This window comes from Calypte anna, chromosome 1 (genome assembly GCF_003957555.1).
Source record: "Calypte anna isolate BGI_N300 chromosome 1, bCalAnn1_v1.p, whole genome shotgun sequence".
Taxonomy (NCBI): Eukaryota; Metazoa; Chordata; class Aves; order Apodiformes; family Trochilidae; genus Calypte; species Calypte anna.
The window spans coordinates 6,743,509-6,813,408 of NC_044244.1; the positions used below are offsets into that span (position 1 = coordinate 6,743,509).

At 45.6% G+C, this 69,900-nt stretch overlaps 1 protein-coding gene across 1 annotated transcript; it reads right to left on the reverse strand.

Annotated features, from left to right (window-relative positions):
• Nucleotides 1–14,224: 14,224 nt before the first annotated feature.
• CCDC3 (coiled-coil domain containing 3) lies at nucleotides 14,225–53,096 on the reverse strand. The gene is made up of 3 exons (XM_030460434.1): nucleotides 52,548–53,096; nucleotides 51,411–51,585; nucleotides 14,225–15,359 (listed from the first exon to the last, which is right to left on the reverse strand). The coding sequence occupies exons 1-3, from the start codon at nucleotides 52,961–52,963 to the stop codon at nucleotides 15,084–15,086; spliced, it is 867 nt and encodes a 288-aa protein (XP_030316294.1). The 5' UTR covers nucleotides 52,964–53,096; the 3' UTR covers nucleotides 14,225–15,083.
• Nucleotides 53,097–69,900: the final 16,804 nt, after the last annotated feature.

Genomic DNA, 69,900 nt, shown 5'->3' on the forward strand with positions numbered 1-69,900 from the left:
AAAAGTTGATCCATGTACAAAACAGTTGTCAGGGAGTGGGACAGAGGTGAAGGGTAACACTGAGGTATACACATGATTTGCAGGGTAAGAAAGAACAAGAGATCTTTATAAAGTGTGCTCATGTGTGACAAGTCTGAACTTTGAGCATCCCTTCCCACTTAGGACCACACTTCCACCTGTGTAAGATAGATCTGTCCTGGTTTGGCTCAAATTCTGCAGACTTAAGAGTGGTTGAAGATCTATCCCAGGTCCCACCATGTAATTAAATCTTGGCCAGGAAAACCTTCTCATGTCATGGTTTTTAAATTGCAGGTTCCCCTGTAGGTTCCATAATCACTGAGCTTTTCCTAGCTCCCAGTGAGACAGGGCAGATGCTCACCACGGAGCCATCAAAATCCTGATGCTGTAAGATGGGCTCTTGAGGCCATGTCAGTAATTACTTGATCTTTGTGTGATTTCTTCACTGTTACAGCCTCAGCAAGAGATTTTTGGCTGGTTGAAATAAATGAGACAAAACATCAGTGCAGAGAAGTCAAAGGGACAAGATTGAGATGATGCTATAGAAAATATTATGCTTGCAACCTTGCCAAGGTCCACAGCCATGTTTGCACTGGAGTTAAGGGGACCATCCTCATTTTGAAGGCTTTCTGAGGACTGGCTTGCACTGAGGGTCTGGCTTATGACATACATCAGTGTTTCTTCATGCTTTGTGTTTCTTCATGAAATACCAAGCCCATTTCTCAGCTCCTTTGCTCTTCAGCACTGCCCCTCAGCAGAACCAAGGCCCCAGCAAGCATCACTGGGCTGTGGGCACCTCTTCTGCCAGTCAAGAGGAGTTTTGCATGAAGCAGAGCAGGTGTTCAGATTCAAAGATCATCCATGCTCAGCAGGTGTCGACCTCTTGGGGGTCACAGCCCCCACGTCCAGGTGATGATGATGATGATGATGATAATGAGACGTTCTGCAGAGGGCTTTCAGTCACAGCACCTCTTTCCTTGGAGGTAGACAGTCTTACCTACAAGGTTACCTACAAGGAACACTACAGTCAGTTGTGCCTGAATTGAATTTAATCCTTGAGGCCACACATTCCTTCCAGCTGATCTGTGCATCCACAAAGCCACAGTTTTATGTATGGGCTTCTGAAGATACCTTAGGGGGCTCCATGAGGAGAGAAGATGGGCCTGTGATGCTCCAGAACCATCCCAGGACACCATAAGCTGCCACAGGGACAAGGTGACTTGTCATCCCCATCATTTTCTGCATCCTCTCAGAGCTGGACATGTCTGAGGTATTTGCACTACCTTCATCCCTGGAGGTATCTGCTCTGCCCAGCACAACTGAGTCTTGTTTTGGTGGTGCCTCTTAAGAATTACTGTGATAATAACGTTTTTTTTATAACTGTGGTGTTGGGGAAGGAGGACCATCTGGATCAGCATTTCCACTATTCAACTGAGTATTTCCAGATTGCTTGGTGTTTGGACTTTCTGGATTACATTGGGATAAATTCCTGACTTCCAACTGCTTGCTTGCCCTTAATTCAAAAGTTCCTCTTTTTTTCATCTCTGGAGGTTTTTTGTTTTATAATTAAAACATTCTGATACAGCCAATTGAAGGTCCCTTTACCTTCTTCATGAGTGTTTTGTTTAGGGATATTAATTAATATTAATAATAATAATAATAATAATAATAATAATAGGAGAGCTCAGCAACAATTTGTCATTCCCAACAAACTCATGAGCTTTGTGCTTTCTTTGGCACCATTTCAGCTCTTGTATATTTTCCATTTTCTTTCTTTAGGACAGATGCAAGAGCCTCCCTTTGCAGTCCAGCAGTGCATAATAAGACACCAGAAATGCACAATAAATCTCAAACAGCTACTTTTCTTGTTGGAGGCCAGCTAGGCAGGTACTCTTCACACCTCACCTTTATGGCAGAGCTACTTCAAGTTTGCATTTGCTCAAAGCATCATCTGAAATGTAACTTTCTTTCCAAATCCCTGATCCCCTGCAGGTCAGTGTATTCCTAATTGGATCAGACCCCTGGGCCACCACAAGAGGAAACTCTGCCACTCAAGTTACAATTGTGGTGAACCCAGACTGAGCTCCAACAGGGGTTGATGGATAGGATCATGTCTTAATAGATAGGTACATGATGGACACACACTAGAGTTGATGCATGTGCAGTAAACCACAATACAATGCTATTTATAATTATTCTATTCTAATAATGTCTCTGCCAGACAACATGGCATAAACTGAAGCTTTGGGACCAGGCTACAGAGAGAAATGTGCCTTTTCAGTACTCCAGTGGTAGGATGTTGCCATGTATTTCAAGTGAGGAAAGAAGAGAACCTGCTTTCAGGTGCTTTTTGGTAACAATATCTAGAAAGAGGATTCAGCTATGTTCAGGCTAGGGCTGAATTCTTAAGATGATGTTTAACTTGACTGCCACCAAACATGCCAACATCAGACTCCACTGCTGAGTAAACTGACAGTCACCTTGGAGACTCACGTTCAGGGACTTCCAATTCCTCTTCCCTCTGGAAGTATTTGTCATACCTAGATACTCATCCCAGGTGTGCTTTGCAGGGATCTCAGGACAGAACCACTGAATGGTTGAGGTTGGTGGGAACCTCTTGAAGGTCATCTGGTCCAACTTCTTCTGCTCAACCTAGGGTCACCTAAAGCAGGTTTCTAAGAACCATGTCCAGGTGGCTTTCAGTATCTCCAAGGATGGAAACTCCTCAATCTCTCTGGTCATGGGCTTTGCCAGCCCAAGGCAACAGACTGCAGCATTGACTGAACCTTCGCTAACAAGCCCAGACAATGTACAAGGTAGTTAAAGATCCCAAGGAGCAAAGAAAGAATTCAGATTTTACTATCAACATTCACCCTCTGCTTTCCTTTTTTTTTTTTTTTTTTTTTTCCACAAAGCAGGTGAGTGTCTTTGGAAATATGTTGCTGATAAGGTCAGTAGTCTAAACGTTTTCCTGAAGAACAACTTGCCACGAAGTTGGCCATTCATTTGGTGTAGAAAAGCCACACTGAGCAGCAGGTGCCATGTGTCTGAGTTTTCCAGTGGTTCACATTAAATCTACAGCCAGAACCAACAGTTCAGAAGTTCCACTGGGAGAAAGAAAAAGACTTTCAAGAAAGTCCACAGCTGTGGTTAAGGATTTGTTAGCAGGACACCCGGGTGCTTTAATGATCTCTGCAAAGGAGATGATGACAGACCAGTGAGATGGTTTAGCCCCAAATGTGACTGAACAAAAAGGGACCTGGTCCTGACACCCATGCCTGGCAGGGCTACACAAAGCCACCTCATGGCCTGGGAGGGCTATTTTGCTGTGTACCACCCCAGCAATGCTGACAGGCCTGTACCAGGCTGACCCATCACCACGAAGTTGGTTGTAATAAGATGAGATGGGGACCTCGACTGGAAAGTATTTCATTCTTTAAATTCTCCTGTGGCAATGTTAAGACAGCAATTCTGTTTAGCATCAGTCTCATAACTTGTTTTGATTATCTATGGCTTTATGGTGGTGATTTAAACCCACTGATTTATTGATTCAGTCTTAATTGGGTCCTGAACTGGGTCATTGCATCATTCTATCTTTAATTGCTTTAATGAAAGTCTAGCAAATTAGGCTGGTAATATGATTGCTTAGAGGGATTTTTGCCTGTTCATGCTTCTTAATGAAATCCATAAAAAGTGGAAAAAAGGAATGAGCTTATCCTGCTGAATTGCTATTTGTATCGTGGAGCCTTAGTGAAATTCAGAAAATCAATCTGCAGTGCCCTTGGCTCTTCCTCCAGATTCGTGTCCTCAGAAAGAGAAAACTTTGTGCACAGACTCTGCACATCAGCACAGCTGCACAGAAGAGGAATTGATGGAAGAAAATGGTGAAATGTGAAGCTAAAATGTGGGTTCCAGTTCCCTCTTTTCAGCCTTCCTTTAACTTTGCATGGAAATCATTTAGGAGACCTAAAACTCCACTTAGATCCCAAAAGTGAACTTTCAGCCCAGTGGCTAGAATGCAGCTTAAGAGTCCCTCCTGTTCTGAGAGCCCAAATCTGTGTGTGTTTTGAGGTCATTCACCATGTCCCAAAAAGTTTGTTTCATGCCCTTTCCTGGCAGCTTGGTGCTCAGATGAACATTTTATGCATAGGATTTGGCAGAACCTGTGAGAAGGACCTATTGTCCCTACTGTCTGTCATGACATCCAGGAGAAGCAGCCTTGGCCATCGTGTGTGCCCTCCATCCCCTCTGGGTACCCCCCTTGCCTGCACAGCTCCTCACCACCTCCTCCCCAGTGAAACTTCCAGCAAGGCTGCTGCATCTGCAATGCATTTCACACCCCCTCAAGATCTCTGTGTTGCCAAAGCTGCCTGTAATTCCTTACAGTTTAGTGTCCCTCCTGTTGGATGGCTGGAAATCTGCTGCTTCCTCCCACTGCTCATCAGAGAAGAGCCTGGATTGCATCTCACTTGATGCTTGCTCCTGCTGCAGGGTAAATATCATCACTTCTCTGCAGTGTAACCCCCCCTACCAGCCCTGCTCCTGCACCCCAAAGCCTGTTCCAACAAAGCATACAAAGGATCTGCTCCTAGATAAAAGTTGTGGAATCAAAGAAAATCTGCCAACAATTAAAAAAGACCCAAATTTAGCACATGGCAGATGTGGAATGCAAAGTTCAGAGCAGTTTGATCCCCAGTGTGACAATGCTTTTTTTTTTTATCCCTTTAGCAGAACAGGGATTTTTGTCTCTGCGTGGGCTGGAAAGTTTCCCCTGTTATTAATTAAAACAGTGTGATTGCTTTTTCCTTTCTCCTGATTATCCCCTGAGCTAAGAGCTGGGTACCTGTCATGGGTGCTCAGAGGGCAGAACTAACCTCACCCTCTGACCAAGGCTGGAGCTGGAAGCTCAACAAAGTGTCCCTGGGCTGCCCACAGCTCTGATTGCACCATCACACTGTGCCAGGGACATCTTAGAAGCTGCTTCTGTCCCAAAGTGTCTGAATGTGCATTTTCAAACTGTTGATGCTGGTGGGGCAAAAAAAAAAATAATCTTCCTTTGACCATGATGAAGTGGGCAGGGTCTGTGTCCCCTGCATGGTTTCATGTTTGTTGCCTTTGTCTCATGGATTTTGTGCATTACTGGATTGGTTTGGGAGCCACACAAGCAGATGCTGAGAGGGTGGACTTGCTTCCTTGCTTTTGCTCCATGACCATGACAGCTGAGACAATGTGTTGGCCTCTTGTAGCAAACAGCATCTGCTCCAGCTGTGTTTAGAGAGGGACCTGGCTGCTGAGTGAGCCCTGTGTAGCCACAAGACTGGGCATGCATGATTGTACTCCCAAGGAGGAGGCTGGGTAAGAGATGTCTGAGGTCTTGGGCAGTTGCTTATTAGAGTCATGGTTTTGTAGTGGAACAAAGCAATCAGATGCCTCTGATTACTGAGAAGTGGGTGTGAGCCAGTATCAAATCCACCTGTGCCCAGTTAGGGCAGGCCCCCTATTGAGCATGTGCAAGACCAGGGGGCCAATAAAAGGTGAGGCTCACACCCACCGACTAGCTCACTTCCGAGCTAGTCAAGAGAGTGTGCTGGTAGCTCACTGAGTGGCAGACCAATCTTGCTAGTTCCACTTTGTGGGCAATAGACTTAGAGCACAGCTCACGAGTCTATATCACGACACCGAGAAGGACTTGAGGCAACGATCCCTGAAGAAAGATTCGTCTTGCTACATGGTTTAGTGTTGGACCATCTTTACCCCACCAGTGCTGTGCTGAGAGGCAGCAATAAAGCAGGGATTAGCCCAGCAGCCTGGTCTCTCTCTGCAGGTCCTGGTCTCCCCACTCAAGGTGACTCTTCAGTTTGGGGAGCTCTGTACTGCCAATGATGTGGTGGCTGCATTGACCATCTCACACTGTCCAGTCACCATCAAAACCTTGACAGCCTCCATCAGAGCCCCTGTTCCTTTTCTGTGGGGTTTGCAGTCTGGTGCCATAACCAGACCCTGGTCTCTAATCTATAGGAAAACATTTCCCATTTATTTTCTTAGATGACCTTACTGCTGCTGCAGGGGTTGTCTATCAGGTTGTTCCAGATTGCCTCCATGGCTTGGGTGGCAGTTCTGAAATGTAATGGAAGACTGAAGGAACACTGGAAACTTAAGGTTATGCCTTCTGTTATTGTATGTCAGGTGTTATTAGATCACACACTATGCATCCCTCCCAGTGCTCAGCAGCTCAGCATGTGCTGTTCCCAGGGATCAACGTGGTAAATGCCATTGCCCAGGGAAGTGATACCAGTATTGCCTTGTGAAGGTGAGGTGCTGGGAGGGATGTGTGTAATTCTGCATCTCGGATGGATTTGGTATGCTAATGGTGTCTGACTGATGCTCAGGATGCTCCTGATGTCTGACTGATGCTCACAGTGTTGTTGTCCTGACAAATCTCATCCAAGTGCTTTATTGGAGACATCTGGCCTAGAATCATAGAATTGGTTAGGTTGGAAGTGACCTTTAAAGGTCATCTAGTCCATCCCCCATAGGGAATTTGAAGATGATTCTCCCCAACTGCTCTTACCAATGTGTCTTCTTTGTTGCCATCACCTTTCAGTGTCCTTCTGCCACCCCAGCCAGCAGCTCCCTCCTTGCTTTAGGGGATGGATTAACCTATTTCAGCTCAGGCACTCTCCAGCTCACAGCCCTGGTTCTGAGGGGCCATTTAAGGGTAAGTGCAGCCTATGATGTCACCTATTTACTGCAACTATTACCTGCTTTTTGGAGGCACATGGATTCTCAGGGGACCATCTCAAACAACAGGACTAGGAGCAAAAGAACTTGGTGCTGTCATGGTTTCCTGTGTCATTTTTAAGTCAGCTGAGCTTTCCTGGTGCCACAGGCTTCCACGGGTGGAAAGCAGACTTGTTCCCCTAGATCTCCATGGAAATGAAGCCAAAACTATTGGGTTTTGACCAGACTCTCTGTATGGGAGCACTTCCAGATCAGTTGTGGTCTTCCTCTGCTTTAGGGTGAGGCACCAAGTGTGTGGCCATAGATGGGCTTCCCTGGTGATTAAGGATGCAGCTACAGACAGTAGTTTCTGGCAGAGACTTTTAGCAAGTGGCACCACTTGGACCATCCTATTGCAGGGCATTACCCTATTGAAATGCTGGGAGCCCAGCAGTGATCAGTACCAGTTTGGTCCATAAGACTGGCACAGTAAAGCTGGTTAAGAGGGAGACTTGGGGCTGAGTGTCTGCAGCTGAAGAGCTCTTAACCATCCATTATAGCCTGCCTGAACTGGAATGGAAATAGTAAACTTGATATAAAAATGTCTCTATCAGACCCCAGCTCTTTGCTCTGAAGATGGTGGTGGTAAAAAAAAAAAAAAATTAAATTAAAAAAAAATCAGCAAAATATTTAGAGAAAAATAAATTGGGCAGACAGCCCCAGCAATGATTTGAGAGTCTGGAAACTATTTTTTCCATGGACAGAGGCAGAGACTGGCACCAGCATGGAAACTTTCAACCTGAACTGTGTAAATACAGCTACTGGAGGTGCTGTAAAATCACAGCTGTCCCTCTCTCCTGGCCTGCAGTGCTGGTTCCAGCCCCATTTATAAGATCCATTTCCTGAGGCAGGAATTAGCTTTTCACCTTGTGTTTGTGGGGAGTAAAATGAAGCCCTCGTTTTGGGTGTGTGGAGAAGAATAGATGTAGAGAAGAATAGATAGTAATCCTAAAGCTAGCCTGAGTCCCCCAGATATGCACAGGAGCAGAGAGAGATGCATTTTTATAATACAGAAAAAGTTTACTCCACTGCCAGTTTCCAACTGAGACTATACCAGTTGGTGCATATTGCAATTTCTAACATCTCCAAAAAAAAAAAAACCAACTTGAAGAGGACATAACCCATGATCTGTTTTCCTCCAGCAAGAGCTGCTTTTCCTGGCATCAAGAAATGGGAAAAATAATTTATTGACAACAGTCTGTGACATTTCCTCTTCCTTATCTCTTGAGGCCAAGTCTCCAGCTAGCAGGGCATTTCAGAACTAATCATAAAAGAAATATTAAAAAGAAGAAGCCAGAACAGTTGCCCTGTTCCCATGGAAATGCATGGGAACAGTTCAAGGGAGCATCTCTGGGCAATGCAGTCATGTGTTTGTCCTTGAATGGGGAGCAGAGATCAGGCACCTCATCTCCTCCCTTGTCTGCCTGGGCTTTGCTGGCATGGCAGGTCAAATAAATCCCATTTGCCTTGGAAGCTCTCTGCTTTTCTCTGGGCAGGGGAAATGGAACAGAAATGTCATCTGAAACATAATAGTAAGTGGTAGGACAAGCTGCTTCTCTGAGCTTTCCTCCTCCCTTCTTGCCTGGTCTAGCCCTTCCCTTGTGTCCCCAGGTGGGTTGGTGCAAGGGTCACTCTGTCCTCTTCCCAAGCCACCAGCAGCCCTGTGGGAACATCTCTGTCCATCTGCTCCTTCCCTGAGAGAGGGCGAGAAAGAGATGATGAATTTGGACTGTGAAGGTGGAGAGAAGCATGGCCAGCAGGTTGAGGAAGGTGATTCTTCCCCTCTGCCCCACTCCCCTGAGAGCCCAGCTGCTGTTCTGCATCCAGCTCACATCTCCTCAGCATGAGAAGGGTCATAGAGCCATTGGAGCAAGGCCAGAGAAGGGCCAGGAAAATTATCAGAGGGCCTCTCCTATGGATACAGGCTGAGAGAGCTGGAATTGTTCAGCCTGGAGAAGAGAAAGCTCCAGGGAGACCCTGGGCAGCCTTTGAGTGCCTGAAGGGGCTACAGGAAAGCTGGGGAGGGACTTTTTCAAAGGGCATGGAGTGATAATGAGGGAGGAATGTTTTCAAACTGGAAAAGAGTAGATTTAGGTTAGACATGAGGAAGAAATTCTTCACTATGAGGGTGGTGAGACACTGGCACAGGTTGTCCAAGGAAGTTGTGGCTGCCCCATCCCTGGAAGTGTTCAAAGCCAGGTTGGATGGGGCTTGGAGAAACCTGGTCCAGTGAAAGGTGTCCCTGCCCATGCAAGGGGGTTGGGAATAGATGATCTTTAAGGTCTCTTCTAACCCCAAAAATTCCATGAGTCTATGAATAACCTGAAATATATGACTTAGACTTCTGCTCCTCTATGACTCTATGAATTTAAAAGCAAACACACGAACTCCCTTGTTGCTCTGCAAGAAGGTAATGAAATGCCTCTGATGCCATTTTTCTGCCCAAGGTCTGATACCCAGGGAGTAAATTTGCTTTACTGATCAACCAGTAGTTTAAAGCCCTGCTTCTAGCTGGTGGCCCAGGAATTGCCAAGGCAGTCTCTGGAGAAGGAGCCATCAGGCACCTCAGGACTGGAGTGATGCTACCAAGCCCATCCTATGGGAAACCAATCAAGTCACCAAATCTTGACCCACCAAAGGGTGATTCTTTGGAAAGAGCATCACTACTGTCCCCCTGCATCTGTGTTGTGCTTTCCTCCCCAGGGATGCTCCAATGCCACCTGGGCAATGCCTGTTGGGATGACTGATGACACAGCTGATGTGACAGGAGCCAAGGAGCATTCCCAGTGAAGATCCATGTATTCTGGGACATGCAATCCACTTATTGTGTTTGTTTTAGGGGGTCAGGAACATGCCTAGAACCAGGCACATCTTGGAATTGATGTTTCAGACACAAAGCAGTCTGGTTTGGAGGAGAATAGCAATGTTTCTGTGATTAAATTAAAATAATTGGGATTTAATGGGGAGGCAAATGAAATTTCCTTGCAATTACGTGGATTTGCTATAAGAAAGAATGACATACCTTGTCAGTTTTACCTGCTCTCCCTTCATGTTTTTCCTCCTACTTTTAGCAATTAATTTGTGCTCATTTGCCTCATTAATGAGAGATTACCTAGCTTGGTGAGAAGCTCTGTGTGTTCCAAATGGGCTTTACTGATACAGCTCTGAAACACTGATGTGCTCTCCTGTTCCAGAACTGCCTTCTTCCAAACCCCAAACAGAATAACATGGCTGATTCCCTAAATTCTTGTTCAGACATATGGAAGTCATTATTCTCTCAATGGTTCTGATGTTAAGAAGCAAAGCAAGTTTCTGACATTGCTTTCCATAAATCCTCCTTTACTATGTGATTCTTCATGTAGAATTGTGAAATCAGGACGATGCTTGGGATTTAAGAGAAAATAATACTGCTTAGTTGATGCATTTTGCTCTATAAACACCCATTTAAAAAAACAAAAAACCCAAACAAACAAACAAAACCCCAACCATACTACAGAACCCAGCTCCTTCAGCCTTTCATATTAGGGAACTGATACCAGCTCAGAGCAGCTCATTTTGTGTGAAAAGACAGGACAGCTTTTCTTTTCCTCTTTAGTATTATTTACATTACATTGCATTTCCTTTATTTTTGTTGTCAGTCACACACTCAGCATCACCCAGCCAAGTCTGCACTTTGTTACTCTTTGTGCCCATTTGTTCTCTGCCCTTGCAATTCATTACTGTGCATTTTGCTCCTTCACCTTTTCTTGTCATCCACTGGATCCATCAGGAAAAATTAATTTTGGCCATGAGAACATCCCTAAATTGCTCCACAGTGAATACAGGTGCCAAAAACTCCTTCCTTGCCTCCATTTCAGGCCTCATCTTCTCTGGGAACCCCTAGCACTGGTCCTGCAGGTGTCCTGGCAGCCTTTAGGTTCCTGATGTGTTTGCAATAGCAAATGTTCATAGAATCATAGAATTGGCTGGGTTGGAAGGGACCTCAGAGATCATCGAGTCCAACCCTTGAACCACCGTTGCGGTTGCTAGACTATGGCACTGAGTGCCACATCCAGTCTCTTTTTAAATATCTCCAGGGATGGAGAATCCACTACTTCCCTGGGCAGCCCATTCCAATGCCTGATCACTCTCTCCGTAAAGAAATTCTTTCTAATATCTAACCTAAATTTCCCCTGGCACAACTTAAGACCCTGCCCTCTTGTCTTGTTGAAAGTCGTCTGGCAAAAGAGACCAACGTCCACCCGGTTACAACCTCCTTTCAGGGAGTTGTAGAGAGTGATGAGGTCTCCCCTGAGCCTCCTCTTCTCCAGGCTGAACAGCCCCAGCTCTCTCAGCCTCTCCTCATAGGATCTGTGCTCGAGTCCCTTCACCAGCCTGGTTGCCCTCCTTTGGACCTGCTCCAGCACCTCGATATCCTTCCTGAACTGGGGGGCCCAGAACTGGACACAGTACTCGAGGTGTGGCCTAACCAGCGCTGAGTACAGGGGCAGAATCCCTTCCTTGGACCTGCTGGCGACGCTGTTCCGGATACAGGCCAGGATGCCATTGGCCTTCTTGGCCACCTGGGCACACTTCTGGCTCATGTTCAGCTTCCTGTCAATCCAGACTCCCAGGTCCCTTTCTGCCTGGCTGCTCTCCAGCCATTCTGTCCCCAGCCTGTAGCGCTGCATGGGGTTGTTGTGGCCAAAGTGCAGGACCCGGCACTTGGCCGTGTTGAACCTCATCCCATTGGAATCAGCCCAACTCTCCAGTCTGTCCAGGTCCCTCTGCAGAGCCCTCCTGCCTTCCAGTTGATTGACACTTCCCCCCAGCTTAGTGTCGTCTGCGAATTTGCTGATGATGGACTCAATCCCCTCATCTAAATCATCAATGAAGATATTGAACAGAACCGGTCCCAACACTGATCCCTGGGGGACACCACTAGTGACCGGCTGTCAACTGGATGCAGCCCCATTCAGCACCACTCTCTGGGCCTGGCCCTCCAGCCAGTTCTTAACCCAGCACAGGGTGCTCCTGTCCAAGCCACAGGCTGATAGTTTTTTCAGGAGGATGCTGTGGGAGACAGTGTCAAATGCTTTGCTGAAGTCCAGGTAGACCACATCCACAGCCTTCCCCGCATCCACCAGTCGGGTCACCTGATCATAAAAGGAGATCAGCTTGGTCAGGCAGGACCTGCCCTTCCTAAACCAGTGCTGGCTGGGTCTGATCCCTTGCCCATCCTGCAGGTGCTGTGTGATTGCACTGAGGATGATCTGTTCCATGACCCTGCCAGGCACTTACAGAGGGCATCCACATTTGGTGTTGTTTCTAACTATTTTCTCTCCTCTTTTTAACACTTCTGCTTTCTTTTTTTTTTTCTCTCTCTCTTTTTTTTTTTTTCCCCAGGATATTTTTTGAGTTTCCATGCCATCCCATCAAACTCTGCCAGCATCCCCTGCACTTCTGCATCTCAGTCTCTCCCATGTGTGGGTCCTCAAGAGGGACATACTCAATGAAGCCTTTCACATTCATTTGGAAAATGGCATAAAATTTTCCCCTTTTTGTGGTTTTCCAGATAAGCTGATCCCTGATCCACCTATAGAGTGAGTCTAAAAATTACTGTCTGTGCCAGGCTGTGTGTGATGGTACCAACCTGAATGGATGTAACCCAAATACCTCTTCATGCTCATGTTCCTTGCCCAGAAAACCTCCCTGGTCTCTCTCTGGGTACTGCCACCAGCAGGGACAGGCACAATGGTGACATTTTAATAGCATTTTTATTTGGGTTTGGCACCCGTATGTGGGTTTGGTACCCCTTTTTGGCACCCCTTGTTATTTGGTGGGAGGGTTAACTTGTGATCTCGTTTGACTGCCAGTCCTTATCTCTGGAAATGATCCAAAACCAAGCAGAAATTTGTGGAAAAAACTCATAAGGAAATTGCCTTTTTTTTTTGATTTTGCACTCAGAGGGGCTGGGGTCTGGGTTGCATTCAGATTTTGCATTTTGTGGTTTTGTTTCTTTGCAAAGTAACAAAATGTCTCACAATACTGACAAGGAGAGCAAAATAGTTCATTTTTTCTCTCTCTCTCTTTTTTTTTTTTTAAGTGAGAGAAAACGAAAATAGGAAGAAAATTTCAATATTTTCATCAAGAGTCAAAAATATCAGCCAAAATTTTTTTTTCAACATCTACATTTGGAAAATTTGTAAAAATAGCAAAGATGAAGCTATATTAACTATATTTTCTCAGCTTTATACAAACATTTATAAAACATGAATGAATAACAGAGGGAATATTTTTATTAACAACAACAACAAAAAAAATAGGACACAAAGCTTTTGATACCTATACCAGGACAAACAGTTCATTTATTTAGACAGCAGTTGAGAAACCAGAAACAACCAAACCCCAAAAACCTGTTACTTTCCAATGGATTTGAATTTCTGAGTTAAAAAATCTCTTGCTGGCTTCTAGAGAAGCCTTAGGTCTGGAGTAACTCTCAGGAAATAGCATTGCTGACTACAGCACAAACCAACTCAAATTGTGCTGATTCGGTAGGCAAAGCTTTTGAAAGCAGTGGGGTTTGTGGTGGAGTCAGAATCCTAAGAAATGCCAATATTTTTTCAAAGGGGGGAGGAAAAAAAAAAAAAATCCGAACTTTATTTCCAGAAGTAGCAAAACTGGGAGGAGAGTAAAGTCAGCAGCATCCTAGAAGCCAACACGAGGCTTAACTTCTGAGTTCAGCTTGGACTGAAGCTGAGAGCTGAAAGCTGATATGGGATTTTCCTAGTGCAGCGAGAGCTGGAGTGTGGTCCAGCAGGGCTGGGGGGCTGGATAGGCTCTGGTTTGGGGTGGTGAGAGCCACAGCAGTGATGTGGTAAAGTGTGGAATGTCAGGAGCATAGCAGTGGGATGAACACTGATATTTCTGAGGGCCTCATCTGGATCAGTCCACCTTGTACTAACTGGGTTTGACCCTGGCAGTGTTGCCCAGGGCTGGGCAAGGGCCCCTGTCAAAAATCATGGAGCATCTCTGCACTCAGGTTCCATGCTTGGAGTAAGAAAAGCTGTTTGGAGAAGGGAAGGAAAACACAAAACCTCTTCTTCTACCTTTTTTTCCTGTTACAAAGGAAGAATGGCTGGATACCAAGACTCATGTCAGGCTCTGTCAGCTGGAAGTTATCAGCCATGGTTACTGATGCCTCAATCTGTGCTGCTTGAGCAGAAGTCAGTTTGTAAATGTCTAATAAAGGACATGATGGACTTTTCAGTGAGATAACCAAGGAATGGGATTTACTTCATATTTTAAGGAATTAGACTATATCAAATGTGTAATAAAAATATTTTCTATAGGATTTTAAAATATATACATATATAAACTACCTTAATTTTTAATGCCCTGTTGATAGCTGATGTGGTGTCTACAGTATTTAAGTGTAACTAAGTGAGGCTGCCCAGCAACCTCCATTGTCCCTCACTGATTACAAAACTTAAAGCCTTGTCCACATTGTAAATTAAACCTGCTTGAAAATGGGACCTGAAATTGTCTGCCAGGCAGCAACAGTCAGACTGCAGGAGCTGGATTAGGGCCCAGACACAAGTCCTAAAATGATGTGGCTTCCAACCTTGTTGGCTGGGCAATGATGAAGGCACCTGAGGAAGTTACTGTGACCCTGGAGGCATTTCCTGGTAAGATAAAAAATATTCCATATTTTATTGAGAATATTTAAAAAGAGTTAAGGCAATCTGGGCACATCTATGCTTCATTTTGAATGAGGGACCCAAACTGACTGTGTGTCCTTTGCTCAGACACTGGGTGTAGATTTTAGTCAGGCTGAAGGAAGGATGAGGGTGATGATGGAGCACTGACCATTCATGCCTGACTCCTTCCCACAGCATCCATCTCCACGTCCCCCCTGACCTTGCTTGCCCAGCCCATGTGGAGGGGTCAGTTGTCAAGAAGAGTTCCTGTGTCAAGTGCCTGCAATGGCCCATGGGGTGGAACTGGCACTTGGATCAATGAGAGCCTGAAACTGGTGATGGAGGTAGAGGGGGGAAGCACAGGTTACACTCTGGCCCTCTGACCATCAGGAGCAGGGAGGACACAGCCTTTTCCTGTGCTTCCACACCCAGCTAATCATGGTCTGCATTCCTGTTCAGTCTCACCCTGTGTCTAAAGCAAGCTCAGATCCACTTTCCATGCAAAGTTTGAAGCACAGTGTAGACAAGGTGTGAGGGCCAGATCCTGATCTAATGCAGGCAAAAATCTCCTGGGTTATCATTGGGTCTGAGCACTTAACCCTCGCATTATACTTTAAGGTAGGTAGCATGGGAGTTCTCCTGCTTCAGCGAGTTGATGTAGGGCATTTGACCACCTGCAGAGGCAAGTTTCTCACTGAGCTTTCTGTTCATCTGCTCCATGTGCCTGGTGTTTTTCCTGGCTTGTCTGAGGGACCTCTTGACTTTCTTCACCCGATCTCGCAGCTGCTTGTTGCGTTTCTCCAGCGCTGCCACCTTCTGCTGCAGCTTCTTCACTCTGTCCTCCTCCTCAAACAGGGCTTTCTGGACTGAGGAGCACATCAGCTGAGAGGAAGGAAGAAAAGAAATAGCAGTGGGTGAGCTTTACACAAAAACTCATCAAAGCAAGGGTTCATTCAGGTGTTCCTCAAAAGCCCTCGCAGCTTTTCAAAGGAATGAAGCTATTTTGAAGTTCTACCTTTTTTAAAACCTTTTCTGCTAAAATCCTCTTTTTCACTTCTGTGTCCAAATAAGATCCAAATCTGCAGATCTTAAAGATACAAACAATTCAAAATCATTATTATGAGCTGTATTGACAGACCCGTCCAATCCACTGAGGCTGAGTTTATGCAGGAAGGTTCCCTATTTCTGGTATGAAACTGGAGCTCAGGCCAAGGGCTGTCACTTCTGAAAAACTCTACAAATTTGATTCATCTTAGCAGCCCTTCAGAAACTGCAAAGTTTGTGTGAGCCTGTCCTTTGCTCTTGATGTCAACAGGCAAAACACAGACCTGGTTGTTTCACCTTCTCAGGAACTGAGTTGTCTTAAATATCTCATTATATGAGCTTCTTTGGGATGAAACCCTAAAGGGCAGATCCCAGCAGTCTCTAAGAGCTTTCAAGATGCCACAAACTTAACAGAAGTGATTTATTTTGGGGGTCATTAGCAGAAAGCTGCCCATCCTATTCTACTCATTACCAACTTACTGCAATATCACCCTCAGCAGGGACATCAGGCTCCTAATGTCCATTCATGCTTCTGCCTCTTAGAGAGCCAAAAAGAAAAAGGATCTGTTTTCAAATGTGCTGCACCCAAGGCATCACATTTCAAATCTGCTGAGCTGGATGATGGCTCAAATGTAAAACACAGATGACTGCATTTCCTCTACCACCTCATCCTATGATGACCCAGAGGCCTCCTCATCTCAGCTATAAGTGACTGCCATGGTTACTCTCCTGCTTCTGACTTCCTACCTGGTTTTAGGTGCAGCAACTGGAATGGGATGAGAAACAGCACCTACAAAGGCTGCTGAGTGGTTTCTGTGCCAAAGAGTTGTGTTCCTGACACACAGCATCACCTGGGATGGGATTCAGCTGCCTTCTCTTAAGTGGCTGAACATGAGACCCAGGTCTGGTCTCCTCTTTTTTGGTTTCTCCTGTTATGTCTTTGGAGAGAGACACCCTTCAGGAGTATCTCCAGCTCCAAGGGCAGTTGGAGGAATCACCCTCTAGACACAACTTCCTCATTTCACTGACTACAAAGGCACCAAGTTCCACATTTTCCCCCTGGGCAGCATTTTCCAAGCAGAAAAGGAGGAAGTGCCTGGGGATCAAGAGCAGCCACACCATAAAGTTTCATACAATTATTTTGGTTGAAAAAGACCTTTAAGATCATCAAGTCAAACCGGTGTCCCTGAGCACCACATCTACATGGCTTTTAAGTACCTCCAGGGATGACTCAACCAAAGCCCTGGGCAGTCTGTTCCAGGGCCTGACCTGATCTAACCCTTCCCTGGCCCAGCTTGAGGCCAGGGTTTGCTTATAACTTGGGACAATAAACCAAGTGAGACCCACCTCCCTACAACCTCCTTTTGGGTAGTTGTGAAGTGTTATAAGGTCTCCCCTCAGACTCCTTTTGTCCAAAGTAACCCCAGTTCCCTCAGCCACTTGTGCTCCAAACTCTTCACCAGCTTCATCACCCTTCTCTGGACACCATCCAGCACCTCAATGTCCTTCTTGTAGTGAGGACCCCAGAACTGAACACAGTACTTGAGGTGCACCCTTAGCAGTGATGAGTACAGGAGCAGAATCACCGAGCCAGGATGCTGTTGGCCTTCTTGGCCACCTGGGCACACTGCTGGCTCTGACTTAGAGGAGCCACCATCAAAATCTATTTCTGCCCAGGGTGAAATGACTCCTTCCTTTTTTTCCTACAAAAAGCATCCTGAGATATTTTATTGTGCAAGTAGGACTTCCAGTTGATTGCTGTGCTGGGAGGAAAGGCAGCGTCTTCTGCTGGCTTTATCTTCTATATATAGAGAATTTTTTTAATGTGTGTCAAGCACTCCTGGAGACTGGATGGGCTTTCTCTGGCAGAACATTTGGAACAGACAGGGAATCTAAATAAACAAGTAAATCCTGACTGTGATGATGTAGGATTACATATTTCTTTCCATCTGACTTTGTAGTATTTTTCAACAACTGAAAGTAGGGAGAGGGAGCCCGCTTTGGTGATCAGCATTTCATTTGCTTTGGAAACCCCCAGCAGACAAAACCCGTGGTCAGTCAACACAAACACAACAACCACTTCCAGGCCCTGGAATTTTTTGCTTCTTATCCAAAAGCACTGCAGGGCTTTGCTAAAAGGCAAAGGCTCACCCAGACTCCCTGATCACTGGGGCTCTTTTATAAATGCATACTGGGGAGAGTGGGAGCTGACAGAAGGAGGGCCAGAAACTGCACTGAAAAGGAGGGACTTTTGATCACAGCTCATTCCAAGTGTTATTTGGAAACAGCCAGCACATCCTGGCTTTTGTCTTTGCCAAACCATTGCAAAACCTTCAAGCAGAACACTTGCTGGATTTAATTCCCTCCAAGGAGAACACTGAGTTAGGCAAAGATGTTTGTTGGGAAGACAGGAGGTGGAAACTCTACTTCAGGAGGGATTTTTTGTGTTTCCCATCAATATGGTGATAGGAAAGGCTACAACAGAGTCCAATGCAGAGGAACAAACAATTCCTGTGGCTGAAGTCTGAGGTTCTGTGAACTCAGTTGTGTCCCATCTGCCTGGGCTGGCTGGTGGGGCAATGGCAATGTCAGGGGTGACATTAACCTCAAATCAGAGGCACTCCCAAACCTTTTGAGACTGGTCCTCTGTCAGCAGAGGTAGCCCAGCTCTACAGAGCCACTCAGAAACTTCTCAAACACCACCAAAAAGCTACCCAGCTCATTTGCTTATGGCATCCCCCTTCCAGGTCCACATTCTCCAGCCTGAAACCCATGGCTTAGTGCTGACATTACCTGGATATTTCCATAGAGATCACTAGAACAACACAGTTCCACAAACTGAGGTCCTGTCAGACATGCAGAACTTCATTTACCCACTGGGCAGGTGACAGGAAGAGCCAAAAAAGAAACTCTTTGTTCCTTCTGCATGGGGAAAAATAACAAAGTGGTGTCCTCCCATTCTCACCAGCTGGTTACAAAGAGGACTTTTCTCAGAGCTCTGCAGTGAGGATAATGCTTAAATGTGAGTGCTGTCCCCCTCTTGCTGTTACTGCTGGGGCTATGGTTGGGTGTGACCAGGTTATTTTTAAACTGATGCTGAGAACTGAGTATGTGTGAGAGCTAAGAGCCCTGCACAGGGTGTTTAACTAACCCAGATGATGGAAAAATGGGTGAGAAGATAACAAGCCCTCAGTATGTGTTGCTACTTGAAACTTCTAGTCTCACGTGCCCAGAAATGCACACACTTTGCACTTGATGATCAGATCTCAGTCCAAAGTCACAGCTAAAAGCTACAGAGAACTGGATTTTGTTGCTGGGAATGGCCTGTGCTTCCACTCCCCACCACTGTTTGCTATGCCAAGTACATCAGAGAAGGTAAGGTGGGGTTTCTCTGCAATATTTAAGATATAATGAAATCTCCAGCCAACCAGGCAAGTCACGGAGGATGTGGCTCTGCTTGGTGCCACTGAAGGGAAGGATAAGAAAGGATGGATAGCTGAAAGCTCATATTCCTGTAAGGTATTGTCCTGGTTTGGGCCAGGATAAAGGTGATTTTCTGTCTTGTACTTCTGTTTTCAGCTAGGTGTCTTGTAAGTAGTTGAACTTGCTGAAATTAACAGCAAGTTTCTCAGACAGCGATAACACTCAGTGTTTATAGTTACAGCCAGAGACTGGTGTGCAGAGCCAAGGACACTGCTCAGCTCTGAGGAACATTTTACCCTCCAGAAGGAGGAAAGATGTCCCACCTGCAGCCCTCCTTTGGGGAGGACAGGACAAGATAGATGCCAGAATTGACCAAACAGAGTATTCCATCCCATACATCTCATACTCAGTATAAATTTGAGGGATCACAAGGGTCAAACCCCTTTTTTTCCTTCCTTCTTCCCCTTCTTCACCTGTCCCTGTTTGCTTCAGCATCCTGGGAGGATTCCATCCATTCCTCTGCCTGATCCATGCCTGCTCCTGATCCGTGCCAGCCTGAAACTGTGTGTTCCTGCCTCCAGCTCCCAACTGCTGCTGACTCCAGGATTCCAGCCTGGACTTTCCCAGGGCTGCCCTGCAGCCTCAATGGTGGCGTGAGATTTATTGGAGGGGGGAGGAACGTGTAAATTTTCCTGTATATTTGTATATATTTGTGTATATTTGTATATATTTAGTAATTTTTCCTATTTATCATTACTGTTTCATTATAGTTGTGTAGTTTAGTTTCCAGCCCATAAGTCTCTCTCCCTTATTCTCTCTCCTTTCTTTATCAGAGAGGGGTTTAATAGAGAGCATCTGTTATTTGGTTTAATTGCTGAGCCAGTGTTAAACCCTGACAGGTCTCAAAAGCAGACAGTTAAGAAACATCCTAGAATGATGAAGAAAGGCTGCACTTAGCATGATGTACATGCCCATAGACCTGGTAAATGGAGACAATGCCCTGGAAATGGCTTCTCAGAAAACCTTAAGGGTTACTTTTCTACTTTCCTCCAAAAGCAACATTGTCTAGTGACCAAAGTGCAGAAGAGTTGAAGGCCCCTTCCAACACAAACCATTTTATGAATCCATGATTCTTCTGGAGAGCCCTATCTGTGTATGTGCTTGTTTAACAGTTTTGTTAGCAAGGTGTCCTCAGTGGAGGTAAAACCTGAGTCCAGAGCAGTACCAGAGATGTAGCACAAGAACCATACAGTTCCTTCGGATTTATCCCAGACAACCTACAGCTGTGAAACTACAAATTAAATCTATTTGAGTATCTCTCTGAAGCATCCTGTCACAAATATACCCAGGTTTAAGTTTCATGAAATCTGTATGATTTACAAAATCTGTCCATTAGCCAAACAACTCAGCACTGTAACAAATCAAACTGATTTTCTGAGCATCACATTGCAGGCACATGAGCCCTTTACCAAACAGCCTGAACTGATGGGTACATACATTTCTCTGATTGACAAACACACACATCTACCTTCTATAAGCACATTTAGAGTGGCAGGGTGGCTAGGAAACTCCCCGTGGCTAAAGGTGCAATGGTAGTTTTCATCCACCACATATTATCCATAAATATCTGAAGTTAACATTACAGAGCTCAACTCACTCAAAACACAACAGTGGCACCCAAGTGTTGCTCTTCATTTACCAAAAGAAGAGAAGCTGAGTTGTAGATAGCTCCTCATGCATGCTCCCTAGGGACAGCACAGCTAAAAAGCACTGGATCTCCACTACCTGAAACTCTTTCATTTTAGGTCTCCTAAAAATATCTTTCACGTCACATAGTATTTTGGGACATTTAGATATAGGGTGTCATCAAGAAAGATGATTGTAGGAATGTCTTTGAATATGCAAGAGTAAGACCTGATTCCTGCATGGGCATGGTGTGTTTTTAGAAGAACTGGGCATGAGTCACCTTGGTTTCTTTGGTCCTTGAATCTTCCTCCTGACTCACACTGCTAACTGGAGCAGTGTCCAGTTGGGATACTCCCTCCATATCCCAGACCCAGCACTGCCCCACCACGACCTCTTGGGAGTGTTCAGTGGGAAAAATGAGAGCATCTCTCTCTGTAAATGCCTCCATGGTGTTAGGAAGCTTCTGCTCTGCTGTGGAGCCTCCTCCCCTGGACCACTCTCCTCTTGCTCTTCCCTGCTTTAAATCCTCTCTGCAGAAAAGGTAAAAACTGTCCCTTTGCTGCACACTGACTTTACCACTGTGCTTTACCACTGCTCACGTTGTATAGAACATCCTAAACTGAAGCCTTAGGCAGCACAAATTGTGTGCCTACCTCCAGCTCTTTGAGTCTCAGCACAGTAACAGTCCATGGACTCTCTCTCAAGGGGCTCAGGAGCCAAAGACAGACCTTTATTTTTCTCCAACTCCACCAGAATGTATTTCCCCAACCCCTTCTGTGTCACTAGCATGAGGAAGGACTCAGTGCCCAGGGAAGCTGGTAAGGACATAATAATGTTCATACAGGCAACCTTCAGCTCTCCTAACCAGGGAGGTCCCCTTTGAGCCCATGGCCCCATTTCTGACTCTGAGCATCATTTTCATCTGTTGCTCAGCCCCAAAGGGCTGAGCAACATCCAGTATGTTGGATGGAAAGACACACACTGAGGCAAAGGGAAGCAGGAAGGGTCTGGCAGGAGGGTATTGGGTTTGGGATGGAGTGACTTAACCTCCAATTACTGGGATTTTTCAGCCAAGACTAACACTCCTGCTGGAGTGTGGAAAAGCCCCTGTCAGCACTGTTAAACCATTGTGCAGGGGCATGGCAGTGCTGGGTTAAACCACCACCTGGTTTCTGCAAGGCTGCACTTTCAGAGGTACAAAATTGGGGTCCCCAGGGCAGAGCCAGCATCCCTGGCATTGGGGGTGACGAGCTGGGATTTCACCCTAGGACTTCATCTGAATTCCCAAGATACACGAGACCTGGATGGAGAAGGAAATGATGGCAGCTCTTTGCCATAGGAAGCATAAGGCTTGTGTCTCCACCTGCTCTGAATGTCTCCAGTTCATTCAAAATATTTAAGACAGGGACTTCCCTGGGGTATGAGGCTGCCTTCAGGAAGCCTCTGCAAGGCTACACACACTCCAAAGTGCCACAGCACTGGGAATGGTGCTTTTCTGCCCCATTTCTGGTCCTCTGCTCACTAAAAGTAGATTTTTCACCTTAAACTCCCGAGATGGAGCTAGTCCAGGCAAATCCTCTCACCTTTCCTAGCCATCATCAGAGAGGAATGATGACCTTCAAGGGAATTCTTCTTGCCTAACTTAGACACCCATCCTGGGTGAACTATTTTGAGGCCCCACTCCCCATTGCCTCGATAACCAGCTCAGACTGAGTTGGATCCCATCCTGAGTGACACCTGGCATCACTGACTGACTGGGCCAAGATGCAAGTGCAGTATATGTATAGTTTTATTGGACATCCTTGTCCTGGAAATGAACCCAAATCCATCTCCACAGGCAGTTGTGAGTTTTTAAAACTAGCCTTGTCTCTCCTGATTTCATCAAACTACTGCTTGGTGGAAAACCACCCAAACAACTGCTGGAGGACCTGCCAGGGCCAGCTCTTGGACAGCATCTTGGCAGGTCTCTTAGGTAGGACTTGGCCCTGATGTCCTCCTGAGCAGCTGAGAAGGGCCCAGGCACCAGGAAACTGTGAGCAGTATTTACAAGCTGTGATATAAAGGCCCAAGTGCCAAGCAGCTCCACCAAGACACTGACTCAGCACAGAGGATGCTTTACACTCAAGGAAAGGTATTGCTCACAAGGAAAAACCCAACCTATTCTTTTTCTTCTGCACTTCTTTTATAATAATCATCTTAAGATGAACAATAGATTAAAAAAAATACTTCCCTGTGATTAAGAACTATGAAAAAACAGATTTCCCTCTGTGGCAGGGCTGGTGGCTGTCATCTCCAGTGGGTGTTGCAGGTGTCCATTGCCCTTGTACCTCTGCTCCCAGGTTATGGGTGGTTTTAGAGGACACAGGGGGATGAGGAGGCACTTGGGAGCTGGTGAAAATGCTGTCAACTCTGGAGGTACCTTGAGGGAGGACCCTGGCCCTGAAACCCCACACAGAGCATACCTTGGGGCATTGCTTTCCCCAGACACTTCGATGCTGAAGCCTGAGATGCTGCTGAGAGGGAGGATGCAAAGATACCAGTGACAGTCACACCCCATCTCCACTGCCAAGATGGAGATGGAGGTGAGGTTGTGTCTCCAAAGTTCTTGGATTGGTCACTGCCAGTACCCAGAAAGGAATCAACACCTTATTCCCTCTAACTTGCAAAGGAAAAAGGGCAGTGGTTTAATGAGAACAGAAGCCACACGAATCAAGATGACAGGAAAGAAAAAACAAAAAGGTGCAGAGTATAAGCCAGACTGCCTACCACAGGTACCTCACTTGTGCCAAGAGAGTAGATAAGTCAGTCCTGACAGTAAATCCCTGCCCAGGCACTGGGGGACACAAGGTCTCCTGGAGGAGAAAAAAAAATCAAGAGGACAGGATCTCATTCTGGGGCATCCCCAAGTCCTTTTCCCCTCCTCACTGACCATGCAGGCAGGGAGAGAGGCACACCAAGAGCCACCCAGTTGCATTTGCCCATCTGTCTGAGGCAGAAGGGTTCTACTCTTGCCTTATTTCCTCTGAAACTGTTTCTCCAAGCGATTCACCCAAGATGCCACAGGAATGTGGTGTGGATCAGGGAGGGGAGCTGCAGGGAAGTCTCCCATCTAAGTGGTTTAGCAGGAGCAGATATCCTCCTCCTTGTGTGGGTGAAGCTGCCAAGCATTGGGCTCAGAGCTCAGCCCCATCAGCCCCATCCCTTGTGCTTCCCAGATTTCCAGGAGCTTCCCAGTCTTTGGTGCTGCTCCTGTCTTGAGGTTGGACAATGCACTCCCCCTGAGGTGGGTGTAGGCTGAGAGGAAGTGGAGGATCTTACACTCATCCCAGGGGTTTATCTCATAGGGACAGGTGATGCGACCCTGCCAGCCTCTTTGCTGAGACCCATGACACCCCCTATTTGACTGTCTACACCAAAAATACTCAGGGTGGGCAGTGAAGTAATGAGCCATGGGGCAGCACACATCTCCATGGGGTGGAAAAGCAGAAGCAGCAGCCAGGACACTGCTCCTCACTCTTCCTCCTCATTACAGGGCAGGTACAGAGCTCATTGCCAGAGCTGAAAGCTCATTTAGAAGGTCTAAATTGCAAATACAAAGCAGGACAATGCAGTATCTCCTCTGGTCAGTTGTAGGTACCTTGCCTGGGTGGTAGATATTCCTGATATTCCTGATACACCTCTGTCCAGTTCCTGCAGAGTACAGGGTGCAGGCATGGAGTAAGCTGCTTATTTATAAGTAAATAACACTGAATATTAAAGTGGACTGCCCAGTTGTATGGATTACAATATGCTGAGATTAAGAAAAGTGTTTTGATTAAGGAAAAAAAATATATCTTTTCTCTATTGCTAGAAGCAACTTCAGAGCTAAAAAAAACCCATACTTTCAAGTCTACCTTACAAGACAGACTGCTTCATGGATTTCTCCCCAGATGCTGGAAGTGACTGAGTTGCTGCTTGCTGGTTTTTTCCCTGTCTCAGGGAAAGCTTGAAATTTCAGCTGGGCTTCAAAAGTCTCTGTAAGAGGCTTTTTCTTCCTATAACTTGGACAGAAACTTTCCATTTCTACAGCTACCAAACACCCAGCAACTTGCTATTCACTTTAATATCCAGCTCAGCTTTTTTCCCACCTAGCATTATTATTATCACAATAAAACTAATTAGGTCTGATATGCCTAAAAGGACTTTGCCAAGATACCTTACCTCAAGTGTATTGTTCTCCAGCTGGGAGTTGCTGTGTGACCACATCTCCATCGAAACTTGTTTTACTTGGCTTGTTTCTCAATAGGATTAGGTCACCATTCACCCCACACATACACACAGCAAATTAATTAAATACCAAGGAGGAAATAAAACCAGCAAGACCCAGAAACTGAGTGTATTGTGTCCTTCCCTCTCACTGATGGGAACGCAGGGAAATGGGAAACTGCTGATCAGAGCAATGTGGCATTTTGAACTTCTCTCCTATTTACTGGTTGCTGATTTTTAGAATAAGCTGACTTCCACCTTGTGTTGCAACAGGTCCTAGAGATGTCAGCTAATTTAATAGTCATGCCAAATAGACAGTGTGCACTCCATAGCACAGTAGTAGTGAAGACAGTACAATATATTTATAGAGCACATCATCAGATGAAGCCAAGAACCAGCATAAGCTGGTGAGGAAACATATTTTTCTTTACCAATATTAATTTGCAAGAGAATAATACCAGTTTAAACCCAGATTATATCTGGTTTGGTAAATTTAAGTATAGTTTACTTTGTTCTACTGTCTTATAACTTGTAGGAGTTCCCTGGGGGTCCTAGCAGAGGTGATGGATGCTTTGGTGTGGCAGGTGCTCTGTGGATGTCTGCAAGCTGAGGTTTAGACTTAGCATGGCTGCTAGAGGTACAAAATGACAGGTGGGAGATGTGGGCTGTGGAGGGATGGGGACACATGGAAAAAGAGAAACAAAGGTGGTTAAGGACTTAATGAGTTTGAAAGCTCCTGTGGGTGAAGCGATGCCAGACCTTGTACCCCCTGGCAGGTTCAGATGGCAAATGCTGCTGTGAAGAGCAGAGATCAGCAAACCTGAAATAAAACTTATTTTGTATGCAATATAAAAAAAAATTTTGCTTGTCTGTGACCTCTAAGTTGAAATGGGGAGAGAGAGAGAGAGAGAAGCAAAGCAAACCCCAGCAGGCCAAGGTTGGGTATATGCAGATGGCAGCAGGACAAGCACAATGCCTGTAAAGCTGCCTCTCAGAAAAACACAGAAATGGGGCCATTTACAGTCAGTGGAGTTCATGTCTCCTCCCCAGCAAATATATCATACCTAGGGGAAGTTTTATACACAGGAGGAGAACCTGTGCTGAGACAGGCACATGTTTAGAGTTAATGCAGCATCCATAAATGTCATGTTGCCATATAAATCCCTTCACTCTGGATGTCTTGGCTTCATTCTTCACACAAGCTGCTCCAGCTCAGTTGCCTTTACAAACAGAAAGGATTTCTTTGGCTGCAGGCTCAGCTGGAAGCCCTGAGCATGCTCTGCTGCTGTGCACAGCTTCTGGATTTCAAAGAGCAAACACAGGAGCCGCAGAGCAAGCTGCCATCCTCTGGTGCCACTGGGAAGCAGAGGGGCCAGCATCACTCCTGAGCATCCATAGGAACTGCTGGAGCTGAATTCCTTCATTTGCCAGGTCCTCTTGGGTGCAGGATAGCAGGGGGAGTGAGCAGGGCATACTCAGACCTGCATTTATCCCTGTTTAGTGCATCCCATGGAGCTGTCTTTGCACCACCCTGCTTGATGTATCTAACCTAGGTGCTGGGTAGCAAATGTTGGTTTTCTGGGCTCTTTCTACAGTCAATGGAGAGACAGAAATTTCTCTGGAGGATGAGTCAAAGACACTAATTTAGAGCAGGGAAGCAGGCACTAAAACAGAACAGAGTAGCATGGAAACAGCCTTGACATGAGGCTTACTCACACAGCTGGGACAGCCCCTGCCAGGGCAGGAGCAGAACAAGAGACTCTGAAGAAGTTTTCCCTGCAAGCCATAAAGGATCTGAGGAGGGAAATTGTGGTAATGGATAAAGACACAGGGTCTTGGCAAAGGGCATCTGCACCTACTCTCAAGTTGCTCTGCAACCCCAAGGCAGAGAGAGCTCAGTAAGAGGCTGCCCCACACCAGCAACCTCGAGAGAGGTGATGGAGCCAGCAGTGACAACCAGGCAGGGGCTTAGCCCTCATCCAGGCACGGAAACACCATGGGTTGCCACAGCAATGAAGTGGAAAAGCTTTGCTGAGGTTGAAGAAGCAAAGACAAAAGGCTGGAAAGACAAACATCTGGGATCTGCAGGCACTCTCTGGCTCACGTCAGCATGCCAAGAAAGGAACTGAGGACCTAAAATGCCTGGGAGACTAATCAGCAGCTCTGAATAACAAGCTCCAAGCACTAACATCTGGCTGATGGGAGCTTGCTGCTACTCACAGATATTCCCATCTCAGCTCAGAACAGCCTGTCCACAGCACCAGCCTCTGCACAGGCTGTAAATCCTGAAAGGGCCCTGGACCACCCTGGATGTGATAAATGGGCAACAGGCCACTGTGAGCATGACAAGGTTTGGCAAATAACTAGTCTTTAAGGTGTAGGGATGTGGTATTTAGGGGGCCACACTCCTGCTTGGCTGTGCTCAAATGGTCCTAAGCACTCAAGGCATTAATGGCTGTTGCCAAAGGAGTCAAAAGCTGCTGTTTCATTCTGGTATGGTCCCTCAGATAGGGTCCTGTTTCTAAGCCAGTATCTCAATTCTCAGTAGACATTTTGAGTCAGGGAAATACAGGTTATATTTGAAATCCAGCATCATATATGATGGCCAAAGTCTCTCCCTGCTGCTTTTTCAGACACGGGAGCATCAGAAACTCCCATCAAGTGCTGCACAATTCACTGCCTCATGCAGGCAAAAGATTTTCACACTGGAGATTTTCACAGAATGCCCATGGAAAATAAGATCTTAAGGTGTGAGTCAGGTCTCCCTGTCCACACAAGCCTGGAGCCCTCTTTACAGTCTGAGTTCAGGGGAAGGAGGGCTGCAGTCACAGTTACTCCAGACAAAATGTCCATAGGGCTTAGAGGTGCTCTGCAGCAAAGTCTTCTCTGCAAGCATCTAAATTATAGAGCATGCACTCCACTGCTGGTTAATGATATGATGGTGGCTTTCAGCTGTTTAATCCTAGGTTAATAACTGTGCTGGAGTGAGCACAGCAAGTGCCACACCACCACACATGAACACACAGCAATACCTTTGAGCAATCACACACTACTTTGTTTTTTAGCTCTTTTGTGAATAACTGCTCCATGGTCTGCAAAATCTTGTGAAGTCTTGCTATCAAGTACACTTACCTGTAAAATCTGCTGTTGTCCCTTGCCTAATACTTGGGAGCAGGTAGCAAATGTCCCCCTGTAAGTCTGTGCTACCATTTGTGTGTGTGTGAGCATATGGGGGCTTAAAATCTGGTTATGAAAGTAACTTTCTCTAGCGGTCCATAATTTTTCTGTGGACCTTCATTTTGCTTTTCTCACATTTCTCTGACACACGTGTTATCTATCCTTTCCACAGCTTTGGATTGCATCACTTCAGCACTAGCAAGAGCCAGGATGTAGACAGTCCTAAAGAGCAGATGATCTCCATTACCCCTCACCCTTCTTGCAGAAGCAATCACACTATCCATACCAGGCACCATCCACACAGCCCCACAAGAATTGCCTAATAGCACAGCAATTAAAAAAAAAATGAAAGAAAGAAAAAGAAAAAAGGGCAAAACCCTCTTGAAACCTACTGTGAGGAAGCCAGGATATGGGCTCTGGTCTTAACAAGGACACTTTCCTTGTCTTTTGGCAATGGTAGTTTTGGAAGAGTGAAATCTCAATTATTTTGAGCTGCTTTATCTGAACAGCTTGTTCTCATTAAGCAGCACAAGCACTTCACACCTAATTGAAGAGGGCAGATAAAATGAATGTGAATGCCCTAATCAGGGGAAAGGAACTGAATGTCTCCACAACAGAGAGGGCAAGAGTTGGCTAGGGGAAAAGCGGTTCCACTGAGATCTTGTTTCTCAGAGCTTCAATTCCCTTCTCCAAAAATGAGGGTTACAGGATTTCTGTGTTTTACAGAGTTTTCTGAGCTTTTATATTCCAAACCAGAAAGTTCTGTATTTAAAACCCAGATTGTGTGGGGTCCTGAGGAACAGAGGAGTTGGGACTCAGGTTGAGATAATTCTCTTGCATGCAGTGAAGTCTTTGTGCTTCTCTGTGCAAATTCAGAGCATGAGCTCAGAAACCACATTTTTCCATGAATGGTACTGCAAGGCCTTGCCTACCACTGCAGTCTTGTCTCTAGTGATCTGGAAACCCATTTTCCAGTAAGGATCCTGGATAAATTGCCAGGCACTCAATCCCATGACAGGTTGAGCTTTCAGCGATTGGGTGCTTAGTCAATAAAAGTTTGTAATGTAAGCTGCATGTCTGAGTGTCACAGATCAAGTCATTTAAGTCCACATTATCCAAGAAGGTGAAAATCCTGGCTTAGACAGCCAAGCAACATCCATGGGATTTGGATGTGTGCTGCCTCACATTCATGGCAGACAGGAGGAATTTCCAAAGCTGGATCACAGATCCCCCTCAAGATCATTGAACACTTCTGAAAATCTTCCCATGTGTCTACATGATTTACCAAGAATTTAGGTTTGCTTTGAAGAGAAGGGTAACATGGTCAAATGTGCTGCAATCCTGACCTCTTTCCCTCTCAGCTACTAAAGGCAGGAGAATAAATTGTAGGAGATGTACTCAGGGCTTCAGTCTCAGAAGTTTCTAATGCTGGGACAAAAGGGATCCTGGTGACAGTAAGTAATTATTATTTTCTCTATATGCTTTTTTAACCCCATTTGCCTGCAGGGTAAGAACAGACTTGCTTAGATTAATGAAAGTGGTGTGGTGCTGTACAAGTGCCTGGGAGGTGGAAAAGGATTAAGAAATGGTGGATTGTCATTTCACCACTGGCAAAAAAATCTTTTGGGAGCTGGAGAGTGTTTCATCAGCTAAAACCTGGGCCATTTATTGGCTGGTGGAACACAGTCATGTCATTATTTGTCATTGGGATGGCAACTGGGATTGGAGAGAGCATGGACAAATTCCTGCTTCTGATCAGCTCCAGGCATCCTCAGCCAGAGATGCAGCCAAGCAGGTGTTATAGCCCCAAGACCCAAGATTTCAAGCATGACTGAAGGGACAAATTCCAGCCACCACTCTCATCAGGACATGGATTACAAAATCAGCTGTTCTTGAGGCACTGTTCACTATCAGGGGCAAAATAGGTGTGAGCACCTGGGCAACAAGGTGACATCTCTCATTCTCCTAGACCTAAAGGTCAATAAACCAGCAGAAAATCCAGCAAAAGAATACACAAAAGGTTTTTACAGGGAGGGAAGGAAACTTCTGTTCTCACTTTTCAGCTAAGACAGAAATTAATGGGAATTTGAGTGAGTGGGGAAGAGCTCAACAAGATCAGGGCACTGAGCCCCTGGGGGACTGGCAAAGAACCTTGCCTATGGGGATCTGAGGCTTCTCTCCATCACCCAAATGTGGTTTAGGGTTAATACATGTAAACTGCAACACAAGCTCAGCTGGAAAGACTGGATGACCAATTTGTTTAATCTGATTCCCATTCAGACAGATCTCTGTTCTGCCTTGCTGTGTTTAATCCCATTAATAAGCACATCACTGCTCTGGCACGCAGCACCCACACTTCTCATAGCAGCCACTGCTACTGAAAGACCAAACTGCTGATCTACAGTGCTCCTTTGGAATACTTGTGATGCACTTCAAGTGAAGAAGCACCAAAAAAATCATTAAAAATTGCATCATTTTGAGTGTATTTCCTTTCATACACTCCCACTCTAGAGATCCTACCACTTAGTAACATTTCTGTATTTAATCCCTTCCTAAAATAATTTTTTTCCATTGAGAAATTTGCAAGGGTTTGGGGGGGGGAAGTTGTTTGCTGGTTGGATGGAAAGAGAGAAACTAAATGATTTCCTGGCTGAGCTTTATGTGTCAAGTTTTAGCTTGCAGCCAGATTTTTTTAGCCAAGTTATAAAATCTGAAGGTAATTCCAACTCTCTCCCTCAGTGATTTTTATGAAGTAACTCCTGACATGTGCTAAAATAAAAGGAGACTTCACACCATGGAGGTGCTCAACAAGAACGAGGACACCCATCCCTGAGCAGAAGGAAAGAACAGGAGCACAAGTCACTCTAGGTAGAACTGTCAGAAAGCAGAAAGTCAGCCCCAGCTTACTAAAAAATGGTGAACATGTTGATGAGATTCTCATCTGGAGGGTGTTATGGTCATGTCTTCCAGCAAGAAGGACACAGAAGTCCATCACTAAGCTATGGACAATGTAGTATTCTTCCAGCCTTTTTGTCACATTTGTCATGTCAGATCAATGCAGCTGTGATGTCCCAGCCTGCGCCAGTGAAGTGGCTGGAGTGTCTGCATCTGCTTGTGAACCAAGGAGAAAGAAAGAAGAGAAGAGAAGAGAAGAGAAGAGAAGAGAAGAGAAGAGAAGAGAAGAGAAGAGAAGAGAAGAGAAGAGAAGAGAAGAGAAGAGAAGAGAAGAGAAGAGAAGAGGAGAAGAGAAGAGAAGAGAAGAGAAGAGAAGAGAAGAGAAGAGAAGAGAAGAGAAGAGAAGAGAAGAGAAGAGAAGAGAAGAGAAGAGAAGAGAAGAGAAGAGAAGAGAAGAGGAAGAGAAAAGAGAAGAGAAGATGAGTAACCATGTGCACCAGAAACCCATGGTGAGACTTGGGTTCCTGAAACCCAAGATCCCAAGTGAAACCCACTGTGAAAATACTGGGACTAAGGGCTACATCCACGTTAGCTAATTAGTTGGAGCAACAGGAGCACATCTGCACACTGAAGTTCTAGATGAGTTTGTAAAGAGCAAATACATGGGGAAAGGGAATCAGGTGCATGATGGACCAACCATGGATCCCTTGCGTTCCCACCAGGAGCTTGAGCAGAGGGGTATCTGCAGCAGCCTGCCTGGGTTTTCCTCGGGAGGAATCTACTCAGTGTGCACCTCTCTGGGAGCCAAACCAACACTTGCTAAACCAAGCTGTTTACTCCTCATTGGGCTCTCTCCCTGTCACAAAGGAGATACTGCACTATTTCAACAGAAGTTCTTGACAAATCTAAGACTGCTGTCCCCAGAGGTGTTTTCCCTGAGCTTCACTGGCTTGGGAAAACTCTAGAAAACAGTAGCTCTCACAACCACTGCACACCCTGCAAGGCAAATGGTTTCACACTTGCTCCCATCATTCCTGATGGGCTGGCTCCAGCTTCTTGAGGTCTCAGCACTGGGCTGATGGGGCCCCTGGCAGCTCGGCTGCAGACAGGAGGTGGTGATGAATGTGCAATGAGGCTCCAGGATTGTGTAATTCAATTGTATCTCAGAAACAGCAGCTGGCAGCTCCCCAGAGAGCCATCTACCATTGGAGCTCACTGCATTTCTCCCCCTGAAGTTTCACTTGAAAGCTCAAGCACAGAGGAGGGCTGGCTCAGCTCTAAGCTAACCCTCCTGTTTCCCTCCACTTGACACACTGCAAATCCTTACTGGTGCTGACATCCACACTCTCCCAAAATCCCATATTTTTCAAGAACAGTTGAACCAACAAGTGCTGGGATGCAGAGCCTGTGAAGCCACCTTGGCTGTGTTTGAATGCCTTCTGGAAAGATCCTAATGCAAGACAGACATTCACGATATGTTTGCACTTGTAACTAAGTGTTGGCTACACTTGAACTTGGCTGTAATGAGCACTCCCCAAAATACCACACATGAAATGCAGGCAAGGAGACAGGGAAAGTGGTTTCAGAGTTATGTGTGAAGGAAGGCAGATGTCTAGAAGCAAGAAGCTAGTAGATCTGATGATCCCCATATTGCCTCCCAGCTCTACTAATGACTGCCTGCACCCTAATGCCAACAAAAATTTGGTTTCACACTTCATTTGGGAAGTGAGTCCTTCAGACACAATCAGAAAATGTTTTTCAGGTACATCATGAGGCTAGAACTGGACCAAGTTCAGTAAAAAACACAGATGTTCAATTCTACTCAAGAATTCCAAAAAATGTGGTTTGCCCCAACTTTTTTTGGTGTGTGAGGAGGGGATGGGAAGTGACATATGAGAGGAGACACTGCGATAGACTCAAGGCAATGAGTGTCAGACTTGCTTATGTGAACACCTGGTAATTTGGATAAGGTGACAGAAAGGACATCCAAAGTAATGGGAAAGCAGTTAAAAAACCAGCCATTTGTCCAACAGCCATGTTAGCTTGCATGTGCCTTTTGAAGTCAGTGGCATCCTTGCTGGGTGGGTGTAAACTCACGTCTTAGGTCACTAATTTGAGTAGTTAAATTTAGAGAAGACAATTGAAAATGCATGTGACATCCTTGTATATCCCTTCAGTTTTTAAGGAACTATTTCCCAGGAACTCAAAGCTTATTCGAAGGCTTTTTCAGACAAAATAAAACTGATGCATACGTAATAATAATAAAGAAATTAGAGAATTACAGGGATAATCCAACAGAAACACCAGTTGATTCAGTTACTGGGCTGAATCCCAAAATTCAGTCTTCTCCTTGGGTTTGCAAACAACCTTTTGCCTCTTTGTTTTGTGAGCTCTTCTTACATCACTGTCTGATGCAGACTTCCATTTGGGATTGAACACAAAAGGTTCCACTTCTCCTGCTTATCAAAGTACCCTAAAGTAACAAGGCCACTTTTGCAATCTGAATGAGGCTTCAGATTTCAAACTCCTTTATTACTTTACTTCTGTGCATATGACTCGGAGTTCATGAGGTCTACACAAAACCACATACAAGGGAAGAGGGAAAGGGCAAGTTCATGTAACAAACTCAACATTACCTGAAAAGATAGTCAAGTATCTTCAAGTACCAACTCCTCTCCATATTAAATTGCAGGGGGTTGTATGCATTTATACCTAATCAATTCTGAGCTGAGTTTTGAATCTTGTATGGCAACACAGAAGATGAAGACATATATTGCCTGGACTTAAAAACCCTCATTAAATGATGAGCTTGCAGTAATGGCCATGACAAATCCTAACTGCAGATGGGCAGTCCTCAGTCTTCATTCTGTGTGTGTATTATACATTTAACCACTATAGGTGTTTCAGCACACACACAATTCCCACACAGCATCTGCCAGGCTTGCAAAAGTTCTGAAGGAGAGGACACAGCTCTGCTCAGCTTGGACAAAACAGAACCAATTCACTGTTGCAGATTTCCCATGTCTTCAAGGGCAATGTGGTGCTATAGGGAACTTTCACTCCTTGTAGCCACCAGAGTCTAAAGTCTCCTGAAGGTTACCTCACAAATCCCTTTTCCTATTTTCATCAGGACCCAAAAAAAACCCCCTGTAGCAGCCATGTTATTCCAGCCTCCCTTTCAACAGCTGCTGGACCCCTTTGAGCAGGGGTTTGTGATGCCAGGACCATTGCTACAGCCCCAGCTGGTGGCAGGTCACCAGTGTGCTGCAGGACTCAATCTCTTTCCTGCTCCTTTTTTAAACTTCATGGTGTCAGCTGAGTTGAACCAGTTTTCTGGACTCTTTCCCATTCCCTTAATACTTCAGCAAAGAGCACTCCGAGTGGGAAAGGGCTCAGCACACATCTTTAAAGGAACACACAAGCACTACTTGGCTGTCACTGCTGTGACAGAGATGGATCTGTCCTTGCCCTCCCCGTTTTTAAAGCTGCTCTGGTGTGGCTCGTTGCCACAGGGAATGTAAAAAGACTTCTGTTCTGAAGTGATTTTAGAGGACATCCTCCATACAGCAATGCTTGTTCTCACCCTGACTCTTCGGCTGTAGTGGAGCTTGGGAAGAAGAGACCCTTGGACAGCTTCTGACCTTACTTTTAGGGCTGCTTCTTGTTCACTCCTGTGGTTGGGATTTCTGTGTGATCACAGCTGTATAAAGTTTCCCATGGCCCACAAGGAGACAAATCACTAAGGATGGGGTTTAGGGCAAGGACATTGAGTTCTCCATTACATGGTGTATAGCCCCCCAAAAAAATGTTTTCTGTCAGTCATACTAGAAAATAGTATTTTGGAAGCTCAGGCCCAGTACAGGGCAATGAGGACAACAAAGATCATTTCTATTTAAACCATATTAAATCTGATTTCCTGTATAAAACTGTTTGGGGTCATTCGCTTTGCTTACCAGATGAACTCAGCAGGTGCATAACTTCCCTAGGAAAAAAGATCCAGTCCCTTTCTGAATGCTGAGATCCAATCCTTTTCCATCATGTCCCCTGGCAAACTGAAGATTAATGATCTACTTCAGTTTAAAAAAACACTTCCTTTAAGTCGGGTTATATGAACCTACATTGCTCCCAATTTCCAGTTGCAGTTCAAATAAAAAAAAAAAAATTAAAAATTAACAGTTCTGGTTTGATTTCCAAGTCAGGAAATCCTTGCTATAATTGCAGCCTCCCAGGTAAGTCCTGCTCCCTCTAGGCTCCCACCCAAGCTACATCCAGGTGTTTCAGGAGGTGCTGCTTTCCTCTCCAGAGAAGCACTGTGGCCTCTGGCAATCACTAATTAGCACTTTGCTGATCAACCAAGTGCCAAAGAGTATTTGCTTCTGTATCACTGCTAACTCTGTAACCAATAATTACATTTTTGTCAGGCTGCCAGAGTCCTCACACACACCTGCATGCTGCCCACACAGTCATTAGGAAAAGATTTATAATAATTAATTGTAACATTCCTACCATAAGTCTCCCCACCCACTTCCAGCAGCAGCATGTAAGCCCAGTGATGGGCATGTCTTATTTCCTCTCCTTGTTACCCAGGTTTACAACATTAGAATAAAGGCAGTTAAAAACATCTTCTGTTTGCATCCTTTTGAAGTTCTTATTCAATTTTTTCTCCCCCTGACATCTTAATTTAATTCTAGGTGAGGCATCACACTTTCTTTTTCTTCTCTATTCCCCTGGTTACTTGTTCATGCCTTCCTGACTAGTCTAGACAGCCCTACCACTTAGGATTTTTCTGAGATGGATGCTTTCCAAACTCCAAGGCTCTCCTCCCACAGAATATGGGCCAAGCTTCACAAAACCAAACCTCTACCTACAGATCACCACTTCCCCACCTAGCAATTGACTTCCAGAGCTGAAGAAGTGGGAACTGAAGGCAGAGCATGATACTCATGACCTCCAGGGCTCTATCCAGCTTCCAAAGGTATCTGTTGCCCATGCAGCATCCCATCAAGCTGCATCCCTTGTGCTGGGATTTCCCCCCTCTCCCTGCTCCATGATCACACAGGGAGCTTCCCAGGCTCTTAATGCTCCTCAGCCCCTGCTGCAGTGCTCCTCTTGCTGTTCTTCATGCTGCTTGTCTTTGGGAAAGGAAAAAGCCCTGTTGAAATTTTCCTTCTCCCTGACTTGCTTCTAATCTGGTTTGCATTTTATTCTTTCTTTCTTTTATTTTTTTTTCCCCTCACCATGTTCTGGTTTTACATCCTTCTCAGCTTTCACTTTCTCTCGCAGGTTGCTGGCACCACTGACATTCATCTGCACTTAATCTTTTTGGGGTTAAGTCTTGCACACAAATATTTGCTTTCCCTGTTGGCACTTCCAACCCCGTTTCAGAGTCTAGGCAAAACTCTGAAATTTCCCTGTGGCAACAGCAGTGGGAGGTCCCAGACAGTCAGGGAAGGGGCTTTACTCCCTCTTTTCTCATGGACCTGCATCACAAAGCATTTGTGGGAGCCAATTCCCATCCAGGATAGGGCAGAAACAAACTTCTTGGAGGCTCAGACATCAAACATGATCTGCAACATTGACTCCTATGCTACAAGAGGATAGAGGATGGAGGTCAACAGGCTCACAAGTGCCATAGAGGGTGTAAATAGGCACTGACAGCATCTTTCATCAGTAGAACTGAGGGCATTAAATGATACAGCAGCAGCTAGGTTTAAGGCAACCAAAAAGCGGTTCATTATTCACAAGAGGAGGATGGATCCCTTCATGGAAGATAAATCCAGTGAAAGGCACTGAATGTGTAGAAACAACTAAGTATACAGAAATAACCTGACCACAGAGAGTCCTTTACCTGAAAACATTGGAGGCTGGGAGACCATTAGCAGGAACCACCAGATGTTGTTGCCCTCTTCTTAATCTCCTCCCCAGATACCTGCTTTACATTGGTATCTCCTGCTCTTTTCCAGAAACTGTGTTTTTCTGAGTAGCATGTCTCCTCTGCTTGCCATGGGGCAATCCTCTGTTCCAGCCACATGAACAGAAGCAAGATTGTGGGTTTTTTGGCTGGTTCTTCATGACATCTTTAGGTTCCTCCAGCCCCAAAGTACCCAAAATCCTTCACACCAACTTCTTCCATCACAGCCACAGATTGCACACATAAGAAATTGCAGGTGCAGGCTCAGAAAGAGCAGAAAGAGGACTGTATTCCTGAACATGTGATTCTTCTTCCTTTGAAGTCAGTGTGAGTTTCAGCAGATTTGGAACATGGTCCTAAACTGCTTCTACCCAGGACAGTAGATCATCAGATCTGGCTACTCAATAGATTGCTTAACTTGAATATAGTTTCATTTCCAGTTCCAACTTTCAAAATCAAACCAACACCTATCTTGCACTTCTTTTGTAGCCCCAACTTCTATTCTCCACTTTTTTCCCAGAATACATCATTTTGCATCAATTCAGGGGTTCCAGTGCTGGAGCACCTGCCCAAAGGACTCTCATACTCCACTCTGCTGTTGGCACAGTGCTTTGGAGCCCTGTATGCAATGAAATTCAGTCCTAACTCATATTTTGGGAGCAATACTGTAGAAGACAAGCTCCCTAACTCCTTTCGACTACTGCTTTAAAAATATCCAACCAAGAAGTCAATCCCAAAATAGAATATTTATGCCTAAAATGCATGGAAAAAAATAAGTTCAGAGTCCCATCTAGACTACTTACTTGGAGACCAAATAGAAAAAAGCCCTAAAATCAATGTTGAAGTAATTTAGAACTCTCCATGTAACAAGGTTGTCTTACACGTTGGTTCCAACAACACTGCCTGGATTAGAAAGCTTATTCCAGTTGTTACTACAAGGTTTGGAGCCTAAAGCTTTCTGTGGTCAGAAACAGTGTTCCCTCTTGGTAAAGGATTGATAACATGTGTCCTCTCTTTTTTTTTTCCTTTTCTTTTCCTAAAGCCATTTTGAAAAATGTTTTCAGTTTCATTTACACATTTTGTGCCAGTTCCTAAATCAAGCTCTAACTGACCACAAGCTTTTTTTAAAAAAGGGGGCCAGGGGTTTTGGAATTTCAGAACACAAGGAATTTAAAGCAATTTAGAAAACTGGATTTAAATCCATAAAATAAAACTCAATGTCTTACACGCATTCAGCAAATCTTATCCAAAAGGTTTTATAAGCCAGAAGATAAAGACTCCAAAATGCATCATAAGCTGCAGCCAAATTCAAGCCACCTGGTCCACAGAGCAACAACTGCAGGAGGACTCCAGGCAGTCTGCAATGCTTGTTTCAAGCTCTGGACTTTTCCAGAATCCACTGAATTTAGACACAGAACTGTTGTATCCAGGAAAAGCAGAGCCAGATGAGGCAAATGAGACAGAGCCATTGTCATGGTCAGAGAGCTGTAGCATAAAATGGTCCAGGACCAGGTCAGACACAACCAAGTCCATACAGAACCAAGGCCAGACACCAGTGGGAGCTCCAATGGGCTCTGTTTCTGCAACAATAATATATTGTCTTCATCCAAAAGACAAGAAGAATCCAAACCCAGGGATTTGCAGGGCTCCTCACAGCACTGGCTGCAACACAGGAATTCTTTCAATTCACATTTTATGCTGGGCATGGATTTCTGAATCACAGTGCTGCTCTAGAGAGGTCAGGAACCCCAAAATGCAGCTGTCACTCCCAGCACAGCCTGGGTCATGGGAAGAACCAGGTCTCAATATTTGGACTTGTCACCCATCATGTGTTATGTGCTGAGAGATGCACATTCATTAACCGGCCCCTTCAGTATGAATTTCTGCCTGGAGAAAGCATGGGTGCTGTAAAGCAGGGGACACACCACTGGTATCAGTTAGCTCTGTTTTGCCAGATGTTCCTGTAGGCAGTATTTCTGTTGGCAATTCTCATAATTGCTCTTTCTCATAATTAAATAAAATTAAGTGTGATGCAGCTCCCCATCCTGTGCCACCTGAAAATGCCCATGTGGGCTCCAGCTGCCATGGGAGAGGATGATGTCCCAGTGATGAAATACTGAAATTCCTGGTGAATTCCCAGTCTCATGCCCTCTCAGATCCCCTGTGTCATCTCAAAGAGACACAGGCAGCTGGGTTGCTCCCATAGAGGTTGGTGTCTGTCTGCTGATTCCTAGCCAGGGGTGGAACTGGCAGTGACACCCAGTAGGCCTCACCTCTGAACTTTCTGGGCTTGAGGGTGGAAAAAATAAAGAATTTAATGTTTGTTCTTTTAGTAGGTTCCCTGAAGAGAATAAAAACCAAACAAAAAACCAAAAACCCCCAACATATTATGGTAACTGAAAGCACATTTCTAAGACACTGAAGAAGAGAAGAAGAGAAGAGAAGAGAAGAGAAGAGAAGAGAAGAGAAGAGAAGAGAAGAGAAGAGAAGAGAAGAGAAGAGAAGAGAAGAGAAGAGAAGAGAAGAGAAGAGAAGAGAAGAGAAGAGAAGAGAAGAGAAGAGAAGAGAAGAGGGAAAGGAAAGGAAAGAGGAAAGGAAAGGAAAGAGGAAAGGAAAGGAAAGGAAAGGAAAGGAAAGGAAAGGAAAGGAAAGGAAAGGAAAGGAAAGGAAAGGAAAGGAAAGGAAAGGAAAGGGAAAAAAATAAGATTCCCGGGGATCACCTCAGAGGAAGGGACAATATACTGAAAGCAAACATTAACACTGCAATAGCCACATTCCCAGCTCAGTAAGGTTGGGTAGAGACCAGCCCTGTCCACTGCCAATGTGTTGTTAATGTTTAAAGACACATGTGGGCTTAGGAGCAGGTCAGGGTACACAATTAATTAGCCCTGGGCAAGCCTGAGATCTCTCCATTTCAAAACTTAGGAAATGCTGTAAATACCATAGCAAATGCAATTACCAGAGCGTGATAAACACCATTTCATTAGCAGGGACCACAGGAGGCTTCTCCCATTTCAGGCATTTCTGACAATGAGCAGGAACCAAACCAGAGGCTGATCCTGAAATCCAGACACAGAACAGGCAATCGAGTGCCTCAGGGATCCCTCCAGTCTGGTATTTTGGCTTTAGCCCTTCTCTGTCCCAGCACTGCAATGGAAGGAGCCAGCTCCTTCACATCCTCAACATCTGCAATGTGTTTCTGGAGCAATGTCCATCCATAAGGAACAGGATACATCCTAGCAGCTCCAGGATGCCCCTGACATGGAAATGCCAGGACAGTTCTGTGAGTCTTTCAGCTGCTTCTAGGAGCTAAATATTGGAGGGTTTTGCCACTAGATGTGTTTTTACTACATTTTTATTGCATCGGGAAAAACTTGAGCATAAAATATTATTTCCAGGATACACTTAATCTATACCTTTGGGGAAAGAACCAAGAATCACATTTGTTCCCCTGTCCTTTGAAACTGAGACTTAAGAAAACTCAATGAGGAGTTCAAGGGACAGACCATGAAGTGTTCACTGGACTCAGATAACATGTGCCTGAGCCTAAAACATGTAAAAGGGCAGAAACCCGGTCACTGATGGTAGCAACAGCCCTTCCCTGGGGTTTTTTAAACCCTTCCCTTGGTTTTCTTCCAATCTGCAGACTTTTCCCAACATCAGTATTATTGTCCCACACGGCTGTAGTTTTTTGAAGGGCCCAGGGAACTTGCCAGTGATTTTTAGAAAAATTCACCTATATGCTGTCTTCTCAAATTCAGACCATGGAGCTGGGCTTGGTACCTCCTGGAGCTGCTCAGCCACAGCATAGGAGATCCAAACCCTCTCCAGATGGAGCAAGATGTTGCCACATCCACCCAGTGTGAGGAATTAGACGTGGACATGGGCAGTGTTTTGAAACTCTAGGTAGTTCCTCCCAGATCCATGTCATGACCTGTGCAATGGATCTTTTTCCAGAGGCAGGTAGCAAAATGAAAATGTTGTCTTCTGACTAAGAGACCCACTAACTGATGACAATTTCACCACATCATCTGGTTACACACTTTATAAATTATTTCATCATTTCCTCTTTCCATGTTTTTGCTTTTTTTAAAAAATTTCTCTCTTTTACATCTTGTTTTTTTTTAGGATTCATAGAATCACTAAGTCTGGGAAAAAACCTCTATCATCAACACAACACCACCAAGCCCACTAAGCCAAGTCCTGAAGTGCCACATCTATATCTTTTCTGAACAACTCCAGGGATGGTGGTGACTCCACCACATCCCTGGGCAGCTTGTTTCAATGTCAGTGCTCTTTCAGCAATTTTTTTTTTTTTTTTTTTATAATATCCAATCTGAATGTCCCCTGGTGCAACTTGAGGCCATTTTATTTGTCTCTACTTCCAGATACCTCCCAAAGAGAGGTACTTACAGGAAAAAACAATCTTCCTGTTTCCCACAGATAAACCACAATCATAAAGAATCTCATTGTAAGACATCTTTTATGTGCCATGAATAAACTCTCTCCCACCCACCTGAGACCTCAGAACTCTTCTAAAGCATGGCCTGGCATCTGGTAGAGCTCCCCTATGGTCATTATGTCTAAGCCCCTTTCTCATTATTCCTCCTCTTCCACACCCCATGATGATGCTTTTAAGCTGGAAAAGAGCATTCCTGTTCTGCAAGAAAATGGAGGATTTTGAGTGGGTGCAGCTTCTATGTTCGTGCTTCAAAGGCTCTGAAACAGGACTTCTTTACCCATGTAATGGAAACAGGGACTTACAGAATCCAAATTTCTGTTCTTACACTCAGCCAGCATCAGTACAAGTTGTTCCTCCATTTTGACTTTTCTTTCTCCCTCTCCTCAAATACCATGGAGTTATGCAACGAGCTGAATTTTTTCCACATTAAAAACTTATAATAAAACACATCCATAAGGACATAATTGTGTTCAGACCCTGTCTAAAAGCCCTGGAAAGATAAAAAGCAAGCCAAACAAATGACTGTGCTCTGAAATGGGTTTAAAGTGAAGACAAATGGAGGTGATAATCCCATTACATTTGGAGGCAACGAGGAGGACACTTGTCACAGTCCACCTGGAGAAGGAAGACAGGCTTCATACCACTAACAGGTTGGAATAAACCACAACCAAACCACATTTGCTCATGTCTCAATGAACCATTCTCCTTACTTAGATAAGGCAGTGCCTGAGCAATCAGGTTGGAAGGCACAAAGAGGGAAGGAAGGGTACAGGATGTGTATGAATAAGCTGACAGAAAAAGTATTCAGAAAGTTGTTTCTAATCCAAGTGAACATTAATCCTGGGTCGAAATGAATTGTCTCCACTGGACTGGGATACTGAGGTGAAATTGTCACCATTTAGTGGGTCATCATTTCCCCTACCACACCTGCCCCACTTTTACCATCTGCAGAATGGGCACAGCTCTGCTGCCCTGCATGGTGGGGAAGGTCAGTTTGGAGGTGACAGTGAGCAGGTACTAGTTTGCATTATTGTCCCATGTCTCAATACAAAACATTGCACTGGCATCCCCCCTTGCAGTAGCTGGTCCTTCTGCTGCTTCCCCATTGACCTAGGAAATGCAAAAAAACCCAAACAAAACAACCTGCAGAACAAGTCTATGAAGTGCTGTGAGATCTCAGGAATATTTTTTCCCTTGCTGACTCTTTTTTGGGCAGAAAGTCAGACCTGGCTTTCTAGCTTTATTAGTTCCCCTTCACATTATACAGTGTCATGGAAACTTGCTTCTCCCTCAAGTATATTTTTCCTGACCATCATTCATTTTACAGATAACTGGACTAACAGTTGTAGCAGCATTTTTTTTAAAAAAAAAAAACCCAAAACCTGGCAAACTAGGGCAGCAAAAGGAGGTTGTCACTGCATCAGCTGTCAGAAGCACCTGCAATGAGCTGTTGAGTTGGTTGTGCTGAACCTGCATACTCCCAGTGCCCTGAAACTGGATGCTCTGGTTTGTCACTTGGCACCAGCAGCAGTGAGGGGCTGCGTGTTTCCAGGGCAGGTGGCAAAGCCAAGCCTGGCATCACCTAGATGCTCCTGGCTGGGTGAAACAGAGCAAGGACACTTCTCCAGGGTAATTTGGAAAGGCACTTGGCTGGCAGAGCTGGGATGGGTTTAAAAGGCTCTGTCTGCAGCTTCCATTAGGGATTTGAGCTGCTGCTGCCTCAGCGCCAACGGGACTTGCCAGTCGTGGAAAAAAAACAAAAACGAAAAAGCATCAAAATATATGGGGTGGGAGAAAACATGTCCCAGGTTGAAAGATCTCCCTTCAAGCCACAAGGGCTGATCTGGTTACAGGCAGCATTACAGGTGTCCTGTCTGCCAGATGGATTTTGGTGACTGCTGATTTTAATAAACGTTTTGCTCCACCTTTTTCTGTATCTGTCTCACAGAAAGGTGAGGGGAAAGGCAGAAGTGGAAAGAAAAGATTTTTTCCCAGATTCAAGGGGCTTGCAAAAAAAAAAAAATCTTCCTCCAGTTAAGCAAGAACTGAGGCAGCACATCCATGAGTCTTTCACCCACCTCTGGGCTGGAAACCCCAAGGCTACAGCAGCCTTCCAGGCAGCCTTGGCTCTGAAACACAGGAGGGACAACAAAGTCCCTTCAGTCCCATCTTTGTGTCACTCAACATCCAGAGCCCAGCTCACAACCCCCTCTGTGGCCACCAGCAGCTTCCCATCCCTGTGGCAGTGGGAGAAGCCAAAAAGGTGTCCTGGGGCCAGGGTCAGATGCCTGCTCACCCCCAAGGTGATGTACAGCAGCAGCTAACTTCATGGCATAAAACCCAGAATTATTTAGTGCATTTGGCAGAACTTATTTACAGTGTGGCTCTGGGTAATTAAAAACAGCCTGAAGCCATGTGGGTCTTCATGCATTGCCAATTCCTGGAAAGTCTGCTGTTTCACCCTTCAGAGGAGACAGCTGTGTACATGCACATACATATCCATGGCTGGTAAGGCATTTCCTTGCTCAGAGGGATGGAAAACAGATATTTTTAAGGATATCATGTACTTGGATGAGCCTGAGACATGAGAGGCACTCATGAGAGTGCTGTGTTTTGGCATCATCTGTACTGTTGGTAGGGAGCAAGTTGGTTCAAACTCATCCACCAGGAGCTGGGACACTGATTTGGGACTCCCCTGACTTTGTCCTGCACCTGTGTTAGTACCAGGAGGGTGATAAGTGAGGGTTTCACATCAGCAATTCCCAACTTTTGGTTACTGTCAGCAAGGACAAGAGTTCAGATGGGTGGGGAAAAAGCTCATTCAACCCCACATTCAGGTTGTTCACAACCAACATCCAATTCAAGGCACCCATGCTACCTCAGGTCAACTCTCCTGCATTACAGATGGCAGTCAGCCAACCCACCTTCTGATACAGAAACAAGGTATCTCTAACAGCCATCCTAAAACCAGAGAATTTCCCCCATTTTTCTCCTGGGAAACACTTAGAACACTTTCTGAGTGCTATAAATATAAGAAAGACCAGATGCAATGGAAACATACCATGGATAAGACAATTTTGAACCTCTCTGTAACCTTTCACTCTGTATTTTAACAGCCTGTGTGCCTGTGGGAAGAGAGAAAACTGATAAGGAGATGCCAATCCGACCCCTATGAATCCTTTCCTACAGCCTGGGTGGGAAGATTTGGAAATGAGTCAATGCCATTTCTAAGCCAGAAGACTCTTGGGGATGTTACCCAAATGTCTCCTGGTCTCCCCTCATCCCAGACACTTGTCAGCAGTTCTCCATTACATCTTATATTGCTTACATGCATTCAAATTAAACACAGATTTAGGGAGGGGGGGAAGCTCTGGGAGGGCTTGTAGGAGGAGAACAAAAGCTCTGTAAATCACTGTTCAAACGACCCAGAAGGGACATCCACTTTCTATTGTGCATTCTACTGTTCAGGGTAGTAGAGCAACAACTCTTGTAATAAATGGCCAGGCAAGAAATTGAATGTTAAATTAGATTTTCAAACTTCTAGCTACTGGACCTCACTTTCATTTATCACAAGGTCTTTTTGCCCTGCCCTTGCCACGTAGCACTGTTTAGAACTCAGGATATTTTCTATTTCCCTAGTGCCTTAGGACCAGAGAAGGGTTTCTGTGGCTTACACCACAAACAAACACAAAAGGTCAGTACATGGGAATTAAAGAAACTCTCTTAACCAAGCCAGGCTGCTGCCTGTTCTTTCCCAAACCAGTCCTTCCCCTAAAACTCCTGGCTCTGGACTCCACAACTGCTGTTTTCCAGTCCTGTTATTCCTCTCCCAGTACTCAGAGCACAGAGGGAAATCCTCAAGAGCAGAAGTGGTTTTAAAAGAGAAAAACAAAATGCTTTTTTGCTTTCTCTTGGTGGAAATCATGGATGAAAATTCACCTGAAACCCGTTAGGGTTTTTTTCCTAGTGGCCTTTGCTTGATTCCCATAGAGCAGAGTCACCTTCAGTATCACCAATGTCCATCTCAGATACAGCAGGAAGAGGTCTCATCCCTCTATCCAACACAGCTTAGGCTCTCACACCAGCAGGTAACATTCAGGATACTACTTAATCCCTGTCCAGATTCAAAATCAGACAAATTATGAGGACTTCCCCAGCTTTCCTTCTTCTTTTGTCCTCTCCAGGGGTACGTTGCCTGGGAAGATGGATGAAAACAGGTCCCCACAGCAAACATCCTACGACCAAGCCCTTCTCATAGCCCAAAGTGGTTTTGTGCAAGCAGCCATTTCTCTGATTTAAGCTTTCATGGTCCTGTGAAGTGTTTCTGAATGAGAGCCACCACCCTGCAACCAGCTGAGAGCATCAGGGCAGGAACAGACTGACCCAGTGTGGTGCTGCCCACAGATGGGTTCAGGGAATGGATCCAAACCAGTGGCTCCCAGTACATGGACACAGCCACTGCTAAAATACGAATAGCTCTCAAATAATTTCTTCTGCTTCCACAGAGGAAGGATGCCATTTAATTTAATTCTTGCTTTGCATAATAATAGCAAGGCCATTTATGCAGTGACATTACTTTTCTTATCTGTTTCCATTTTCAGCTTCTCCCCAGCTTTGCAGATGTCCCAATCAGGTCATCAGGTTGTGACAGCAGCCAAAATGCCACCAGAGAGGAGGACCCAGGCCCAAAGATGCTAAGCAGGTACTTGTAGACAGACTGCTAACCCACTAATTACCATGTTTTTTATTTGGGACACTGAGTACTCTCATAAAAGCTTTATTATTACCCAGATAAATCTCTGGAGGCCTCTCAGAAGGCAAGTTGTTTCATTTAAATCAATTGAAGTAACAGCCTGGTCATGGCCCTGATGCTTGAGAGAAGGAGAAGCATTGCAGGGAGAGAGGCTTAATAAAATCTATAATCTCTCCAGGCTTAGCTGAAGTTATTGGTCCCCTTAATTTCCATGGGATTTATGGCAGTGCTTGTACTCTCACAGTTGTTCATGCTGGGCTTGACATACTGCTGTTAAATCCCTCCCTATGATGCACCCTGGGTGATTTTGCAACTCTCCTGTGTGAAAAAAGGGGAGGAGGGTGCCCTGTAAAAGAAGCACCCCAGGGCCCCAGGTTGTGAGCATCTCAGCAGCTCACAGGAAGCTGGAATGGAGACCAGAAGACCACGTTTCCCTATCAACTGATCAAGAACACCAGGAGTTAAAACTCCTTTGAATGATAAATAATGAAAAGTGCTGTTTGACACTTCTACAGACCTTATTATGGCCAGACCTCCAACCTCCTTGGTGTAATCCCCCATGTGCAGACAAGGCAACAAGGTCTTACCTAAGAGATCACACAGCTCTGCAGAAGAAGAAAACAGCCTCTAGATCTGCACTAAGATGGTAAAACTCTAGGGCTGCAGGATTCCAATCTCAACCCACTGCATCACCCCCTGGCTTAGCAGCAGGCACTGCAAGAGGGGGGAGCTGCAGGAGCAATTCCCACCTCCCAGCTTGAGCAGCTGAAATCAATCCTCTGCACTTAGCCATAAGGAAAATATCTTGTGAGAAAGAGGCATTGGTATATATGGATGCCCTCCAGTCCCATTGCCCCATTCCCATACCCCCTCTCTGTCCCCAGAACTCTCATCCCCATCTCCCAAAGAAAACCCTGACCCCTTGGACTCCTTATAAGCAAGAAAAAGTTGCAAGTTCTTGAAAGAAAAAGTTCTGCTGCCTACAAGCACCAGAAACCAAACACCAGCACCACCACTTGCACTGGGGAATAGCTGGGAGGCACACAGGGGTTGGGGAAGAATTTCAGAGGCACTGGGGGAAGCAGGGGTAAAGGAAAAGGGATGCTCAGGTTGGTTTCCTGAGGCAGGGGTGACCCAGAGGCTGCACACTGTGCCTGCATGGGAGGCTGTCAGGTTTCACAAACTCTTTGACAGCACTGTGGGTCTTCCCTCTGGGGACCACTATGAAATCTGGGTAAAAACACGAAGCTTTTAAGAATTTTAATGAGGTTTGCATTACTTCTTAATTGTTTCTTTCTTTAGTAAAAACACCTTATTAAAAGAAACTGCTGTGGCTGCAAGTTTCCCTGGCTAGGTGAATGCTGTTTTTCTCCCAGTGGCAGAGGGTGGGAAGAATGGACTAAAACTATTATTATGACAGGGAAAAAGGAGCATTCCTGGGTTACTATCTGTGCCAACATAGCTCTGGGACTGGGCCAAACCTGGGACCCAGGTACCTGCAGTGTGCTGCAAGAAAGAGTCCCTCACTTTGCCAGAAGTTGCGGCCACTCATTACAAACCCAGCTCCAACTCCAAGCCTGGTGGGAACTCAGGGCTTTAGCAACAGCTTTGTGGAAACTGCTACTGCAGGGAGCCAGAGTCAAGCAGGAGGTCTGCAAATATCTCTGAGGGGCTGTGAGAAAAGTCAGGATGGAACCCAATTAATTATTGCCTCTGCAGAACTGGAAGCCAAAATGCAAGTGCCTAAAGTAACACCAGCCTGAGCTACTGCTGTTCTCTGGAGTGGCCAGAACAAGCACCTGAGTGAATTTATGAGATGTTGGGGTTATTGGAAAAGTATAGAAATCAGCATCTGGCCCTCAGCCCAGATTGCAAGAGGCATGAAAACGCAACTTGGAATTAGCTGCCAGTGACAGCAGCAGGCTCAGGATGAGAAATGTGCTATCCCCAACAAGATGTGCCTTGGATCTGGCCTCCTTTCAGCACACACCGTGGAGTTTTCTGAAAATTTAAAGGGTTTTCCTTTGATGGAAAAGGCAGGTGGCCCATTCCAGTGCATCGAGAAGTTCCTGCACACCCCTTTTGCACCACCAGACACAGCTGCTGGGAGAAGGAGCTGGCAGGGTTTTCCTCCTTTCCACCACTGCTGCCTGCATGTAAGCAGAGAGAAGAGTGCAAGCAGGAGCACAGGATGCCACAGGTCACCTCTGGGCCCCCTGCTCTGCCACAGGCTCAAGCACACCCCACAGAAGGAACCTCTCTGCATTATAGGAGGCAAAAGATGTTCACCCACCACGGGGCTCTCTCATGAATTATTCATTGCAACCACACATGCTTCTAGCTCCCAATTCTCCCTTAAAATGTCCACCCCCTAAATAGATCAAGAATAGGGCACAGGCAGGGATTCAAAAAGTCTTTTGGAGTATGGGATCCAGCTGTAACCAGGAGATTTCATCACTTCTTTATTCCACACCCACTGAGGTTTATGACAGAGCTCTGTTTAAAGTGTCCTTGCACACAGCTCTCCCAAGAACCAAAGGCAGGACCTTAGCTCCTAACTCCTGGCACCAGAACTTCTCTCCAGCTGCCTCCTCCTCTGAGAATCTCTTCCCTCTGACTGCACAAAACATCTCTGATGGATTTTAGATAACGATTTGTGTCAGTACCCAGCATCTAATGAGACCCTTGACTCCTCTCTTCAGTGTGAGCCTCATCAGAAGACCCTTCCCTCTCTCTCCAAGTTCTTCACAATTTGATACCATCATGGAAACCCCTGCCAGAGTCCTCAGACTCCTAAAGAGCCTCTTTTTCAAAAAGCTTCAGGAATAATGCCCCATGTAATGCTCATTTTCTGTGCCATGAACCATAGAATGCTTTGTGTTGGAAGGGACCTTAAAGGTCATCTCCTCCAGTTCCAACCACCCTCCATGGGTAGGGACACTTCCCACCAGCCCAGGTTGCTCCAAGCCCCATCCAACCTGTCCTGGAACACTTCAAGGGATGGGGCATCCACAGCTTCCCTGGGCAACCTGTGCCAGTGTCTCATAGTGAAGAATTTCTTCCTAATGTCCAATCTAAATCTACCCTCTTCCAGTTTACACCTATTACCCCTGGTCGTATCCTTACATGCACTTGTAAATAGTTCCCACACACCCCACAGGTTTCAGCTCAGGAACGAAATGGCCAAGTGCATTTGGGAAATGGAAACTGTTCACATCGTGGTGGGATGCCAGCAGATGCAGTGGCAACCAGGGAAGTCATCCCTGAATGTGTGACAAGGCAAAGAAAGGAGAAAAATGCTAAAGAAAGCTGCACCCTGGACACTGGCACCTGCATTGGGAAGAGATGGGGAATAAATTCCTAATCCCATGGCAGACAGAAACACCATCATGGGCCCAATCTGGGGCTGGGCAAACACAGATGCAGGAGCTGAATGGGAGCACAGTCAGCCTGAACTATTTTTAGCTGGTGCAGAGGAAGCTTTTACTTTTCATTATGAACGGGAGACAAAGTGTCCACCAGCTCTGCTGGATTTATTCACTCGATGGGTGGGTATTGAAGTCTGTAAAACCCCCAGCCCTGGTCTGTGCCACCAACAGCTCTAATCCCCCCCTAAGCTGCTCACAGCTGCGTGGGGTCAAAGAGTGCAACAGCTGAAATGCACTTTTGATACAGACACTTCCCATTGCCCCAGCTTACCCTGGGGTGTGTGTGTGTGTGTGTGTGTGTCTGCCCTGTGAATTCCATTAAAGTTACCCGGTGAAATTCACTGAGAGCACAAATGAGCACCAACTCAGCAAGGTCCCCTACATTTGGCTCAGCATGGCTAAATAAACAGTGTGGAGGCACCACAAAAAGACCCCGGGGGCTGGATCTGGTGGTCCCCCAATGCTGCTTTGCTCTTCTCGAGAAAATCTGTGGATTTGGCAGCAGCAGAGCCTTTGCTTGCCAAAAATGTTGCTTGGGGCACTTGGGAGCCTGCAGGCTGGCAGGGAGGAGGCAGAGCTGGCATCAGGGCTCTACACCTCCTCCTTCTTGCCCAGCCAGAATTACAGCTCTGCAATCTAATTGTAAGAGAAAAAATTTTCTCTTCAACATCAGTTCCTGCTGCTGTCCCCAAATATATGTTTGAATGCAACAGTTTCCCATTTCCTTCTGAAAATATCAGCAGTGACAAAATGCCCACCCAGAGGGTATCCCAGGGGGCTGGATGTGTCACTGGCCAGACAGCCAAGCAGCAGCTCAGATTTTGTACACTGATGGTCAGACAGCTGGTGAGGGGAAAGAGCTCAGCCAGCTCCTCAGCCCCCTCCATCCATCTCCCAAACAAGCCCCTTGTGCATCTGCTGCCATACATAAATATTGTGCCTTGGATGAATTTACAGAAGATGCAAGCAATGACACACGTCCTGTCCATCCTGACCTAAAGAGACTCTTAAAATGTTCTTGGCTAACCAGTGGAAACCACTGGCCTCATAAAACAAGGGTTAGCAGTAAAACAGCTCTCTGAGTTCCACTTTTGCAGATGTGTATGCACTCCCAGAACATGCACACATAACTGCAGGTGGCTCCTTGCTGCCAAGGAAGTGGTGTTTAAATCCTGCATTTATTACCCACAATACAGCTCCATAAAGGGACTCAGAAGTGACTAACAACGGGAAGCATTGGACTTTCCATCCTAAAAACATACTGTCTTAAGGGCAGATTGCCTGGAGGGTGAGCTGCTTGCTGTGGTCTCCCTTGAGAGAAAGAGGCATTTCATTCAGCTTGCTCAGAAGTAGGTGCCAGCACCACTCAGATGAGCCCTGCCCTCTTTGCTTAGATGAACCATGCCCTCAAGGGTCTATTTTTCCTCAGCTGCTACAAAGACAGCTTAGGGTGAGTAGCTGAGAAGTAGATGTTTATGCTGTTGTGTGGAGTTAGGAAAGAATAATGCCTTACAGTGTCATGGTCCAGCCACTCCTCTTGCTATATTAGATGAACACAGAAGTAAAAAAGCAAATCCCTGCTCCTGAAAATTTCAGCTGGAGGAGTATGGGGTCTAGAGACAGCAAACCTGTTAAGGAGTAGGACAGGATCTCAAGCAATACTCATTTCCAACCTATTGATCATTAACAGATTTATACCAAGCTTTGCTCAGGTCCATGGAAAGCTGAAGAGCTAACACAGAGATCACCTTTGAAGACATCTCCCCACTACTGTGTTATTTTGCCTGTGATAACACCAAAAGATCAGGAAAATCTTGGACCTCTTGCTCTGCATTCATGTTTGCAAATGACATGGGAATGTCTGTGTCTGCTTAGAAAACAAGCACTGGAGAACAAGTGAATCCCTTACCCGATTGTCCTCTTGAATCTCCCAGTCACTGGAGAAGCTCAGTGCATGCTGTGCCTGTGAGCAGTTGGAAAACTGGAAAAGGCTGGCAAACATCCTTCTGTTCTCCTGGGTGTCTGGGAAAATCGCCTCCTGGAAGTTGACTCCGTGTGGCAGGAGGATGTAGTTCTCATCCATTCTGAAACACACATTGCACAGGCAGCCCACTGTGAGGCTGGGCTGGGCTTTCTGGAGGAAGTCACCCCTTGTCTACTTCAGCCAGGATCAATAAGTACCACTAAGGCTGCACAGACAAACTTTTAGCCTTCATGTGGCTTCCAGCACTTACTCCCAGACAGAAATGTCCATCATGAAGGACTGGACCAGGGAGCAGCAGTAAGCACCTACAGGGTCCTACCACCCTGCAGACATTCATGAACCCCAAGGAATGAAGCAGATTTTGGCCCATGGTTCCTCCTGAGTTTGCATTGCTTTGCCCTCGATCCCAGCATCTAAATAATCCTTCAAATAGTCAATAAATCACTTATGTAAAAAACGTTTAAAGATAACACCAGAAACTGAGCACTAGACAGCATCAAACTGTGTTTCCTCATGCACCCAGTGTAAGAATATACCAAGTATTTCAAAACAAGCCACTGAGTAGTATTTCACAAACGCTCTTGGATCGAAAGGTCATGGTGATGGCTGTGTTCCCACATTGTGGTTTACTTTCTTATCCTTTCGATGAGCACAAAGTCAGGATTTGTCTGGGACTTGGGAAAGTCGAAAAAAAGCTCTCGGGTGAGTAGCTGGGTATGGGTTTTAAACTCTCATGACAAACTTCGGCCAACAGGAACTGACCGTCCCACCGTGAAAAACAAAAAAGCAGCAGCACCCAGGAGCTACTCAACAGCAGCTGCTCGTACATCTACTGCCCGACAACGATGGGATATGATGTGTTTGGGGTGGGGTTTTCCCCATGAAACTCTGGGTGTACGCGCAAAACAGAAGGCGCTGCGGGGCGCAGGGATGGAGCCAAACGCTCCAGGGCAGGAGCAGGCGCTCATCCCCCCGGTCGCAGCGATGTCCCGGAGCTGGGATGCCGATCCTCTCCCTCCCGGCCACCCCCTATTCTCCTAAACCCCCCATGCTGGGACTCACCGGAGGAAGAAGAAATAAGCGTAGCCCTGCATGACGGTGTGCGAGTGGCAGGAGAAGTAGCCGAGGCCGGTGAGGTTGAGGCGGGAGCCGGCGGGCACCTCCAACATGCTGCCCCACGCTTGGTCGCAGAGCAGCTCGATCTCGGCCGAATAAAAAAGCCCCCCCCCAGCTCCTGGCTGGGGGCCGTCGGGGGGACCCCTCTGCCAGGGCAGGTAGTTGTAGGCGCCGTAAGGGTCGGGGTGCAGCGCCAGCACCTTCGCGTAGACGATAATCGCCGCCAGCTCGGCTCGGCAGCCCTCGCTGAGCGGTCGCCACTCGGCTGGCAGTTGGCAACCATCCCCGCCGACCGCTCGCCCCCCCAGCCCCAAGCCCAGCATCAGCACCAGCAGCGGCAGCAGCCGCGGGGGAGGCGGCATCGCGGGAGGCTCCGCGGCCGGGCCGGGCAGGGGAGAGGGGTCAGGGGGGGTTGGAGGGGAAGTTATGGGGTAAGGGAGTAGGACCCGGAGTCCCTGTGAGCAGCCCCGGAGGCTACGGAGGGGATGGGGGAGCGGTGCGAATGGGCCGGGGTGGAGAAGGCAGGGAGGTGGGAATGAGAAGGGGCAGGGAAGGGAAAGGGTGCAAAGGGGCGGGGGGGGGCGGGGAGAGGGGAAGAGGAGGGTGCCAGGAGGCAGATACCCGAAGGGCTGAGGTCTAAGCAAGAGAGACGAAGGGGTAAAGATGTCAAGGGACGAGGGGCTGAGGGGCAGGGGGTGCGGAGGGGCAGAGATGCGAGGAGCAGAGATGGAAAGGGGAGGGATGGGAAAAGGCGGAGATGGGAAGGGGGCAGATAGGCAAAGGGGAGGGCTGTAAATGAGAGAGGTGCAAAGGGGGAGGTGAAAAGGGAGGGATACAAAGGGGAGGTAGAGCTGCGAAGAGGAGGAATGCAAAGGGAAGAGGTGGACGGGACAGGGAGTGCAAAGAGGCAAGATGTAGCAGAGCAGACATGCGAAGGGCAAGCTCACTGCAGGGCAGGGGCAGCTGGTGCCAGGCATCCCGGGCGCCGGGGTGGACACTGGTGACACCCAGATTTTGGGGAGGTGAAGGGGTGGTTCGTAGGGTGCTGGAAATGCAAGGGTCCCAGTGGAGCAGGGGGCTGTGCTCATCCTCTGCTGGGAAGGAAGAGCCTGGGAGAAGGAGGATGGGTGTGTGGGGAAGCTTGTCACCCTGGTCACTTCTCCCACTTCAGATGAGCAAGTAGAAAAACTCGAAATTGGAGGAGAGCACTTCTTCCTAGCAGCTTGCAACTGTTTTTCAAAATGCATCTGGTGAGCCAGGTGAAAATAAAAAGCCAATTCTTGCTATGTTTTTACTTCCCACCCTCCCCTCCTAGCTGAGGCAGCTTTTTGCTTCTCCAGCTTTTTGGCAGCTGGCTCAGACACTGACCCCTCTCCTTGTATATGAACTACTGCGGAGCTTCTCCCAAAGACCCTCGGGGGCCCCACACCACTGACAGCCCAAAATAGCCTTTTTCTATTTCAGTATTCTCCATTCCCCACATCTGATCTCACTGGAGATAATAGAGTCAGGAACGGGCATGGGACCCCCAAAAACTTGTGTTAGAATACGAATATCATGGAGACAGGGACCCAGTTAAATCTCTCCTTGGCTGTGATGTTTGCTCTAAAAGTTTGGCAGCATGTCCTGCCTGGTTCCTTTAATCTCTTCCTCTGTCTGCCCATCTCCTTCTGCCTCTTCAGTGTTCTACAAGTACTCTTGGGAGCAGAAGCAGCCTTTTTATGGACTGTGTGCCTAGTACAGGTCCTCGTGCATGACTGATGTTTGAAAATAAAGTGCAAAATAATGAATCATCAGATAAATAATGCTGAGCCAAGTCTTCTGTGACGAGTGTGTCCCTCTGGAATACTTTCACCAGATTTAGCTATGTGCTGAAGAGTTTAACATAGGTAATATTCATATTTAATGATGGAATGGTCCTGCAATGTATTTCATCATAGATTTATGCAAGAACAGCAAAGTTGATTCTGGCTAAAACAGAAACAGATTTTTATTATTTCCCTTATAAAAACTCCAGAGTTACAGATAGAGATATTCTATTTTTAATAATCTGTTCCTTGAATACCAACAAATTGCTTCCAATATTTAGGAAAAAACCCTCAAAAGACAATATTTTTTTTTTTTAGAAAATATCCTTGAGTAATCCAAACAGACCAACAAGCTCAATATTTTTTTAATGTTAACCATCAAAAAAACCTTCTTTTGCTTTGGAAACTGAAGGCACTAAACTGAGATAGAGAAGGTTTCAGACCCTTATTCAGTAGGTTTTCGATACACAAACTAAGGAGAAAACTAAAAAAAAATGGGGCTGATGTTGACTTCAGACAAAGCTGGGGCAGCCCTGAAGGCATTTCAAGCAGTCCAGTGTACGTGGAGGTCTTGGTACAAATCTCAGGTTCTCAGGTTGAGAATGAGTGCTTTGAGATGTTGGCAAAGACATGGGGGTCATGTTAAGAAAGAGGAAAGTGCAGCAAGTGATGGAAGAGATGTTCAAGGTGGTCTCTCTGTGGTCTTTTCAGGTAACAGGGCCCTCAGCAACATAAATCTCATGTGGTTTATGTTGTGTGCAGGTCTGTTCTTACCCCAGCACTGCTGCTGAGGAGGCAGAGCCCCAAGAAGCTGATGAGACATTTGCACCCATAGCTTGGTTGGTTTTGTCCTGAGAACAAAATTCTTACCTTGTGTGAAACACAATTGCTATTTCTGCTGTGTATACATACAAGATTGATGTCTTCTGGGTAGAGGAGCCTCATATTTAGGCTTCATCTCTGTTTACTGTGTGTCACAAGTGACTAATAGGCAACTGTCCTCAGACAACTTTGGAAATATCTGATCTAAGCTGTAAACTGTTCTGCTGTTCCTCACGTTTCAGTTCACTACCACACAGCACATGGGAAAGAGGACAGGGTGAGAAATAGAAGGACTTGGGAATATCACACCCAAATATAGATGTGTCTTTCCCTAATGTCTAATTCCTTAATAGTCCAAACCAGACTGCTTATATTTGGCAAGAGTGTTTTAATCAGTGAGCCACCTCAGAAAAGACACCAACATTTGCTGGCATTGGCTGGCTCTGCATGATGTTCTCCAGCTCTCTTTTTGGTGGTGGTTACTGGAGTGTGGAACCAAAGAAGTACTATTCTCTGGAATTTCTCTGTCCTGCAGAGTGATCATGTCAGTGTTTTGAGGATACAGCAGGAGTTCATGTAGCTGACTTCAGAGCTGAAAGAGCTTAAAGAAAGTCTTGGCCATGACTCTGAAGTAGACACAGTAGGTATGCAAGTCTCCACATAAAAAGAAAAATACCTTGAAAGGGCCTGGTTTCCTTGTTCTCTTACATTATTGTTTGCTTGTGCTGTGCCTATGCTGTTGTCTCATCTTCTGCTGTGCCCTCTGTGAGACGTCTCCATCTGAGACCTCTCTCTGCCAGGAGACTCTCTGGACATTTACCAGTGTGTAACCTTTCCTTCCCATCCCACCCCAAGCTAACCCCTGGGGCTATTTGCTGTTTGAGTTCATCAGTAACTTTCAGGTCAGTGTTTGAGTAAAGAATTAGAGCTGTCTCCATCCAGATCCCAGCGATTAATGGGATTTTGCTCTTAGATTTCTCTCCATAGAAGCAGCATCACTTCTGTTCTCCCTTCATTTCTGATGTAGTGAAAAGTAGCAGGAGCATCTGTATCCATTCCAGGGGTCCTTTCTTTTTCAGCTCTGGAAAACAAAGAATTAGTGACATGCAGTAGGGATTTAGAACCCCTCCTTGGGGACTGCCTCCTTCAGCTCTGTGTTTGCTGTTTCTCTGCAGGAATCCACCAGCTGATCTGAGCTGATCAGTGCTTGGTGAATGCTTTTGTGTGAACTCAGCATGGGGCTGATGAGTGTTGTAGCCAAAACCAGCTCATCAGAGGAGCACCAATGGAGCCAATTGCCACTCAGCTGCACTTTTCATCCACCCAGCCATGTGCCACAGTTATTCACTCACTTCCTCCACTTAGATAGTCTTGTAGACTTTGGGACAAGCTTGTGGTTATCCCAGGCAAAAGCTCTTCCTTTTCTTCCACACATCTTTACAGGCATTTACCAAAGGTTTCTCCCTTCGGGACACGAAGTTTTCTTTGCTGTTTTTGTGACAATGTGGGCGATTTAAGGCTTTTAATAAAACATAGCCGTGCTCTGTCTCTCTCTTTGCCTTTAGAGTATTGACAGAGCTGAGCATTAGTCCAGGTATCAGACAAGAGAGAATGGTGTTCAGAGTCTGGCTGCTGGGTGTAGGTGATCTGAAACCTCAGCCCAGCTGTCTTTTATTTATACATCTGCAGTGATTCTTTTGTAGTCCAGGGTACAAAATATCAAACCCAGATTTCTTTCCCCCTGCCCACACCTCTTTAAACTGGGCAATCTACAAAGATGAATAGTTGGCTGTGTTAGTGTCCTCACAGGAAGAGACATTTTGGTTACCTTCCCCTGTCTATGCTTCTCTAATTTGAGTCATTCTTCTCAGTTTGACATTTGATTTGCCATATTTAACTAATTTGTGTACCAGTGTTTGGGATGGGTGATTCCTATTAAAGAAAAAATAAAAACCAACCAACCAAAAAAAAAAAAAAAAAAAACAAAAAACAACCAAACAAACATATTATCTGGCCAAAGTTCCTTGTAGATCTTTATGTTTCTTTCTTTTGAAGAGTAATCATGACCTTGAAGAAACAGGATCTGTCTTTGGGGAATCAGCCAAAGGGATATATTGCTGTCTCAAGGGTTTTGTGAAGATTTACTTTATGCACAGTAGTGAAAAGACTTTCAGTAATACCATTCAGAATTTGAATGGAAAAGTGAATAGAAGGACCAGACAGTTAGTACAGATGGAGATCTTTGCCTGCACCTTCATTGTGTCTTTCTTGGCCCCTTTGGCCTTTACCCTTCCCCATTCATCTTCCCCGTCCTGCCTTCTCTGTGCCCATAGTGTCCTGTTCTTCTCTTACTCCACCCCATCTCTGAGAAATTTCACCAATTTAAGTGCAGTTTCCTTTGGACAGGGACTTCTGGCCTATTAGTTGTGTCCTCCTACCCAAGCTCCCATCTCAGCCTGGTTCCCTGATGTCTGGGGACACCTGGGCCACATCTCAGACCCATGTTGGCTGACAGGGAACTGTTCCTCTCATTCCAAGTGACCTTTTCTCCCTTTCTCAATCACCAGCACTCTCACCTCCTCCAATCCATCCCTTGGGCTTACAACCTGGGTGCCATTTTCACTCGTGACTTTCCTCTCAAGCTTGTGTAGACACTTTCCCCACAGATTGTCCCAGGCACTGCCTTTGCTAGCATTTATACCATCAAGATGATGTGCAGGCTGATGTTTTGAGTCCTGCAGCATCTTTTCTTGGGCAGGCCCAGCCTTGGCCTTCTCCACCCGTGTTTCTAGCCCACCACTGCTGTCACATTGACCATCCATCTTTCCTCTGGGCTTTCTTGGTTACCCACATCCAGCCCTTTCTTCATGCCAGGCTCTTACAGAAGAGCTCTGAGGCAAGGACCTCCTTGGCTCTGTGTTTCTGTAACATCTGATTCAAGAGCTATGAGTGCAGGTCCAAGAATAAGAATAGCAACAGCAGGCAAGCTGATTCCAGCCCAAGTCAGTGGATGCCAGAAGTTGCTGCTCTCAGAAGTCTGTTCATAAATCAATATGAAATGTGCTGTCTGAGCAGAGCTCCCAGTAGACACACATCTGCATAACACATACCACTGACACAACTGGGGATGGGAAAAATATCTAAACACATCATTCCCACAGCTGCAGAGGAATGAATAAAGATGTCAAATTACCCTGTCCCTGGGGTGAACCCCGCTCCAGGTAAATGCACTTCTTACAATTTATAGCTCTTAAAGGCAAAGGAACTGTTTGGAAAGTCTAATCTGACCACACTGCCTAGAAGATGTCACCCATGGACTCCTGTGTCAAAATTATAACCGAATTTAGAAGAAGAAAGAAGAAGAAAGACATCCAACTCTCACTTTAAACTCTCAGACTGGGGAGAAGCAAGCTCATCCCTTGCTGAGCTGTTCCAATGCTAAAATCCTGTGCTTTTTCCTTCTGGGTTTGCCTGGCTTCAGCTTCCAGTCATGAGATCATATTGTGCTGCTGTTTTCTATGTGGGAAAGATAAGAAAGTCTTATTAGAAATGCTCACCCAGTTATGGCATTTATATTCTAGCAATCAAGCACTCCCTTGAATAAATGAAATGCAGGGTTTTTTACTCCATGGCAGGGCAGCCACACTATCAGTTATTATTGTAGCTTGATTGCCCCAGAATTTCAACATCCTTTTCTCCTGCAGACCAGGGATGAACTCTACAATCCAGAGTCTGTTCTCCAAAGAGTCAGAGAGAGGGCAGCACCACCACTCCTATTTGGTTTTGTGCTCCTTTATCCAAGAACCACACTTATTCCTCTGGGCAGCATTACATAGGTATGGAGCATATTACATTGGTCACACCTGAAGAAAAATTTTCTTGGCAAAGTTTAATTTGCTATTCAGTCCTAACTCAGCCAAGCAAAGGCAACTCTGGCCTGGTTTGGGGCCAGGGCAAGCATCCCTCCAACCCCCAGCCACTCACACCAGGTCTCTCCGTCTCCAGGATCACAGAGGAGCAAAAAAGGAAGTGATGCCACAAGTGTCTAAGTCCTAATGCAGCTTTGGTCTTGTAGGACTTCAGCTCCTTGTCTGGAGATAAAAAAATAGAGATGTGAAATGTTTTGCCTTTGCTTTACTATATTAAGTTTTCTGGATTTATATCCTGTCCCTCCTATGTTTTTAGAGTTGCATGTCTCACTTTTTGAATCAGAGCTGAAGGTAACATGTTAGACATGGTCTTCTTCTGAAGTAAATTTATTGCTGCTAAGCAGTAACAGGTTGCCAGGGTTGATTTCTTTGTCCCCATGGCAGAAGAGCAGCACAACAAACTGAGCTGGGGAAGGGGTTGCCTTTCAAAAGGGCCAAGATGTTCCCAAACCAAAACCTGTTCTATCTTTGCTGATGTGCAGGTACATCCTTCCAGACTTCGGGAACCACCTTACATTTCCTTCATCACTCAGAAATCAGCATCTGACCTCAGATAATTTTGTATAGAACCATATGGTGATGAGAATCAGGACTTTCAGGCTATTACTGACCAAGCAGGAATGGGCATTTGTGTTCAGGAAGTTGCAGAGCCCCGACTTGGAGTAGTCCCATGCAGACCAACCTTTCTTCTTGCAATTTGCCTGGAAAAAAAAACAAAAGCAAGGAGGAAGGCGTCTTAAAATGAGAGACCTTGGCATTACATATAGTTAATGCAATTGAATTCACACCCTGCTCAGTTTTCTCGACTGAGTTCTTACTCTGATGAGTTAATTCCCTTTGATGTCCCCTCTGTTCCTCCCCTGCTTTGGTTGAGTCTAAAATAACCCAACTGTCCATCTTGCTTATGGAATTAGTGAACTTTTAAGGGAACACAAAGTGCTCGCACATGAGGATTTGGGATTAAACCTCTCCTGTTTATGTTAAACATAACATCTTAATTCTTCTACTGCTGGAGGGCAAATGAGTCTCCACAACCCCAGAGAAATCTGCTTTCAAGCCCTATAGCAAAGGTCAGTGTGATTTGTTTCTCATTACAGATGTTCTTTCATGGTAAAGTTGTCTCATGGTATATGACAGTTCTCTTACAAAACACCTTCATGCAATTTAAAGCATTTTTACTGAAAGTCTTTTCCATTGTAAGACAACACAGTCTTGATTTTCAGCACATTTCTCTTCTCTCAAACTGCACTTGTCAGTGAAGTACCTGACTTTTTTTCCAGGGATGTAGTAAGGAATATGACTGCCTGCCATCCATATCTCATCCAACATCCAAGGAGCTCTGGATTTACAGGGGGGAATTCTGCTGAAACTGGCATTTCCTTGGACTGGGTCTGACTCCAGTCTGCTGGTTCTGAGGTTCTGTGTACCTTGGGTCCAGATGCACATCTGCAGGGAGAAACTTGTGGGAAAGAAGGGCAAGGCAGCACTGATTTAAGAGTCACAGATTCCTGTGGACTACTACAGGAGTGAGAAGTGGCCCTGGACTCCATGAAGTCTCACAAAGGGAATAGGAAATAACATGAGAGATGAGGCAGACACAGAGATGCAGAGCCCAAGAGAAAAGTAGAAACAGTGGGAAAAGGGCAGAGGAAGTAGGAGAGGGGGCAAAAAAAAAATCAGAATAGGAGGGGAGGAGCAGTGAGGGAAGTAGCTGGTCAAGGAAATTTTTTTAGGCAAAGAAGGAGCAAATTAAGGAATTAAGAAATAAACTTAGAGAACATCGTATGATAAAACTATAAAAATAGGGAATTGAAAGGAAAAAACCTAATAAGTAGGATCCTACACCTTTTCTTCACAGAGCCACTGACTGGAGGTGTCCAGTACCAACACTATCAGAGAGAATCACAGTTTCACAGAATTGTCATGGTTGGAGATACCTCTAAGATTACTGAGTCCAGCTGCCAACCCAGAAACACCCATTAAGACCACTTATGAGAGCATGACCTGAAGGGCCCCATCTACATGGGTGTTGAATACTCTCAGGGATGGTGACTCCACCACCTCCCTGGGGAGCTGGTTCCAGGACCTGTCTACTCTTTCAACAAGAGAATTCTTCCAGATATGTAGTCTAACCCTCCCCTGGTGCAGCTTCAGGCCATTTTTTAATAGTCCTGTTGTTATTTATTGATAGAAGAGGCCAACATCCACCTCACTACAATCCTGTCAGGTTGTTGTAGTGAGCAATAACGTCTTCTCTTATCCTCCTCTTCTCCAAACTAAACATTCCCAGTTCCCTCAGGCTCTCCTCATAGCCCTTGTTCTCCAGACCCATCACCAGCTTGGTTGTCCTTCTCTGGACACCATCCAGCATCTCAATGTCCTTCTTGTAGAGAGAAGCCCAAAGCTGAGCAGAGTACTCAAGGTGAGGTCTCAGCAGTGCCCAGTATAGGGGGATGATCATTTCCCTTCTCCTCCTGGCCACACTGTTGCTGTTACAAGCTGGGATGGGTGTTTATCTTGGGTAGATTTCTGTGGAAAATATTTCAATAGTCTCTTCACCAAGGAATGTCTGGGTTTGCTTTTGTTCAAGACTGTGTTCCTATGAGTAGAGGCAAGATCTTCATACCTGGCTAAAAGATGAGGATGGAGAAGGAGATCGACTGGGACTGGAAAGATAAAATTTGGGGACCAAAAAGCCAATCCTGATAGGTCACATATTACCAGCTTCTCACTACAGAGAAGTATTGTGAATTCATAACATGTTTGTAGCATTCAGATAATGTGGAGACAAGCATCCCAGGAAATCATAGGGAAGCTATATTTGTGTGAACAGTTCTTCCTCTAGAATCCTTAATGATTCAAGGACAGAGGATTTCAGGATGTTTGCACAGCAAAGATCACAGAATCACAGAAGATAAAGATAAAACATAACTGCTCTCTGAGAGGGCAGAGCCCAAACTGCTGCTCAGTGCTCACTGCCCTGAACAAAGGCTCAAGAGTCAGCAACTTTCTTCTGCTTCTGAAGACTTCCCCTTACCCATCTGCATCTGCTTGCTTATAACACTTGCTGAGACCCCAGGAAAGAATTTCTCTGCTGTTCTGCCTCCAATGCAATTGTTAGAGAAGAGATGCCTTCTGCAGACACCTTCCTAATGACCCTGCTGTGCAGAAGCTTTGCTGGAACTGGGAACAGGAACAGCCTAAGGTTTGGCAGGAGTCTGAAACACTTAAGAGGGACTTGCACAATGTAGATGGCCCAAAGAAGTTCTCCACATGACTTGGAGGGCTAACCCTTTGCAGGAGTTACTGAGAATAAGAGTACAAAGCACCTTCCCATTGCAGCCCCTCCATCCTCTGACTGCCAGGTTCAGCTCCCAGCCTTGTCTGCTGCACAGGTGATAATAAAAAGAGGGGGAAGGATAATAACTCTTTCACAGAGATGCATGCTCACCTCTAGTTCTGACTAAATATATCTCAGCTGCTAGAAACAGCTGTGAAAGATTTTTTTTCTTTGCCTTCTTCAAGTGTGATGCATTCCTCCTCTTCACCGTCCCCTCAAGAAGGGGGAAAAGAGGAGGAGCACTGGATAAAAGCCTAGCTCCAGGGCAAGAAAAGATCCAAACTGCAGCTTTGCATAAATCTGTCACTTTGATTCCCCTGAGAAGAGCTGCAAACTTGAAGAATGGTGCAGTGAAGCAGGCACAGGTGTTAACCTCTCTTTTTTAATTGGTAAAAAATACCAGGGAGAAAAAAATTGCTGCAAACATTGCCCAGAACTTGGTATTTTTCACTCAGCTTTAAGCTTCATTAGCTCTTCCAGGAAGTTTCATTAGCTCTTCCAGGACTATCCCTGTGTTGATATAAATCTTATTTTAAACCAGAAAGGAAATAAGGAAATTGTCCTGTATCAGTATCTGCTGCAAAATCCACATTAAGCACCCTTTGCTGCTTCAGCTGTTCTATTCTCTCCATGGAAATAATTTGGGGTGGGGGTGCTGCTGGTTCTCTCACTTTTGAAAGCTAATGCATCGAAGATTTGTGGGCTTTGGCTCGGGGGTGGGAGCGCAGCCTCTGAGGAGGCTCAGTGATGTCTTTCACCCCAGGGTCAGCTTAGTATCCTGCCTTAAATTTGTCTCTTTTACTTGAAACAAAGAATCAGTGTTGTTACAAACAGCTCTCAACCCAGGAACTTCCATCCCCAAACACTTCAGCAGGCGGTGCCCAGATTTCTGTCAGGGAGTGGAGGGGGTCATGGGGGTTGAGTTCTTCTTTGCTTGCGTCCCAACACAGCGATCAATGCTCTGCTCCCACCCCAGGAGGACCATGGGGACCCAGAAAGCCTGGAGGCAGGGTCTGGCCTGGGGTGGGTGGAAAAGGAAACCAGCAGCATCCAGGGGACGTGGCTGGGTATTTTTTACCCTGCCTGAGGCTCCTCTTGCCCCCAGACATCCTCCCCGCAGACCCCGGCTGGCTGCAGCCCAGCTCCACACCCCTACCTTTGTCCCTTAATCTTTCACACTCTCATTAAGCAGGAGAGGTTTTGTTAAGGCTCCATTGTAAAGAAGGAAATTGCTTTTGCCACCGCAGTCCCAAGGGCTGTACATTTCTCAGGCAATTAGACCTTTATCAGACTGCAGAGATAAGGTTTGCTGAATATGTTTTTGTGGACACAGACATGGACCGACACAGACAGTCACAGCCTAAATAACACAAGAGAAATGCTTTTATTAAAAGTCCTTTTATTTTTTTCTTTTGGGTTTTTGGATGGTTTGCTTCCTTAGCTCCTTTCCCAGTTCTTAGGTGAAACTATACTTGCAGTAAATGAAGTGAAAATATTCAGGATATTGAGTATCATTAGTCACAGTGTCTAAGCCTGGAAGCCCCTCTGTTCAGGCACAATGGACTTGGTGACCTCTTCCCTCCCATGACTGTCTCTGGAGCGCATCTTGATGGGAATCCACCAGCTTGCTCCCACTGAACCACCCCAGGACTCATGGTGCTGAGCCAGGAAACCTGGCTCTTGCTCCAACATCAGGGGAAGCTGCTCACACCAGAAGAGCTGTGATCCTTCCCAGTTATAAACTGAGTCTATATGGAAACAGAATTAACCACCAAGGTAGTTTTGTGTTTCAGTGCTGCACTGCTTGGTAGCCAAATTAATAACAAGGTTTGGCCAAGTTCTGCATAGATTGAAACCTGACTTTCAGCTCAGCTTCTGTTTGACAAAGAGCAAGATTTGGCTTTCATTTTGGCAGCTTCACTTCTGGGGCTGTTGCTCCCATTCCAGCAAACAAGCCGTGGCTGGTTTGCCTCCAGACTGAGGTTACCTTGTGAGTTGTGGCAGGAAGGTGACATGGGTTTGGGTTTAAATAGGTGAAGAGATGGAATTTGTCAGATTTTTGCAGCCTATGCAAATAACTCATAACAACAGAGCCAGCATGAATTCCAGCAGTGCAGAACATAGCTGTTCACACTAATGCACACCTCTGCCCAGTGTGTAGCAACTGATGGATCACACTAAACCATTCCAAGAGTTGTGCTGGGTTGTGCTCAGTGTCTCTTCTCAATAACCTACCAACCCTCACTGAAATCAGCAGGAGGCTGAAACCAATATTTTTAATGTGAATTGCATAGGCTGTTGAAACCCAGCATTATTTAAGATCACCTCTCTCACATTCTCCCTCTGACATCTAAGAAATTTACTCCAGACAAGTGCTGTCATGCATAGATATGTTGAATTTATATGATTAATACTCTGTTCAGAGCAGAGTTCAGATCTCTCTTAAGCAAAAGATATTTTTCTGTCCAATATATGGAAGAGCTAGAAGACAATTTCCCAAGAGGAGCTGTTGGTTCTTAAAATTCTTTCCTCTTGGTTCATCTTTGCTTAAAGGCATTTGAGAAAGTGATAAGTCCTGAGAAGACTGGAAATTGCAGAATGCCTTCTGGAAGGCAATAGAAATGTGCTGAAAGACATTAATCCCATGCTGGCCCAGCAGGTAGGGACTTGGAATTGGAACACCGGAGTGTAAATCCCTTTTCTGCCACTGGTTTTCTGTGACACCTTGGGCAAGCTACCAAAGGCCAAATACTTAAAAATATGAGTTTTAGTCTCATTCATAAACTAGGGATAACACCATTTTCTTTGATCACAGTGATGTGGTGAAAACAGAAATCCTGGAGTATCACAATACCAGAGCAATGGGAACTGCATGAATAAAGTTCACATTGTAGGAAAGACTACTGAGAAAAAATTACAAGTAGAAAATCAAGGAAAAAGAAATACAGCAGTGAAAAGTTCAGAATTGCTAACTGTGTATTTAAAAGTTTGGGAAAATGCCTAGAGCTGCAAGTAGGTGCCAAAGAAATTAATTTTGATAATAAAACTTCTGGGAAGAGGTGAAAATGTTGCAATGATCAAATCATGTGTAATTATGAGAAACATTTTCTGTCTTCTTGGTAACATGGAACTGCAAGGAATGCATATGTAGCCTCCAGAAGTGTTAGGGGCCAGGATGTAATTATTTCAGAAATAAAACAGACAAGAAAGAAAAAGGGGTGAAAAAAAGGAAGAAAAAGGAAATAAAAGCCAAACCAAACAAATGCCTCATAGGTCACAATGCAGCAGCCAGAGCTTTGAAGGGCAGCCAGGGGAAATTCTCTGAGAAGCTTCCCACTTCTCAGGTAGGAATTCCTCACCCCTAACCTTTGTTTGGGATCAGCTGAATCATGTTATATGGCCTTATTTTTCCCTCCAGCCATATACCTCCAGTCTGCACACACCCAAGTAGATTATCATAGAATCATAGAATTGGCTGGGTTGGAGGGGACCTCAGAGATCATCAAGTCCAACCCTTGATCCACTGCTGCTGCAGTTACCAGCCCATGGCACTGAGTGCCACATCCAGACTCTTTTTAAATATCTCCAGGGACGGAGAATCCACTACTTCCCTGGGCAGCCCATTCCAATGCTTGATCACTCTCTCCATAAAGAAATTCTTTCTAATATCCAACCTAAACTTCCCCTGGCACAACTTAAGACCATGCCCTCTTGTCTTGTTGAAAGTTGTCTGGCAACAGAGCCCAACCCCCCCTGGCTCCAACCTCCTTTCAGGGAGTTGTAGAGAGCGATGAGGTCTCCCCTGAGCCGCCTCTTCTACAGGCTGAACAGCCCCAGCTCCCTCAGCCTCTCCTCATAGGATCTGTGCTCGAGTCCCTTCACCAGCCTGGTTGCCCTCCTTTGGACAAAGAGACAAAGAAACAGACAAAGAAGACTCTGCTCTTCCTCCCTTTCCTGCTGTCATGTTCAGGGATTCTTTTCACACGCAGTGGCCTCTGCTGGAGCCAAGTTTGCCTCGAAGGGCAATGGGCATAGCCTGTGAGGCCAGCAGTGATTGCTCCTTCACTGACATATTTAAAGGCAATGTTTGACAAACTGCTGCTCACAGAATCACAGAATCACAGAATCACAGAATCACAGAATCCTAGGGGTTGGAAGGGACCTCGAAAGATCATCTAGTCCAACCCCCCCTGCCAGAGCAGGGCCACCTAGAGTACATCACATAGGAATGTGTCCAAGCGGGTTTTGAATGTCTCCAGTGAAGGAGACTCCACAACCTCCCTGGGCAGCCTGTTCCAGGGCTCTGTCACCCTTACAGTAAAAAAATTTTTTCGAATATTCAACTTGAACCTCCTATGCTCCAATTTACACCCATTACCCCTTGTCCTATCACTGGTCACTACTGAGAAGAGCCTAACTCCATCTCCCTGACACTCACCCCTTACATATTTGAAAACATTGATGAGGTCACCCCTCAGTCTCCTTTTCTCCAAACTAAAGAGACCCAGCTCCCTCAGCCTTTCCTCATAAGGGAGATGTTCCACTCCCTTAATCATCTTAGTAGCTCTGCGCTGGACTCACTGCAAAAAAACCTCTTCATAAAAACCCAGCCCTGGTGGCAAGTTGGCAGCATAATTACCTAAACCTTCTGTATAGAAACACCAGGTCACTGGTGACTGTTTAAGGCTGTGCTGTTTCAAGATTAATTAATTGCCTCCTGGATTTCCCCTGGCTCTGCAAGGCTTTTCCTGGATTCACACACACTGCCAGCTGCTGCACAGAAAGCCAGTGGGTAAAAGATAGGGATGGGAAAGGAGATACAGATGGGCCCTGTCTATCAAAGCTTTGGTTTCCTTGGCTCCTGAACACCATGACCTCTTCGTGCTGCAGCTCTTGTTGTGCTGCAGGCTATTGAAAAATAATTTAAAAAACACATTGCAAGCCATGCAAATTAAAGGCTTTGATCTAGCTCGGCTGTTTGGGAGAAGGGCTGCAAACTCCACCCTGCTCAAGACAGCATTAGCTGAACTCCTCAGAAAAGCTCTTACAGGTTTCATCCAACTAAAAACTGGGTCCTCAGCTGCAGCCTGTATTGTCCCTTTGAAGGAATCTTTGATAGACATTAGTGGGATTCCCACACACACCAGTAGAGAAGATTTTCTTGATTCTTAGAGAAATTACATGTAACTCTTGTTCCTTACAGAAATGGCATGAAATTCTCTATGGAATAATTAATAAAATCAAAGAATCCTTCAGTGCATCACATGGCTTGACCTCAGCGTGGCACCCAAAACTGAGTGTCCAGCACCACCCCAGAGCAGTGCCTTGGTGGATTCTCTCATCGTGTGGCAATATTTAAACACCTTTAAATCAGGCTGTCTGCCTCCTCACACTGCTTAGGATTCAGAGCACTTTCCCCGGACACTCTGCAGAAGAACCCCTGGAGATCCCATGAAAAAATGGCAATCTTTACACGTTTTGTGTCTTGGCTCTGCAGTGATGTTATCGTGTACCTCCTGGACTGCTGATGTCTTGGCATTCATCCTCATGGGATTTCTTTGCTGGCTATATCCTGGTGTCTCAGATATGATTTATGCCTTTACTGATAAGGCCATCAGTAGACAGTCCACCCCATTACAAGAGGACTATCCCTCAGAGAAGCCTGCTGCTCTCAATATTTATGAGTGGGTTTTATCTAAAGGTTCCTAAACCCAGCACTTCCAAAGAGCACACTACGTGGCCAACTTCTGTTTGCAAACTGCAAAATTCACTAGGGTGGTATGACAATCCAAAATGTCACCTTACTGCATCCTACCTGATGGTTTAGTGGGATTAAGAGGCCCTGATCCTTAACCACAGTGTAATTTCACCGGGTGTGTTTAAAGTTTATTGCAGTCTTCTCCAGAAATTTCAGCATTTCAGAGGGAATGCATCACATTCAAGGGGGGGTTTTCACCCTACATCATGAGAGTATCCAAATGTCCTTCAAGAATACCCCCAGCAGTATGTTTATTGGTTTTTTGTGTTCGTTTTTTCATTCACTCCCCAAGTTAAAAGCTATTGTTTGTCAGGCTCTTTTCTTCATCATGTACTTCATATGACCAGCTCTCAGTAAGTGCATTATTTAAGCTTTAGGATAAAACCTGAAAATAGCATTCTGACCCTTGGGGAGTTTGTTCCCACAAACTAAAGATGCTTTCAAACTGTTCTGCCTGATCGCATCCTGATAGCAAATGATTACACAGAGCAATCCTTATTCACTTCTGCCACTCTTTTGGTGAGAGCCATGACAGCACAGCACAGGGGGGAGCAGGCTGTTTGGCTTTTTATTTTGGTGGTTTTATCCCATTTTCCACCTCAGTTTGCACCTAATTCTCAGATATGTTAGCTCAAGCTAAAAAGTAACTGCTCTGATTTCAAACAAGATGTGGTTTGCTCAGCTGGGTGCCTGCTTTGCTCAGTTATTAATGTTGGAGCATTATTGATTCTGCCTCCTTAAGCTGAGTGGCAAACAAGTGCTGAAAAATAGAAATGCTAAGAAAAGGAACAAGGAGAAAACAGCATCTGCTGCCAACACAGTTCAGTCATCTGAAATCCAAGTGGCCCATGAATTACAGTAACCTGTGAAAAGTCATTTCCACAGAAGTTATTTTTTCCTTCTCAGATTCCTGTAGTTTCTGGAGTTCAAGGATGAGGTGCTTTGGGGTAACAGCTTTGGGCAAATGATACCTTTATAGGAGGTGTCTGTAATCCAGGAAACTCTTTGAGATTTGTTATGCAGATAACCAAATTGATGCACTAGCCCAGCTTTCACTCTCAAACATGATCTTCCACCTCAGTCCCAAAATGTAGCTTACTGGCTACAGTCTTAAGCAGTCCAAAATCATAGACAACTCCCTCCTTTCAAAAAAATGAAGCAGAAAAAACGCCTCTTAAATTTCCCTCCATGAGCTCTCATTGCTCCAGCTCTAAGCTACCTCCTAGCTTACACATCCTACATTTAAAAGAACCCTAAAGCATCCTCCAGTGTTGTCTCTCTGCTGCCAAATCTCACCGTGTCCAGCTTTGGCCTCCAGGAAAAACTACTGGGGCTTTTAAAGAGATTTATACCAAACCCCCACCCAGAACACAGCCTATGAACAGAGGGAGTGGTTTCAAAGGGAAAGTTAACAGATCAAGGAAAAATTTTTGCAGAAATCAGAACTGGGTGGGTTAGGATCAATAGGGTTTTAAACATGATATCAGAGTAAGCCCAGATCCTATGGTGATGCACTACAGAAAAAGCTGCAAATTGAAGGAACTCCTTAAATGGGGTTCAAATGACTCTGTTGGCAATGAGGCTTAGTGATATTTGACCCTGGATATGCTTCAAACTTTGTCACAGGTCCTTTTCTTGGGAA

Coding starts and splice junctions, on each gene's coding strand:
- CCDC3 (XM_030460434.1), bottom strand. CDS start 52,963: ATGCCGCCTCCCCCGCGGCTGCTGCCGCTGCTGGTGCTGATGCTGGGC. Junction 51,586..52,547: donor GCTTATTTCTTCTTCCTCCG/GTGAGTCCCAGC, acceptor TGTGTGTTTCAG/AATGGATGAGAACTACATCC. Junction 15,360..51,410: donor AGATTCAAGAGGACAATCGG/GTAAGGGATTCA, acceptor CCTTCCTCTCAG/CTGATGTGCTCCTCAGTCCA.